Source organism: Trichosurus vulpecula, chromosome 4 (assembly GCF_011100635.1).
Source record: "Trichosurus vulpecula isolate mTriVul1 chromosome 4, mTriVul1.pri, whole genome shotgun sequence".
NCBI classification, from domain to species: domain Eukaryota; kingdom Metazoa; phylum Chordata; class Mammalia; order Diprotodontia; family Phalangeridae; genus Trichosurus; species Trichosurus vulpecula.
In genome coordinates this window covers 191,486,210-191,557,868 of record NC_050576.1, presented here as the reverse complement: position 1 = coordinate 191,557,868, position 71,659 = coordinate 191,486,210, and the positions used below count along the sequence as shown (strand labels likewise).

The window sequence follows — 71,659 nt, the reverse complement described above, 5'->3', positions numbered from 1 at the left end:
TGTCTTTGAAGAGTTGTATGGCTAAGCACACTTAGGAGTGATAAGATACTGCAACTGTGTTTCCAGGGTCACTGAGCTGTGACGAAACATTCACAACCCGATTCAGAAAAGAGCTGTCTATCCCAAATGACAGTAGGAAGCACTGAACAACAACGAAGCCCACCACCCTCTTCCTAAGCAGAACTCCCCCCACCCCTATGGCTGTATAAACACACAAGGGCAAGTTCCCATTCTCAGTCTCTTCAAAATTTCTTACGGCATCTCTTGGCTTTGGCCCAAGCTTCTGGCTGCCTTTAGGATCAGCTGGAGAGGTCATTTCCATTCTCCTTTTCCTGAGGCTCGTGAAGCCCTCCTGGCCCAATGAACTCTTCTCTGCTTTGGGTTCCCTGCGACTGGTTACGATGTAGCCCACTTCCTTGCTTAGAAAGCTCTCAATCACCTGAAAAACAAAAGGGTGGAAGGGGGGTGGAGTGAAAGAAGGGAGAGAAGGTAGTTAAAAAAAAGGTTGCAATTGCAGAATAGAAGCATTAATACCAAGATCTGGGAAGGCAATTCTACCTCTCCTCAAGCCAGAAGTGAAGAAATGTCAGTGCTCTGAAATAGCCTCAGGACAGCTCTGTAGAAAATATCAACCCAAACTATAAGCAAACAAAACCAAACCCAGTCAATTGTACAGAGATAATGCTTCTGACCACATAGTAGTAGGCCACGGATAATGAGCTGTTCTTTTGGTAGTAAACATGAGTCTACACTGGCTCATCTATAGCTCTTCTCCTTTATCCTCAGACTTACAAATTATCTGTGAGAGCTGGCTTTAACACTGCTTAGCACAGTGCCTGGCACATGGAAGATGCTTAATAAATGTTTAGTGATTTTTTTGAAAATTGGAACAGTTGTTTTTTTTCAATGTGAAGTGACCCATATGAGAACTGAATCTCTAATTTTGGCAAGACTGTTCTTAAAAAGGAGCTTAAGAAAAACAAGAGAAGAAAAGGATGTTTGCCAATTTGTGATTTCCAATGAAAGAACCTCCAGTTCCTTTTCAGGTGGTGTTGGAAGAAGGAAACAGAGTCCTTTCAAATGGCATATTGAGACACTTGGCATTTTTATTCAGAAAACAGACCAAGGAAAAGTTCTGGCTGTTACTAACATAGATAACTGCACTGAATGTGCACAAGAATGAATGCTGAAATAGGGCCGATAATAACACCTCCCTCCCAGAGCCGTTGGGAGGATCAAATGAAAAGCGCTTTGCAAACCTTAAAGTGCTACGTACATGTTAGGTATTATTATAACGCCAGAAGTTAGGTCACTGTGATGAATGGAGAGGACAAAATTAATCAGATTAATTCTGATGGGCAGCTCTTCATTCCAACCCCCACACCAAGGTTTCTTTGCTTATATTTTCATTCCTACCAGTCCGAGGGCAAGGAACACTTGTACTCTGACCCCATTTGGACAAAGCTTAAAGCTTCCGTGTTTACTTGCTGCTGAGCCAAGCACCAGTAGCAGCTCACTATGCTATCTCCAAAGACAAGTACCACACAGAGCCTCGTGGGAACTCTGCCCTCAGCATCTATGCATGTGATTTCTTTAAACTCTGCTTAATATCTTTTCTCCAATTCAACAATTTGCTAAATTCAAAGTATCCAACTAACCCAGTTAGTCCCAGTCTTTTTGCAGTTTTGACAATTTACTCTTTGCATGATTTCACAATGCATCCACCATCCCTAAACCCCACACCTGCTCCTATCCTCCCCAGAAGACATCATGTGGCATACTTACACACTATTTAATTAGCTTACAATCTAATGTTTTTGACAATCTAATGTTGACTCTTTGAGAAAGATATTTATTAGAGATACCTATGGGTGCTACAAATGTGAATTACTAATCTAATCCCTCTCCAATTCTTAGTCCCAACAGGCACAAGACCACCCCCTTCCCCACACCCACCCCCCAAAAAAAGACAAATCTGTCACTCACTCCACCCAGCTGCTGGATAGCCCTCATGAGAAACTGGAAATTCTTGCCAGCTGGCAGATCCAAGTAGAAAGACTTTCCAGAAAGCGGCTGTTTCATTTCACCAGAAGGTTCTTTATGTTTTTTTCCTAACCAACTGACCACTTGAGCCCCTAGAAAAAAAGATAGTAAAAAGGAACACTAAGCAAAGTGTTTATGGATCCTAGAGGGTCCTCGATGACAAGACACTTGGCTTGTGCCTCCTTCTGCTAGTTTTCTCCTTGACGAAATGCTTGATGGTCACATTTGCATTCTATTTATGAGTTTCTTGGATGTCTGAAAAGTTTAAAGTTACAATTCTACTTGCCTATGTCATTGACTTTTCACAATCCCTCCCCCTACTCTATAAATGCTGGCAGCTCCTATTTACCTCTGGCATCAAATATAAATTCTTGTTTGGTATTTAAAGCCCTTTACCACATGGCCCCAAGCAACTTTTCTGGCCTTATTACACATTACTCTCTGTTCACACGCAGTGACTATCTTCTTCTTCATCCACAGCACTCCATTTCCCATCTCCAGGCCTTTGCGCTGACTGTTCCCCATGCCTGAAGTGCACTCCTGCCTCTCCTGTGCCTCTGAGAATCTCCAATTTTCTTCAAGGTTCAGCACAAGCACCTTCTTATGTTTTCTCATTCTCCTCCCCCACTCCATCTCATATCTTTTTGTATCTATATTTTATACATATGCCATTCTCCCCACCCCACCCTCACCCCCACTGCAAGTTCCTCAAGGGCAGGGCCCATTTCACTTTTGTCTTTGTATCTAATGTGCCTAGCATACAGCAAGTGCTTAATAAATAATCACAGGCTGGTAAAGCAGGAACCAAAGCTAAAGTTAAGGTTAGCTTTTGTTTCTGAACATATCCCTCTGTCCTCATTTCTTACTATCCTCATCTTCACCATCTGCCTCAGACAAAAAGCAACAGTCTTTTGTTGTCAAGAAACTTACCACTAAAGGTAACAGGATACATACAACAGATAAGGAAATACAAAGTAGCCTGAGAGAACTGGAAGGAAGGGACCCTCAAGAGCATCTAATTTAAATCTCTCATTTTACAGAAGAAGCAACTAAGCCCCAGGGAGGGGAAGTGACTTCCCTAAGATTGGGGTGGTTAGTGGCACATTGATGACCAGCCCAAGTCTCCCAACTTCAAGCCTAGAGCTTTCTACTTCCCTACAGTACAACCCCAGGGAGGTAAACATAAATCCTCCCCTGAGGTGGTGCAGTGAATAGAGCCCTCGGCCTAGAGTCTGGTTAAGATCTGAGTTCGAATGCAGCCTCAGACGCTTACTAGCTGTGTGACCCTGAGCAAATCATTTAACCCTGTTTGCCTCAGTTTCCTCATCTGTAAAATGAGCAGGAGAAGAAAATGGTAAATCACTCCAGTATGTTTGCCAAGAAAACTCCAAATGGGGTCAGGAAGAGTTGAACACCACGGAAGCGACTAAAAAAAAGTCCATGATGAGAAGTCCAGGCTTGAACACCTACCTGGATGAGGAGGCAGGGGCTGGAGCCTCGACTCAGACATCGGCTTCCCAGGCTGGAGGACCCTGACGACACACCTGGGAAAGAAGAAGAGAACAGCCCCTGAGCATCCACCAGCTCCAGGCTCTGCCCCTCAGCTTTCCTGAGCCTGGATCGCCCTATGTGCAGCCCAGCTCACAGACATCAGAGACTGCCCCCTGCCAGTGATCCTTCATGCCCTCCTGACCTTCCTCCAGCTCCCTCCATGTCCCCGTCCTCTTCAACCTGTGCTCCCCATCCCCCTCCATAGCCCAGCCCCCTCCCCAACCTGTACTCCCCATGCCCCTCCATTCTCCTTAATCTGGGCTCCCCAGTCCCCTCTGTCCTCACTCTCTTTAATCTGTGATCCCAGCCCCCTCCCCAATCTGTGCTCCCCATCCCCCTCCATAGCCCAGCCCCCTCCCCACCTTGTACTCCCCATGCCCCTCCATTCTCCTTAATCTGGGCTCCCCAGTCCCCTCGGTCCTCACTCTCTTTAATCTGTGATTCCAGCCCCCTCCTCAATTTATGCTCCTCATTCTCCTTCTTGCCCTGTGCTCTCCCACCCCTCTTCATCAGCCTGTGGTCTCCATCCCCCTCCATGGACCCAATGTAATTCATGGTTCGTGCTCCCCAAGGCCCCCTCCAGCTCTCCCTCCTTCCTGCTTCCCGTCCCCGTCTCGACTTCGAGGTCCCCGTTTCACCTTCGGCTCCTTTCTTTCGCCTCCTACCTCCTCCCCCTCTCCGGTCTGGGCCGTCGACCAGTCCCCCGCGCCCTCAGCCGCGGCTCTAAGTTTAAATTTCCCGTCCGCTCCGCCCCTAGGAATAACCCAACCACCGCGTGAAGAGGCAAGACGGCGGCCGCAGCGGGACAAAAAGCTTGGTAGACGACGCGCGTCCTCCGCTTCAACCCCCTCCCTGCCTTGACCCCGCCCCTCCCGACTTCCCATTGGCTAAGATTTCTGCTTTGCTCGCCCCGCCTCTTGTTCAAGCTGCAGGCGGGGCTTTAAAGTTTAAAGGGGGCGGAGCGAGCGGGGAGAGGGCGGGGTTCGTGGTTGGGTTTCGAGCCCGTTACCTTGTTACCCTCCCCGGCCCCGGATGATGGGGAGGGCGGCGCCTCTTGGTTATTATCTATGAGACCCAGGCGGGTGGTGGATGGAGAATTGTGTGGGGGCGGGGGACTTTCAGCTGTTCTTACCTATTTCCTTTTGCTCGAGCTGAGTCCCACTCATTCAGATACCTTGGGCCTTCCTGAAGACCCTCTTCAACTCCCACCTCCAAGAATTTTCCCTGAAGGCTTCCAGCCCACCGTGATCTCTGCCTTCCCCTGCACTGTTATCTTTGCCGTATTATTAGTGTTAGGGGCTGTTGATCAGATGAAACAATATTTGTAAAGCGCTTAGCGCAGTGCCTGGGATCGTTACCTATGTCCCATCCCTGAAGTCCTTCTCCGTTCATGCTTTTATTCTTAAAAAAAAAAAAAAGTTTATGCCTCTTTCATTGAGCAAATTTGTTAAAAAGTCAACAAGCGTTTTTTAATCGTCTACTATGTGCCAGGCACTGTGCTATTCGCTGAAGATTTGGAAAAAAAAAAAGGCAAATGATGATGCCTCCCCTCAAAGAGACAATGTGCAATCTAGGTATAAATACGCTATAAACAGGATAAATTGGAGATAAGAAAACCCTCGTCACAAACATTCGAGGTGCAGCAAAATAAAATTCCCACATTGACAAGGTCTGAAAAATCAATATCTTTCTCTGCATCTTTGGCTGAACATCATCAGTTTATAAGTCGAAAACTTTGCCAACAGAACACAGGCTCTAGCAGATTCTGCTAAAGTGGAAAGTCTTTTGAGTATGGGGCTGGACAACAGCGTATACCCATCTAAGATCAGACTAAGACTGGCAAGGCTCAAAGCTGGTTTAATGGTGAATTTTGCCACCAGGGCAAATCTCAAGGACTAGTTTACTAACTCATAGAGGAGTTTGGATATCTTAGAGGGAGTATCCACAAAAGTCAAATCATTCAGATAATTTGTTCATGTATGCACACCTCCCTGAATGTTGTAGGTTTCTTAAGGGCAGAGACCACATCTCACTTTTCTTTGAATCCCCCATAATGCCTAGCACAGCATTAGCATAATAGACTATTAGAGCTGGAGGAGACTAAATGTACAAGGAAGGGGAAGGGACAAGCATTTATTGAGCACCTACTGAGTGCCAGGCACTGTGCTAAGTGCTTTTTGAATATCTCAATTAATCCTCACAACAACCCTGGAAGGTAAGTGCTATTACTTATCCCCATTTTAGAACTAAGGAAACTGAGGCAAATAGGTTAAGAGACTTGCCCAGGGTAACCAAAGCTAGTAAGTATCTGAGGCAGAGCTTCCTGACGTCAGTCCCAGTGTTCTATTCATAGTACTCTTAGCTAAGCAGATTATAGGGGTAGTTAGGTGGCACAGGTGAGAGAGTGCCAGGCCTGGAGTCAGGAAGACTCATATTTGGGAGTTCAAATCTGGCCTCAGATGCTTCCTAGCTGAGTGACCCTGGGCAAGTCACTTAATCTTGTTTGCCTCAGTTTCCTCATCTGTAAAATGAGCTGGAGAAGGAAATGGCAAATCATCCCGGGATCTCTGCCAAGGAAACCCTATGTGGGGTCACGAAGGGTCAAACACAACTGAAGCGTCTCAACGACGAGAAGAAGATTATAGATGATAGATTTAGAGCTGCTGTAGAGGCCAGTCCAACGCCCTCATTTGACAGGTGAGGAAACAGGTGAGAAGTTACATGATTTGTCCAAGGTCACACAGGTTCTAAATGACAGAGGCAGGATTTGAAGCCAGGTTCTCTGACTCCAAATCCAAGGTTATAGAAAGAGTCTTGGACTTGGAGTCAGAAGAAGGGGTTTCAGATCCCATTGTGAAACATGGGTAAGTTTGTCTTCTGTTGGCTTCAGTTTCTTCAGCAGTAAAATAACAGGATTAGTCTAGATTAAAGGTTCTTAATCTTTTTGTGTCATGGACCCCTTTGGAAGTCGGGTGAGGCCTAGGGAGCCCTTCTCAGAATAAAGGTTTTAAATCCATAAAATAAAATATACAGAACTGTAAAAACATAGCTATATATATATATATACATATATACATATGTGTGTGTGTGTATATATATATATATATGTATATATATATATACACATATATACAGTTATCAAAATGTATGTCTACATATGGGTTGAGGTTAAAGTCCATGAACCTCAGGTTAACTGGAAAGCCCTGGAGGAGACAATCTATGTCCTTGATGCATCCTTGGAATAAATTCAGAGAGCTATCACCTACCTGTTTGTCAGTCTTTTACTGGAAACTGGTAAATTCAGCCATCACTAGGTATTGACTCCTTACAAACTCCTCCCTCCAAAAACAATTTAAAAAAAACCCCAACCCTTCTCTACTGGCCTGTCCCAGTGTCTCCAATATATTAGGATAGCTTTCTTTAAGATTCCATTGTTTGACACCTCTGAGAGCTGAAATGTTAAACTTAGTAAGTCATTAACACTTGGTGCAAAGTGGCTTTTATCAGATATTTTCCAAAGCTAACTGCGAGCAAGGGGAAAGGGTGGAGTGAGGGTGGGGAGTTTGGGATTGGAATGAAAAAGAGAGAGAGGAAAGAAACGGCATCTGAGAGAATCTGTGGTAGACATCAGAGCTGGAAGTTTAGTGACCGCTTAGGCCAAACACCTCATTTTGCAGAAGAAGAAACTGAGAGGCTGAAGATCAGCAAGCGAGGATGAAGCCGGGAGGAACAAAGCCTCCAGATTGCCAAAGCCAGGGTCCCTTTCAGTACAGGTCACTCACTGCTGTAGAAGGATGTGGCTTGCTGGGAATCATTGCAGGGAATGTTTTGAAAAGGAAAGAAATGAAGAGAGGTGGAAGGAGAACCAGATTCTGGAGTGGGATAGTCAGCCTAACCTAGGTTAAATTATGATGTCAGTATTTTATCTTCAAGGCTCCTTCATTTTTCTTTCTTGTCCCTCCACCCCTACCCTATCCCATTCATTTTGACGGTGCTCCTTTCCAAAGCACTCACTGTGTTCAAGATGCCCTGAGACACTCAGGAGAAGCAGCCCTTCCCCATGGGCCTTTTCTTATTAGCTCTGCCCCTCCCTTTGTGGGACTGCACCTTTTCTGAGCACAAAACTCCTTTTTCTATTATTCTATTATATAAATGTATATATAAATATAAATTTGTATTTATATTTATATAATATATTAAATATATATTTATATTTAGAAATTATTCTATTAACAAACATATTTTTCTAATATATTTCTATTTTCTATGATTGTGATAATACTGTGATAAGCAATAATATGGGCCAATAACTTGGTATAGGGAAAAGAGCCCTGCACTGAGAGTTGGAGACCCTTGGGCTTCTATATAGGGTAGCTAGATGATGAAGTATAGAGAGATGGCCCTATAGTCAGGAAGACCTAAGTTCAAATCTAGCCTCAGACACTTATTAGTTGTATGTCCCTGGGCAAGTCACTTTAGCTGTTTGCCTCAGTTTCCTCAACTGTAAAATAGGGATCATAATACCACCTATTTCCCAGGGTTGCTATGAGGAGCAAGTGAGATAATAGTTGTAAACTGCTTAGCACATAGTAGGTGCTATATAAAAGCTAGCTGTTATTGGAGAACCACTGCACTATATCATGCTGTCTCTCATTAATAGAATTGCTGACTCTTAATGAGGGGGGAAAGGAGAGAGGAAGAGAATTTGAAATTCAAACATTTAAAAAAAGAAAACATGAAAAAACTATTTTACATGTAATTGGGGGAAATAAGATATTAAATTTAAAATAATAATAAAAATAGCTGACATTTAGATGGCATTTTGTGGATCTTATCTCACATATTACCTTCACAGCCCTGTGAGGTATTGTTGGGAAGAGAGCCACTTTGTGGCTGGTGGGGACATAAGACACTGGTCCTCACCCTGGCTAAACTTGACTTTGACTTGTGACCCTCTTCCATGTGTTCCCTGGCCAAGTGTACTCCCCATATGTGTTCCCTTTCTCAGAGTGTATGCTTTTTATTGATTTTGTTAGACTGTCAAATTAAATTTCTTTTGCTTTGCATTAGCAGTTCTCCAGCTGGTCTGATAAAAGAAATGTCAGTGGAGGCTCATATGCTGAGTTCTTTGTATGCCTTTATCCTGGTAGATTCCAGGAGTCTATGTATGGTAGGGACCTTGGGATATAGTATTATTTTCCAGTTTACAGATGAGGGAAATGAGCATAAGGATGGAGTAGAAACCAACCCATTTGTCATTGGTGGCTTGACTAGGGAAAAATCTTTTGTGATTGAATCAGCCGATCAGAACTGAGTGACAGGGTCTGGGCACCTACCTCCTTACTGTGTTAGGATTGGGTCAAAGCCTAAGCCATTTGCATAAAAGAAAGAAGCTATCTCAAAATAGGGAAAGAGAGATTCTGAGCTCTATTATTCTGATGTTTGAAAGTGAGCATGGAGCTAAGGGAAGGCAGCAGTGGCAGAAAAGAAATACAAAAGGAGAATCATTCATCCTATTGACCTGTCAGAGAGGACCAAGGCTGAGGGAAGTCCCAAGAAAAGGCTGACTCTTCTCCAATTTTTTATCTATAAACACTATAATATAATCTCCTGTTTTGTTACCCACACGTTTCCAATAAACTGAATTTTGCCTCAGCCACAAAGAGGCTAACCAGAGATAGCTATAAATGTGAAGTCACGCAGAAAGACCAATTTCTGCCTAGATGTTAGGAATTTTTCCCAACAGGGGCTCAGAGTGATTGTGAGTGAACTCAGAACTTTTCATCTACCATAAACTCCCTGAAGCCAAAGAGAAGGGAACCAAATGGGCCTCAGAGGCCATTATATTACTCCTTAGGTTTAGAGGGGTGGAGAACCTTCGAGGCCACATATGTGGAGTCTTCTGACTGAGTCTAAGTTTTGAAGTTTCAGTCAAAGTGCCTTACTTAAGGACCTAGAGGGCCACACGTGGCCTTGAGGCTGCCGGTTCCCCACCCCCAGTTTAAAACAGGGCTCAGAAAAAGAAAAAACTACTCAAAGTGATTAGCTCTTGTTTACATGCCTAATAAATACCAGAGGCAGGATTTTGACTGACCTATCTCCTAACTCAACTCCTAGTATCTTGTCCATTAACTGATAACATCAAAATAACTCATACCTTAATAACAGCTAACATTTATATTTGTGTGTGTATGTGTATATGTGTATATATGTATATATATATATATATATATATATATATACATACACATACACACACATACACACACACACACACACACGTAAGCTTCCTGTTAGGACCCTTGCTCTAGAGCAGGGCTTCTTAAACTTTTTCCCCTCTAGACTCCTTCCTTTATTTTGGCTGCTTAGTTGGCGTTGCAGGGCCCTAGGGCACGCACAGTGCAAAGTGCGCATGCTATGTGTTCACAGCCAAGGTTACAGTGAGGTTGCACACCAGGCAAACACTGCCAGAAACACCTCAGATTTATTATGTGTTTGATGTTGAATTAATTTTTGATCGTTGCGTGTTCAGAAACCATTCACTGTTGCCAAATTTTTGGGTCCAAACCCACAGTTTAAGAAGCGCTGAGGAAGGGGCCTGAGAAGTCAGCTAATTCAAGTCCAGTGTTTTTGTTTGCTCATGTTTGTCAAGCTCATAATAGCAGAAATAATTTTTTAAAAAGACTATATATCTGGTTACATCAAAGTGAATTGGAATTGTTCCAAAGAAGGCTGTTGATGTCAACAGCAAGCTAGGCCACAAGACTCTGGTATGTCCAAACCTACCAACTACCACTGAAGAGTTAGTACTGATTGGAACCAATTCCATACTATTCAGATTATTAGCAGGATACTCCAAACAACGATCTGGGACCCAGTCTCCGAATACTTTGATCCTCCATACAGAGGTTTATGGGAGAACAGAAGCAAATGGTGGCCATAAACATCATGAGAGCATTGGCCTTTCAAACGCCACAGACGATCCCAAGAAGTTTTTCTTTGGTGCTCTCTATGACCAGAAGAATGGAAAGATCTGCATCTGCAGGGTATGTTCTCAGTGAATAAATGGCATAAGGGACGTGCCTTGAGGAGCAAGCAGCAGAATGTAACTTACTGATCTCCAACCATTTTGGGAACACTCTAGGAAGACTTCTTGATCTGGGAAGAAATCATTGCTGGTCAATGGTATCATTACAGAGTCTAGCAGCCCATATGAATAACCAATAGTGGAGGTATGAAAAAACAATGGGAATACATAAATATTTAAAGATATCGGGAATAAAAGAACTAATTTGGATGAGTACTTTACGCCATAGGTTGAGGATGGCTTGGCCCGTCTGCTCCGCTGCCAGTGGTTTTCAATCTTTGACCTCACAGGATCATTATAAGGCTCAAATGAAGTGATATTTGTAAAGTGCTAACACAGTGTCTGGAACATAGTAGGAGCTATATAAATTTATTGTTAATAATAATTTATTATTAAATATATCAATTACATGCTATTGTTTATTGAGATATTTTAATTATTAATTTATTATTATTGTAATTATGCTTACTGCTGAGGAAGACAAAGACTACTTTCATCTTTCCAGGTATCTGGATCTCATAAATGTGAGTCTTTCCCAGGAGTCACCTTAGGGACGCTGGCCCCCTTCCAATGGCTAATGGAGAAAATAGATATATGAATTATCTATAAGTGTTGTTATACCTTGATGACTTCATTGTCTTTGGAAAGGCATTGGAAGCACATGAAGAAAGACTAATGAAAGTGTCATACCAACAAAACAAAGTTGATATGAATGAACAAAAAAGCATTTAAGTGCTTACTGCATGCCAAGCACTGGGGATAAAAATACAAAAGCAAAGCTTATATAGTAAGGGGGAAAACATATAAGGGAGAGGTCGGGTGGGAGGAGAGGTGCTTTGGTAAAAAAGTTACAGGGATGGTAATGGAGACATGGAAGAGTAGATTGACATGCTCCATCCACATCTGCAATGACAGAGTTGATTCAATTATAGTTCATGTTTCCAGAGCTGTTGGAGAGGTGAGCGAGGAAGGAGATGATATAGACTTGGTGGGTATAACAGTTATCAAGAAGGCTTTGGAAGAGGTGGTGCGAGTACAGGGGGAAGCATGGCCAAGGTTTTCCTGAAATAATGTTCTGAGAGGTCATCACAGATCTAGAGAGTGGGGGCCCCAGGGCAGAAGTTCCTTTAAGACAATGGTGTCAAACTCAGAGAGAAATGGGACTGGCTAATCAAAAAGTACGTCAGGATTCTTGCAGGCTACATAGCAACTTATTTTTAAAATGTAATGTTGTTTATATTTTATTGTATTTTTATTTATTGCAATTAAATATCTACCAATTACATTTTAATCCGGTCCAGGCCACATTCAGGACAACTTGTTCTAAGGCATGGTCTCTGGTATAGGTAGTGTGTTTGACCTGAACTTGTTAATTGACAAATGCCAATTTTATAGAGACTCTGTTAAGTATGTGGGTTATATGGTATATCAACAAGGCACGATCACTGATGCAGAAATGGTAGTTCTCCTACATTGGCCACATCCACAAAATCTTTGAGATGTAAGGACTTTCCTAGGCAGTTTTTATTTATTATTTCTTAAGAATTATGCTTCTATTGAGGAACCACTGAATGAAATGAAACCTGAAACACTGAATGAAATGAGTAAATGACTTTACTCATGCATACATGACAGAAGAGACCCAGTGGCAGAAGGTCAAGAAATGACATATTGCTCTGAAACTTACAAAGTCATTTGGAGATCAATGGACAGGAAAACATGGACAAGTATCCAGAAACTTGGTCAACACACACACACACACACACACACACACACACACACACACACACACGTGTTAGCCTATGTGCATCTAAGGAAACCTTTTGTCCTGCACACAAGATGCCAAAGTTGTGGTCCAGTGGGAAAGCACTGGATTTGGGGTCAAAGGATCAAAATTCTGCTGGACCATGTTCAGAGCCTTAGTTGCCTCATTTGTAAAATAGGCATAAATAATATCAATGATGGGCAGCTAGGTGGCACAGTGGATAGAGTTTTACTCATCTTCCTGAGTTCAAATCCAGGCTCAAACACTAGTTGTGCAACCCTGGGCAAGTCACTTCACCTTGTTTGCCTCAGTTTCCTCATCTGTAAAATGAGCTGGAGAAGGAAATGGCAAACTGCTCCAGTATGTCTGCCAAGAAAACCCCAATGGGATTACAAAGTCAGACAAGGCTGAAATGACTGAACAACACCAATGATACCTATTAGGACTGTTGTGAAGACCGACAGTGATAAAGTATGTGAAGGGCTTTGCAAAACTTAAATTATGGGTCGAGGGTTACTGGCGCTATTCTCATACATCTGCCCCTTTTCCACGGGTGCTGTATGCTCATCAATGCCCAAATTCCTCCCAGAAGTGTGGCCTAATCTAGGCCATAGGGGGTGGAGACCAGTGATGGGATTCAAATAAATTAACAACCGGTTCTCCACTGCTGATGTGGGGGGCGCAGGCCCTGCCCCAGCTAACAACCAGCTCGCTGAACTCAATCTAAAATTAAGTACTGGGTTTATCGAACCGGTGTGAATTGGCTGAATCCCACCACCGGTTGAGACCCACGGTTTAAGTGCTAAAGAGGTCGAGGGTGGAAAAAGTTTAAGAAGCCCTGGCCTTAGAGCAATCAACATAGCCACTAGGTGACACTCTGAGCTCAGCCTATGTCTCAGGTCCACAGGCCAGCATTGGAGTTGCGATTTGAGGCTGGATTGTTTTTGCTTATATAAAGGCTTTATTTCTAACCATACCTTGATCAGCAAAGCCTTGCTTTTCAAGTGTTCTTGAAGCCTTAAGAGGACTCCTTGGCCAGGGTGGATGTGTCTGAACCTGTGGACAGTCTTTTCTAGGTGCTAATTAGCTAGCACACACAGGCTTGAACTTGTGGACAGTTTGTTCCACACTCATGATTGGTCTTGGAGGCAACTTGGCCTTGGCACATATTCAAGACCCTTAATGGCCTCAGATGTACTCATGTGTTGTCTGAAGGGAAACCTGTAATGGGCTGGTTCTCATAAGTATCCTAAAGTGATATAGCCGATGGAATTGGAAGGTGGTGGTTATTTCAAGAGAGATAGTTTGGGAAAGACTCATGTGACCTGATGCTGAGTAAGGAGAGGAGAACCAGGAGAACATTATATATGATTACAGACACACAGTATCTGTGATGACTAACCTTGATAGATCTGGCTCTTCTCAGCAATACAAGGTTCTAAGATGGCTCTGAAAGACTCATGATGGAAAAAGCTATCTACATCCAGAGAAAGAATTATGGCATCTGAATGCAGATTGAGGCAAACTATTTGCTTTCTCTTTTTTTCCTCTCTTTTTTTGGTTTTGTTTCTTCTTTCTCATGGTTCATTCCATTGGCTGTAATTCTTCTTTACAATCTAACTATTGTGAAAATAAGTTTAATGTGAAGGTATATGTAGAACCTATATCAGATTACATGCTGTTTTGGGGTGGGGAGGGGGAGAAAATTTGAAACTCAAAAACCTGTGGAACTGAGTGTTGTAAGCTAAAAATAAAAAATAAGTTAAAAAAAGACAGATGGTTTGCTCAGCTTGGTTACTAATAACTATCTTACAGGCACACAGTGGATAGAGCACTGGACCTGGTGTCAGGAAGACTGGAATTCGAATCCAGCCTCAGACACTAGTTGTGTGACCCTGGACAAGTCACTTAACCTCTGTCTGTCTCAGTTTTCTCAACTCTAAAGCGGGGATAATAATAGCACCTATGTCCCAGGGTTATTATGAAGGTCAAGCTGTTTGTAAAGCACTTTGCAAAGCCTTGAAGCACTACATAAATGTGAGCTGTTATTAACACTGTTCTGAGAATGACCTTGACAGAAGTTACCATTACATGACAAACCATGACAGGGGTTTCCAAACCCTTTTTGGAGAAGTTACTAAAAGAAGTTACTAAAAAGTTACTTAAAAAAAAAAGGAACAAAGAAAAACCAAACCTGTTGAACTTCATGCTTCAAAGAATACTATTCATTCTTAATATGAAAGCAAAAAGTTAAAATAAACCATACATAATCCAAATGTTTCTTCTACTTAGAAAAGCAGTCTCCCAAAGTGGTATTTCTGCTTACATTTCCAGTATGTGATCATGAAAACGACAATATAACCCCCTTCAAAATTCAACAATTCAGCCATTTGGTGGGGTGGAGGCAGAAGAAAGGGGCCAGCAGAGAAGGTAGTGGAATTTGTGGAGTTACTGTAAAAGTGGCTGTGAAAGCAGGAACCCCAAAATGCTGGAGGATCGCCCTCTCCTGAGTTCAAACCTGGCCCCAGATATTTACTAGCTGTATGACCCTGGGCAAGTCGCTTAACTTCTGCCTGTCTATTAAAAAAAGGGGTGGGGGAATAATAGTGCCTACCTCTCTCAGTGTTGTTGTGAGGATCTGGTGAGATATTAGCACAGTGCCAGGTACATAGTAGGCACTTAATTAATGCTTGTTTCCTTCCTTCCATGACAAAATTGGAAACAAATCCTGTGAGTTACATACAAGGGCTTCATGATGCATTTTGTTATTGGTAACTTCAGCTCCAAACCACATAATGACATACTGTTGACCGCTGCAGGGCAATTATAAAAGCTAAACTTTATCCCTAAATCTAGACAAAAAGAGATATTAAGTTTTTGAGCTTTAAACCTGAAGAGTGAAAAGCTGATTTCATGGAAAATCTTCACTTAATGCAAATTACAGACATTATACCTAATAACGAAATGGATGATAAATATAATACCTATCTTTCAAACTATTTTGAAATGGGGAGGAGCTTATTTAGAATGGAATTTCAAAAAGACCTTTTCGAATTTGATAGCATGACTCCCCAACCAGAACACCAATTATATCATAACAGACTGATTTTTTTAAAGATGAAAAATGCTATAATCACCATGAATAAACACATTCTTCCACAAAAATATCTGAAGACTTGTACAAAGGCTCCCATATGAGCATGGCCAATCACTGTCTTTACTCACGGTGCCCACTTCTGTTCTTTTTTTTAATTTTTTTTTTTGGAGGGGGGAAGGCAGGGCAATTGGGGTTAAGTGACTTGCCCAAGGTCACACAGCTAGTGTGTCAAGTGTCTGAGGCTGGATTTGAACTTAGGTCCTTCTGACTCCAGGTCCTGTGGTCTACTCACTGAGTCACCTAGCTGCCCCCACTCACTTCTATTCTAATAAGGCAGGGCTGGGATCTGGCTTTGGGTTTCTGATTGCTGGAGCTCAGCTGGCTTGTGATTCCCTCCTCCATCTCCCTCTTTTTTTGAGCATGGGCTAATTTCAGGTCTATTTGTATGTATGAGTTTTATTGCACAGCTCCTACTCTCCAATCTTCTGGCTCCTCCCCTTCCTCTTCTTCTTCCATTTTCATCAGCTTTTCCTTTCCCCTTTATTCGAGCATTGGGCTTCTTCCCACTCCCGCCTTCCATCTTTTTGTGCCATTTTGGACTGGATGGAGAAACCTAATTGTTTCTTTGTCATTAATCTTTCTGGAGCCCTGTCCAGAGAGCCGGGCTTCTCATGTCTTTCATATTGCCATCTGAATCAGCAGCTTTCAAAACATAAAGACCTAGCAGAAGAAATAAAAATCATTCAGGTACATGACTTCAGTAATCAGACCATCCCCATAGTTCAATTTGCTACTAGAATTGAACTAAGAATATGACGGTATCCTTTCAGAGCAGCAGAAGATGAACTTACATCCCAATACTTTTGTTCATCTACAGAAAGCAATTATTTTATTCAGACCCATCCAGTACCTTTCTCAGCATGCTTTCCTTTTGCCTTTCCCCTAAACATCCTGGGGACTGCTCTGACCCTATAGGATGGCCCAGACCTTATGGGATAGCAGGGCAGGAAAGATGGAAGGATGAGTCATATGGCATTTCATACCACTTGGATAAGTTGGCAGTCACCAACTACGAGACTTCCAATGCGATGGAAGACCACTAAATCTTACCTTTTGCCCTGAACCTGCCTCTGAAAGACCTCTAAGACCTTACCATCTGCCCTGTGGCCATGACCCCCCAGAAATCTAGGCATTGTCATCTGACCCACTGATGTGCCTTAAGGACACTGGGGCCTTGCAATCAGACCCATCTAGCCACCCTTAAGACCTCCAGATCCTTCCATTCCCTACAGCTGAATTCTTTTATGTGTGTTGTCTCCCCTAATTGAAGTGTGAGCTCCTGGGGGGTACAGATCATCTCATTTTTTTTCATTTGTGTCCTGGGGAAACAGACAAAGCTGCCTTCACCCCTCATATTCTAGTTTAAAGTCTAACATGCTAGGAAAGTATGTAGAGAAGAAAACTAAGGTCCCTGAGACAGGACTGGCTACCAGACTTGTGTTAACTAGGCTTTGAACAGGAAAACCTAATGAGGTTAGGATTGTTAGGTTAGCTAATTAAGGTTAGGATTGCCTTTTTCCAAACCCTGAAGTGATACATAAAGATCTTTGCCCATTCCTTAGAGCAATGGAGGTAATGAAAAGGAAAACAATTCTTAGATTACTTCAGTTAATGGAATTTAAGCTGTTTCTGGTTGTTGGTGGTCCATCATTCTTGAAGAGGACCAATGACATCAGAAAGGTGATGTCTTGGCTTGCAAGTGAATTGGATTTAAGTGAGGCAGGATTTACAAAGTCATCAGCCTCACTCTCTCCTCCAGAGTCATCAGAGACCAGTGGCAAGACATAGGTTAGGAAGATGACTGATGGCAGCTAGAAGGGAGAAAACCTTGAATGCTCTATGTGAGGAACTGAATGGTTTTAAGAAAATGATTCTCTGAGGCTGTGTGCCTAGAAGTAAGTGATTCTTCTTCTGTTTGATAAAGCAAACTATTACCTGAACTGTTTCCTAAACTCTTTGTGGACTCTGCCTCAATTTTGCCTTTCTTTGTGTCCAAAGGGCTTAACCTAGTGCCTGGCACATAGTAGGAACTTATTAAATGCTAGTTGACTGACTGTATGTACCAGTCCTTCTGGCCCCTTCCTTCTAGTTTAGGAAAAGAAGAAGCCAAAAAAAGTTTAGGATTATAGGGTGGAAGTTTCCCCTACAGTGGGAGTTTTAAGGATCTCTTAAAAAGTAAGAGAGAATACTCAGAGAAGAGGAAGGTGATGAGTCTTCCCGCCATGCAGAGTACCAGTCCTGGTGACATCATCCTCCTCTCCTCCCAAGAGACTAAAACAGCAAGGTATACGACTGTGTTTTTGTTTTTAATCTCCAGGGCTGCTCCAGGAACTCTAAGGGGGAAGCTCTCTCTCTCTCTCTCTCTCTCTCTCTCTCTCTCTCTCTCTCTCTCTCTCACACACACACACACACACACACACACACACACACACAAAAGAAGGAACTTGTGGGACTGGCAACTCTATCTAAGTGTGGTCTTTGATTCTATTAAACACTGCATCAGACTGATTTAATCTTATTTCTCATAAATGTTTATACCATGTGAGTATGTGTGTGAAGGCTCTGGGAGCCACAGAAGAGAGAATGACCTTTCCTAATGCAGTTCTGGAATCCCAGCTTCCAGGTTACTTGTTAGAGATTTCGCTCTGTAACTAGAAACAAGGACAGAATTACTAAGAACCTAGGCCCTTTTAGATCTGCCTTTTGAGACTACAAGCCTAACACAGCCTTAGGGTTACATGTGAAATATATGGGGACTTCACAGTGACTTGTGAGTTAAGGAGCTGTCCAAAGGCATGAGGGGACTGTCAATTTGGTCATTTCTCTCTGCTAGGCATAAAAATGGTAAGATACAGAATAACCTCAAATTAGTAAAAATTATTTCTGACAGATTTGTGCCCATGATATAGAGACATAGAGTACGGCATTTGTTTCTTCAACGACTCCTAAAATTTGGCGCAATACTTGGCTGTAAGCAGTTAAAAATGCTTTTGCTTTCATTCATTCACCTGTTCGGTGACCTATAAAACTTTAAATATTAAAGAATAATAGTATAATAGTAATTTAACTCTCTGGAATAAGATAAGGGCATGATAATAGAGGGAGTCCAAACAAAAATCCGAACATTGTTAACAAAACACAGTGCTCATCATCAGCCCAATAAAAAGTTGAATTCTTCCTCCTCAAAAAGGAAGAAATGCATTAAGAGATCTTCTCAGAGCACACTATGAACAAGCAGAGATAGTTTTAGAAAAAAGAGCTCACTTCACAAAGCAATAGTAAAGGCTGAGAACAGGTACATTAAAGTGGATTTGTCCAATGTAAATAGGAGACTATATAATGTCACGAAATCAAAAGGCCCACCATGGGCAAACACTCACATGAACCCCATCAATAATATATTGACAAAGTATGAAACAAATAAGTGAGTCATGAGGATTTGTTTACAGAAATGGAAGGGCATTTTTTTTAGGATTAGGTAACTGACACTATAAATTATAGAAAGATTATCCTTAAGGACCTGAGGCTCAATGATTGATGGAAATCATGCAATAAAATGGTGGAAATTGCAGGTTGCAGAATTTACCATCATCCCCATCATCTGGTAAGTGCCTAGAATTGTCCTAAAAATGTCTGCAGAAGATGAGAGCCCACCCTACCACTTGAATTCAGTTACAAAAAGCAGTAAAAGATGAGAAGAATGAGATAATTAATAATAATTATTATAATTACTTACAGAAGTACCTTTTGAACAAACAGAAATCACTTTACAGAGCAACAGTAGAGGATGACAACAGGTATGTCCCACTGGACTTGTGAAATGCAACCCATGCCACACCAGCCAAGTGTTCATCCAGACTCTGATTGATGGGGGAACCTCACACCTCTCAAGCCAGCCCATTTCATGGAATGCTCTAATTGTTATAAAGTTTTTCCTGATCCACACATCTTTGACATGACAGCCCTTCTAATCCTGGAAGCCAGCTACCTTGTCCCTCCCCAAGTCTTTTCTCCTCCAGGTTAAATATCCCCATTTCCTTTAACACTAGTTACATGTTATGGATATATGACATGGATTCTAGGCCCATCATTATCCTGGTTTCTTCCCCCTGGATGCTCTCTAGAGAATCTCTGTTCTTCTGAACGATCCCAAAACTGAATAAAGCCCTTCAGATGTGCTCTTTGGCAAGCAGGACACAGGGTACATTGGAGCTACCATTTCCTCCTACGTGGAAGTTATGACTCTCTTAATGTAGCTTAGTTTCATATTAGGTTTTTTTTTGTTTGTTTCTGTCTGCCTCTTCAAACTGAGAACTCAAGTCTAAAAATCCTCAGATCTTTTTCAGACAAATTCTATTCTAATCATGCTCCCCAATCCTGTATTTGTGAAACTGATTTTTTTTAAGCCAATCATACTCTTGCCTAAAAGACTATCTTATGGAGAACTCACACAAGGCAAATGCTTACATGGTAGTAAGAAGAAGTGATACAAAGACACTCTCAAGGTCTTTGGCATTGATTGTGCAACTTGGGAGACAGTGGTACAGGACCACCCAGCATGGCATGCCCACATCAAAGAAGGTGCTGTGCTCTATGAGCAAAACAGAATTGAAGTAGCTCAAAGGAAACAGGAGATGCGCAGATTTAGAGAATCCACCCCAAACGTTCATGTGGACTATCTGTGCCTAACCTGTGTTTAGAGCATTCCAAGCTCATAGTAATCTGATGAGCTGCAGTCAGACACATTGTAACTTGACTCTAACATGGTGATGTCATTTTGGTCCTCTTTGAAAATGAAGGACAACAATCAATCCCTATCCCTAATGAATTATTTTATTCGATTTAGACCAACGCTAGATAGTCAAGATCTCTTTGGATTCTGACTCTGTCATCCAATAGGTAAACTATCACTCTCACTTTTTGTCATTATTGATTTAAATAAGCACACTGTTTGTGCCTTTATCTAAGTCACTGGTAAAAATAAATGACCTAATGTTTTCCTTTACAAAACACTGTTAACTTTCATTTTGCCATCATACACATCCCACCAATCTCATAAAGCATACTCCCTATAAGAATCAGGCTCTTTAGTTATTTTTTTTTTAGTATATCCTATGCTCCAGTAGCCTACATGGGTAGGATTCAATCCAGGCGAAGCCCTCCCTGTTACTCTACTTTCACACATATTACCTCTACTTCCCTGAGAGTAAAGAAATTAATGTGAAACTGAGCTACATTAAGAGAGTCATAACTTCCATGTAGGAGGAAATGGTGGTTCCAATATACCCTGTGTCCTGCCTGGCAAAGACCTCTGGAAAATTTCTGAATAGAGCTCATATCTAGGTCTCCACCAATCCACCAATGTGTGTAAAAGGGTTCTATATAAACCCTAAGAATAATAATAAATTTAAATCTATAAATATAAAAAATAGATCAGATACAGGGCAACTTTTATTTCATCCAACAGAAAATTAAAAAAAAAAAAAGACTCCTAAGAACTCATAAATATTGAAGAAAACAAAAGTCCCAGAATATCTAAAAACAATCCATCCAATTCTCCTCCTTGTCAGGCTAGCTGTGCCCCTTTCCCAGAGCCCTAAACCACCACTCCAGACTTACCTTGTTACCTTCAGAAGGAAAATGAATTTAGAGTTCTGAGAGGGGCAACTCCCTGATATTTTGGCAAGTTCCACTTTCCTGAGGGTTTTAACTTTTCCTGGAAGGGAAACAAAACACACATAAGGTTAAGAGTGGTAACACCTTTCCCACTATACCTGCATTATCTGAATACCTCATAATACCAGTGGAAGGAAAAGTCCAGGCTCCCCGATTTCTTGTATCTTAGCTTAGCCTCCCAGCCATTCCTCTAGCTTTGGGGCCACAACAGTTCAGTTGTTTCAGCCAACCATTTCTAGTCAACCAATTCATCCCTAATTTAGTGACTTTGAGTGAATAATGAGCCAAATGGGCATGTCCTCATCTTCTGAGGCTGAGGCAAAGTCCCCAATAAAGGCTTTTTCCCCTCTATAAATTTATCAAGTTGATTAGGGAACTCCTTTGAATAAGATCCTATGTTACACAACACTCTTTATACTGACAGAAAGGTGAGGTGTGTCCTTTAATTTTGACAATATGGTATTAACCTCTCAGAGTAGATACTCATAACCAGGAAGTAAGAAACACAAAAGAAGCAGGCTAAAACAAGGTTTATGCTTGCTGGTTTAGGACACGTGCTTTAGATACCATGTGCTCACAGCTGTATGGAGGCTGAGGCGCTGGTCAGGTCAAGCTGTCCCTCCCCCAACCCATTTCTGGAGAAATAGCTCAAACAGTCCTGACATGACTTGCAGTTAGAAATGAAGAAAGTGGTGAAAGGCTGCCTCTGCTCCTTTATACATCTGCTGAGTCATCAGCCCTTAGGGCTCTGTAGCCAACAAGGGACCTCTGCTTCTTCTCAATATGAAAGCCCATTAACCTCAAGTGACACATGGCTAGAAGCAGGCCCCAAAGCTCCCCACATAGCAAACATGTTGATTGACTGAACCATCCATACTCTCTCATACCTGTGGACTAACAACATACACTTGAAAGATGGTAAGTGGTGATAATGATGTAAAAAGGCCTAACTGAATGGAGCTGGAAGCTTTACCTTGAGAAAGAAGAACATGGCCTCAGGAACCCAAAATATTACTTTTGACAACTGGACTGGAACCGGCCTCTAACTTGTGAGTGGCTGGAGCCGAACAAAGCAGGCTAGAGACAGGAGAGTCAGGAATCAAACAGAAGTTTAATTTCAGAGTGAGGAAAACAGGTTTGCAAACCAAAGTCCCCTTGAGCAGGGGGGCTTGAGGCAAAGGTAAGGTTTTTATACATGAAAAACCACAAAAAGGCAGGACCCAGCGCAGTCATTCTTAGGTCTTGAGTAAACAGTTCTCATGGCAGACCCATGAGTGTACCATTTTGGGCACAATATAGACATTCTTGGGTCCTGTGGGAACAGTCCCTAAGTTATTAGAATAGCCTTGTGATCATTCAGTGGGGAATAAAACCAGAGTTAGCATGACAGGAATAGGAGTGCAGCCCCTGGTTCAGTTCACTTAGCAGTTTACAAGCACAGGAATTATTCAGTGTCGGCAGAGGTAATTGATTGCTTTCTCCTTTGGCTTATTGGCTATAGCTCTAGCCCTCAGGCCAGAATCTCTTGGGAAATAGGGGAGCTCCAACAAATCTAAATAGTTACTGATTAATATGAAAATCATAAAAATCCCTCAGAGAACACCTGTTGCTTGTCAAAGCAATACATTTTGCCAGAGGGTGAGATCATCCGCAGGGTGAGTGCAAAGGATTGTTGTCATGCTAAACTTGGAGCACAGCCTGCTTGCTGGTCCTTAGCTCTGGAAAACGGGATGTCTCCTAATACCTTGACACTTTAAACTCAAGAGGTTCTTTGTTGCAACTAAGAAACTTCTGTTTGATTTCTGACTCTCCTGTTTCTAGACTGTTTTGTTTGGTTCCAGTCACCCACAGTCTAGGAGCCAGTTCCTGTCTGGTTGTCATTTAAATTGATGTCAGAAATGGGATTGGATGGAACAGGGCCAAGTGGACTTTGTGGTACCAAGTGGTACTTTCTGGAGTGGACTATGCCACCGGAGATTTCTCCAGAGTCTGACACCCCACCCACCCAGCCCCTCGTCTGGTGAGTATGCTGCCCTTTTCCGGCTTCAATTCTGGGCTCATGATTTTGGTTGAGCTCAGCATTCTTTGTGAGGAAAACTCCAAGGACCCTCCTGTGACCCAGTTCATCTTGGGTCTCTCTGGTAAGGATATCCTTTCTTAACTGCACACCTCTGTCAATTGGCCAGAAGCGTGCAGAACACTTCTTTAAAATTGGTGCCTCTCTGTACACCTCTGTAAAATTGCACCTGTGTGTCTAACTGCACACCTCAGTAACTTGTGTGCCTCCAACAAACTGGTTCTGTCTGGTTGCTGTCTTGTTTTGTCCATGTCTTTGTAAAATGTAAAATGTCTATGTCATGTTTGTATGGTGAACTAGATTCTGTTACCCTGAAAAGATTTAAAATTCAGCCAGCCAGAAAAACGTCTAAAGGCTGTAGCCAGAGAGTTTAGAACACTGGAAAAGATTACCGAACTTTCATAGTTGAAGCAATTGTCCCAGTAAGTAGGACTAACCCCCAACTTCAAGCTTTCCTTGGGAGATTAGGTTATAAGAAAAGAGGGAACAAAAACCTGTAAGATACTTTTCCCCTATCATTGCAGCTTTGGCTATGTTGGAATTATAGAAATAAAGTCAGACAGTCAAAGTCTGTGGAACTGCTAAAAACATCTTAGCAGATTTTGGAGGTTCGAAGATTATTTTAAGATTGCAGGAGAGAATTCCTGAGACTTTGGGGTAATTCCAGGAACTCATTCCTTTCTGAAATATCTTGGCAAGTTTTGGGGTACCACTCTGTAGAATTTGTTTTAAGGAAAAATAGTGGTTAAATTTTATAAAGATTGTTCTAGGGCAGGGGTGGGGAACCTGCAGCCTCTAGGCCAGGTGTGACTGTCTAGGTCCTCAAGTGCCACTCTTTAACTGAATCTAAACATCACAGAACAAACCCCTTAATAATAGGATTTGTTCCGTAAAACTGTAAAACAGTTAAAAGGCCACACCCAAGGACCTAGAAGGCCACAGGTGGCCTTGAGTTCGAAGGTTCCCACCCCTATTCTCTAGCTGTGAGGGAAGGTAGCTAGTTTGAAAGTAATCCCAGAGTAAAGAAAGAAAAAAAAATAGGTAAACAGTTTGCACTTTATAGTAATCTCTTGTTAACCGTTTCTTGACATTCCTGACCATGGAAAGAGAAATGACTTTTTAAACCAAATTGATTCCTGTGACTCCTGTAACAGTAAGCACCCTGGCACACCCAAGATGGCCTGCTAGCACAGGTGCTTTGATCTGCTTTTTCTAAAGGAAAGCAACTTTAAAGGGGTCAACAATCTTACTTTAATTATATTTACAAGTTCAGGGGAAAGGTCAGCATCCTGAACGTGGAAAAAATACAAGCAGAGAAATTAGCACAAAGATCAACAGACAGGGCTCCAACTGTCTGAACAAGTAATACAACCACCTACATACACCACTAGATGGGGGGCAGGGCACAGAATCATCTGAGTAGTTGGGGGGGGCCTCTGAACAAATAGCTACTCAGTCTTGTCCAAGGAATCAAGAGGTCCTTCTCATAAGTGAACCTCCAAAGCAAAATATCAACCTCAGAATATATATACACTTCTCAGAGCCAGAAGGCATTACAACCCTCCTGATCAGTGCCTAATTAGCTTAGTACCAAAAGGTGTGAAAGCCTTCCTGCAAGTAAGCTTCCCCTAAGTAAGCTTTCCCTTTAGGCAAGTTCCTCCCTCAATGGGCTTTATGTGACTCACAGCTGTGATTGAGCACGTGTGGTCACACAGGCCTATTAATGGACACGGAAGATCTTCCTAGTCCATTAACATTACATTCCCCCAGGCCAAAAGACCCTCTCACCGTTAACCTTTCTCATCCCAGATCACATTCCCAAATATAGGTGTTAAAAAAAATGCTGGAAAAATGTAAGGAAACATGAATTACGTTCTGCCCCTTTAGCTGTGCAGTTCAAAGCTTCAGAGCCCACCTTGTGGAGGGGGTGGTCAGCAGCTGCAGGCAGGACCCCCCCACCAGCAGCGACCCCAATGGCCCTGTGCCCCTGGGCATCCTGAAACCAGCTCTTCTAGGCAAGCCTGGGGGCATCACCCAGGTGTACATCTTGCCCATCCTGCCCCAGTAGCTTCAAGTGGTCCCAGCCCCATCAATGCCTGGCCACAAAGCTTCAGCTGTTGGGGGCAGAGGAGGGTCAGGCCCCATGGCCAGTATTCACTTTGTCCTGCTACCAGGAACTACCACCAATCAGAAGGTCCTGGCACCAGCAGCCACCCCAGTTCTAGGAAGTAAAGACAGCTGCACCTTCTTTGATGTTTCTTTCCTTAAAGGTGCCCTATTACTCCTCTCTGCATTCCTCAACTGTAAACTGTTCTAAAGTAACAACACTTTCACATGTGTGTGGAAATAAAAAAATCTCCGTAGAAAAAATTTTTTTTACATTTTTTTCTTTTAAAAAAATTTTTAGAACATTTTTATTTAAAATTTTGTGTTCCAAATTCTATCCCTCCCCTCCCTTCTCCCTGAGTCGGTAAACAATCTGATAGAGGTTATACGTGTTTTGTTCAAAACACTCGAATAAAAGAAAAAAAGGAAGAAAGGAAGTGAGAAATAGCATGCCTCAGTCTGTGTTCAATCAATACCAGTTCTTTCTCTTGAGGTGTATAGTATGCTTCATCATTAGTCCTTTGGGATTGTGTTAGATCATTGTATTGCTGAGAATAGCTCAGTCATTCACAATTCTTCAGCAAACAATTTTGCTGTTACTGTGCATAATCTTCCCCTGGTTCTGTTCACCTCACTTTTCATCAGTTCATATATGTCTTTCCAGGTTTTTCTGAAATCATCCTATTTGTCATTTCTTACAGCACAATAATATTCCATTATAATTGTGAAAGGAACTATGATTTTTATAATAATCAATATGATATGTGTAATGAATACACTAATAGATTAGACTTTTCAGAATTGTCTCTTTTGTGGGTCAAACTTAAACCTTTGACAACGCTCACAATCACTGCCTGTATACCTTAAGTGAAGCGAATCAGAGACTGCAGAACCTGTTCCCATCATAGAACTCTGATTACATAACCCCCAAGGGCTTGAGCAATGCTGCTCCCATAGAACTCCAGAATTGTTCTACTGTTTTCCATTTGTGGGTTGGTCCTGGGAAACCACTCTAGCCCTAGGGAACAATTGTTTGTAATCCACCTTACACACACACACACACACACACACACACACACACACACACACACACGTGATTTATGAACATAATCTCCGTCTTCACTTCAGCAGGCTGGAATTATGATCAAGAGAACTCCTGATTTGCAAATCTATTCCTTATAATGAAACTAATTAATTAAACGGCTACCTGATTACTGACTTTGTCTCTGGCCAGCTGTTTCATCATTCTCAGGGTAGAGACTGGCTCAGTAAAAAATCCTGTTAACAAAGGAAAAGGAAAAGGGGACAGGCAGAAGATGGGATAGATAAGACAGTGTCATGGAAACTCAGACTTCAAGAGATAGTGGAGGACAGAAGGACCTGGCGTGCGTCCATGGGGTCATGGAGATTCAGACACAACAGCAGCAACAACCTGGTCCCTTCCTATCTCCCTAGTCTTCTACATATTTTACACATTTTATGATACAAGTAGGTACGAGGGACCTACTTACTGCCCCTCACACTGGTCAGATCACCTCCACAGACCTCCATGCCTTTGCCCCGGCTCTGCCTCCTCACCTCTGCCTTCTGGCTTCCCCGGATTCCTTCAAGACCCAGCTCAAAGCCCACCTCCCGTGGGAAGCCTTTTCTCATCCTCGACCTATCCTCCCCCACTGCTAAGGCAGTGATTGCCTTCAGAGTTAGTGGTCTGGCATTACTTTCCACCCACTCTGTATACGGGTTGTGTATGCATAACTATTAACATGTTATCTCCCTTTAGAATGTAAGATCCTGGAGGCCAGGGACCACGTTTCAGCACTTTGATTAATAAATGCTTGTTGACTTGATGTTGTAGCCTGGAACATAATAAGCGCTTAATCAGTTAATCAATAAACATTTATTAAGTGCCTACTATGTGCCAGACACTTCAATAAACACTAGAGATACAAAAAGAGGCAAAAGGCAGTCCCTGCCCTCAAGGACCTCACAATCCAATCAGGAAGACAACATGCAGACAAATATATACAAAACAAGCTATATACTGGATAAATAAGAGATAATTAACAGAGGGAAGGCAATGGAATGGGGGGGGGGGCGGGGAAGTCTTCTTGTAGATGGTGAAATTTTAGTTGGGGCTTGCAGGCAGAGTATTCCAGGAGACTCTAGCCAGGCTGACCCGCCCCACCCTCCCCCTTCCAAGCTACTGCAATTACTGCGGGGATGAGGTGATTAATGCTGGCTGACCTGACTTTGCATTCCCAGCGCTAAGCACCGTGCATATTTAACAAATGAATGCTGGAGTCAGGCGAACTTGAATTCACATTCGACCTCAATCACTTTTTGTCTATGTGACTTAAGCGCCCTCTCTTAGTTTCCTCATCTGTAAAACTGGGATTTTAACAGCATTTTAACGTGTGTGTGTGTGTGCACGAGCCCTTTGCAAACCTTAAAGCATTATGTAAATGATAGTTATCATTAATGTTGTTATTAATAATCAATACACTGATTGACTGAGGTGAGAGCAACGGACTGGGATCCAAGTGACTCTGGGACTATTAAGAAGGGACACGCCGGGACATGCCGCGTGTCTATGCATGGCTGAAACACAGTTGTACAGGGCCGGTCTAAAGAGGGCGGGCCCACTACCTGCCAGATACCGGACGACCAATCACCTCCCCTTCCCTCCCGAGGGGCGGTCTCTTTAACCTTTGGCTCCGCCTTCTGCTCCTTTCCACGCTCGCTCCGGATCTGTCCGGCGCCCTATGGGAGCATGCGCACTGCGTCCGGCGGGCCGTCCCCATCAGGCAATGCAGGAGGCGGCCCGGCGGCGGGGAGGACCCCGGCCCTAAGATGGCGGCGCCCAGCGGAGCCACGGCCTCGGGTGAAGGCGACGGCGGCTTCGGGCCGTGGCTGGACGGACGGCTGGAGGCGCTCGGGGTGGACTGGGCCGTGTATGGCGCCTACATCCGGGGCGTCCTGCAGGAGGACGACGAGGAGGAGAGGCTGGACGCGCTACAGGGCATCCTGGCCGCCTTCTTGGTGAGGAGCCTGGGCATCCGCCCCGCCCTGCCCTGCCCCGGCTCCGGCGCCCCCGCGTGGAGCCGCCGAGGCCCGCCCCCGGAGGAGGTCGGGGTTGGGGGGCGGAGGGGGAGGAGCCTGCGGCCGGCCAGGGGTGGGGAAGGAGGGCCCGGAGGGAGCGCCGTAGAACCGCCCAGGCCGGAGGCGGGAGGTCGCCGCTGAAGGGTTCTTCCTCCCAGACGCCCCCAGGGGGTGGGGGCCCCGGTGGCGGAGTGCAGCTAGCCCTGGATGGGAGGCCCATTACTCCTGCTGGTCCTGATCCTTGTTAGGCGGAGGCTCTCTCTGTAAAATGAGGGCATTCTCATCACAAGGCTTCTTGCCTCCTGAGTATGTTTCGGGGAAATCCCTTCTTGGGGGTAAACCTTGGGAAAGGCTATGTCTCCTCTCTCCTTCCCCTCCCCCCGACATTCACCCAGATCCCTTTGCTTTGCGCTTTCCGGTAGGGGAAAAACACGAAGCACCTACTGGGTGTGAATCATGAGGTCAGCCCTTTTTAGCTGAGAGCCAGTACAGCCTAGTGTTGGATGTTGGACTCAGGTTCAGACCTCATCTCTGTTATTTATTTAGATGTGTGACCCAATCATAAGTCACCCAACCTTTCTGAGCCTCTGTTTTCTCATTCATAAAATGAGTCAGTCAGTAAATATTTATTAAGTGCCTACTATGTGCCAGGCGCTGTGCTTAATTAGTTGTGCCCCTGGGCAAGTCACTTAATTTTTCTGAGCCTTAGTTTCCTCATTTGAAAAAATGAGGCAGTACACATTTATTAAGCGCCCACTATGTGCTAGACACGGTGCCAAAGAAAGGTAAAAGACAGTCTTTGACCTCAAGGAGCTCTTAGTCTAATGGGGTGAGGGGGAACCACGGACAAACAAGCCACAAACCTCACAGGGTTTTTATAGGGCTCCGATAACACCTTGTACAGAAATAGTCCTGCAAACCTTTGCAAACACTTGTGACATCTTGCACTTTGCTCTGAGCCTCCAGTAGCGGGGTGGCACTAACAAATGAGTGTTGGAGTCAGGCAGACCTGAATGCAAATGCGACTTCAGAGACTTCCTAGTCGTGTGACTTTGGACAAGTCTCTTAACTGCCTCCTCTGTAAAAGGGGGATCACAATAATGCCTACCCCCCAGGGTCCTGTGCCAGTGTCTCCCGTGTCACACAATCAGTTCAGAGTTCTTGAGAGAGACTTTGAGAGTGTCCTTGCATCGCTTCTTTTGACCACTGTATGAATGCTTGCCTTGTGTGAGTTCTCCATAAAAGTCTTTTTCTTGGCAAGTGTACATTTTCCATTTTAACAGCTCAGCCAGCCCATCGGAGTTGCGCTCTCTGAAGCAGAGTTTGAATGCTGGGCAGTCTAGTTCGAGTAAGGACCTCAGTGTCTGGTACCTTACCCTGCCAGGTGATCTTTAGAATCTTCCTAAGACAATTCAAAAGGAAGTGACTCAGTTTCCTGGCATGGCAGTGGTAGACTGTCCAGATTTCCCAGGCATACAACAATGAGGTCAGCACCACGGCTCTGTAGACCTTCAGTTTGGTAGTCAGTCTAACAGCTCTTCTCTCCCACACTTTCCTTCGGAGCCTCCCAAACACTGAGCTAGCTCTGGCATGTGTCCGTCAACCTCATTATCAATGTGTACATCCCTGGAGCATACACTAGCAAGGTAAGTGAACTCATCCACAGCATTCAGAACTTCTCCATTTGCTGCAACCAGTGGTTCCATGTGTGGATGGTGTGGTGGTGGCTGATGGAGCACCTGTGTTTTCTTGGTGTTAGTTGTTAGGGCAGTGTTAGCACAAGCAGTAGAGAAATTGGTCTATACTTCATTGCCTCTCAGCTTCAGAGGCTGCATTGAGTGCACAGTCATCTGCAAACAGGAAATCATGCACCAACACTCCCTCCACTTTTCGATACAAGGACACTCTCAAGGTCTCTCTCAAGAACTTTGGAATTGATTGTGTGACATGGGAGACGCTGGCACAGGACCGCTCAGCATGGTGTGCCCACATCAGAGAAGGTGCTGTGCTCTATGAGCAAAGCAGAATTGAGACAGTTCAAAGGAAACGCAGGATGCGCAAGTTAGGAGTATCCACTCCACATGTTCACACGGACTATATGCCCGACCTGTGGGAAAGCATTCCGAGCTCGTATTGGCCTGATTGGCCACAGTTGGACACATTGAATCTTGGCTCTAGCATAGTCATGTCGTTTTGGGTCCTCTTTGGGAATGAAGATCAACAACCAGCCAACCTCCCAGTGTTGTCGTGAGGACCAAATTAAATATTTGTAAAGTGGTTTGTATTTCTTTCCTGGTCCCCTTTATCATATACTCCAGTTAGAGAATCTGACTAGGTTAGCTATATCCCCTATGGCAATTAAATTTTTACATTTGAAAGACTGACTCCTAAAGTCAGTGTGTCAATAACAGAAAATGTTGAAGAGGCCAATGTTAGATCGGTCTCGAAGGGGATGCAGGAGACCAAAGTGTGTAGCTGTGATAGCTCTCCATGGCAGGCCTTTTCCTCTGAAATCATCTGAAACAAACAAATCCAGAAAATTGGTAGGGCATGTTCTTTAGCATTTGATGTGTAGAGCAAGGGCTGATAAAGTGATCATTAAACTACTAAAACCCCTTGTGGAACGTATGTGGGAGGTAGTGTGTGAAGTTCAAGAGGTCTTTGCTGTTGGAGCGTTGTGTTAACACATATGTTAATACATGTAGTCCCTCTCTGTGTGCCCCATGAGAGAGGGAAAATTTGCTGGGACTACCTAGATGAGGCTAGGGCAGAGCATAACCCGACATTGTTAGGTGTGCGCTCTGTGGCAACAGAACAGCTTCCTATATTCCGTGTCTCTTCATCAGAGCTCTCTGTAGCTTTTAGTACTCTTCAGTAATGAATGGCACACTTTATTAATTAATGAGAGTCTGACTCTTTTTCATAACCCTGCCAGTGAATGAGTTGGGAAAATTGGAAGCTGGAAAGGGCTGACGCCAGCAGGAGTCAGTGACCTGAAGTGGAGAGGTCAGGAGACACCACTCTGGCTGCAGTAAAGGGATGAACTGTAAGGGAATGGATGCCCAGGGTCCCAGTGAGGTAATTTCGAATGACCATGAGGATATCAGGCCAGACCAAGTGAACAAGACTTGGAGATGCTGTTGTATAACCAGGAAAATTGAGAGTTGCCCAGTTGGTCACTGGACAGATAGTGTACAGTATTGGATATCTTGTACCCTTTGAATCATCTGAATTTACTGTTCCCTTGTAATTCTGTATTCTTTATACTTCAGAGAGAAGCAGCAGCTGGGGAAGATGGATGGGTGCTGATGGTAGGAGCCTTTGAAAGATGGCAGCAGCTTGTGAGTCTAGCAAACTGGAGACTGAGGTGCAGCGGGATATTGAGCTAAGCACAGTTCAAAACATTTGTTGCTGCCTGTAAGGCAGTCATAAGAGTTGCTCACATCTATGGTGGTTTAAGATTTATAAGGTGCTTTTAGCCTGACACTGTGCCATTAAGTCAGTGCCAAAGCAGAGTCTCAGATCAAGTGACTCGCTCGGGTCAGTGAACTAGCCAGCATCAGAGTTGAGGAGAGGTTTAGCCAGACCTGGTATTGGGATCTGGGAAGCCCTGGCTTGCTAATTATGGTGTGGGAAATAACTGTATTAGGGAGTACTTAGGGCCCATCCAGGATCATGGCCTTTTGGAGAGTAGAGAGTCATGTTTTTCAAATACAGAAGAGCCCCTTAATCTTTCCTTCCTCCACACCAATCACATTTTTCCTTTGGGAGGCCTGGGCAAGCCAACTGAAGAACAGTTCATCAGCTGGGGAGATGCCACAGTAACTTGACACAGGGGCAGCTGTTTAGATGTCTCACAGCCAGGCCTGTTGTCATTACGACGGACTCAGCTGGTGATGCAGTAAAGCTGAGCAAAAGACGTAGGTTTCATGCGGTTCTCCTACAGTCCTTAGTTGAGGCTCCAGGAATTATAGTGTGGATTAACCCGGTCTGGGAGGTCATGATGGAGGTGATTTTCTTGCTGCTACCAGGAATTCTGGGTAGGTGGGAGTGGGAAACTGATTAAGATTCTTTTTATCCCATCTAGAAAATCTCTAAAGACTCTCTAAGTAGGGGGTAGAAGTGACTTAGATGGAAGCTACGAATAGTGCCCCCTGCCATGACCACCTGTTTATAGGTTGTCCTTATTTGGAGCCATTCATCTGCTGACAAAACCAGATCCAAGGTGTTCCAAAAGTCTTAGTGCCGTTTAAAGCTCTGTACCTTAACTCTGCATCAAGACTTTTGTGACTCCCTGCATGAACTCACCCAGCTTTCTTCTCTTTTCCTAGTAGAAAAGAAAAGATCAGTTTTTCAGGAATCGGTCTAGTGCTTTAAGTCCCCACCACCTACAGAAAACTTCATTTGTTTTCAGGGTGGTTTTTTTTTTGGTCCATTATATTTCATTTCCTCCTAATTTCCCCTACCACATATAAACTTTGAGGAAATTGGATATACCAGTGTGACATCAACATTGACTGAGCAGTGCTGGTCTGCGGGGCAGTTTGTAATGAGGAGGAATCTTGGAGAAGTAGAAAACGATGTTCTTGCCCTTGGAAACTTTCCAGTCTAACTGGGGAAAGGAGATCCATCTATTTAATATCTCCATGTCTCTGTCACATTAAGCCTGTAAGGTAGGTAGTGCAAGCACTATTACCCCAGACACGTAGATGGGAAAGAGAGAGGAAATGATTTTTCCCCAGTGGCAAAGTGGCAAAGCTGGGTCTCTCAGACCCAGGACTCAACTCCCAGTCCAATGTTGATTGGCTCTGAGAAAAGCACACTTATGGAGGGGGTTTCCAAAGCATGTGTACAGTACATTCTAAGTACCTAATTCAGAAGGGGGCACCTTGTTGACACTCCACCGCTCTCCATCATGGCTTTCCCCATCCATGGCTTTCTTTCCCATACAGCTGATTCTGGGGTACAATTTTTCAAAGACTCCTTTGACGAATTGTCAGATCCCCTTCCAGGAAAACCAAAATGCCTAATGAGATCAGTTCCCAGATCAGGCCTGGGTCCAATAACCAGAAGCCATACCATATTTTTAGCCAAATTTGGAGGCAGGGTTCAGTGACCAAGGACTCTCCAGGCCCTTCCCCTTCTTGTCTGTTGCCCTGGCCAATCAATCACCTGATCTTGGGGCATGAGTCAGGCAGGAGACCAAAAGCTGTTCTAGGGGGACCAAGGCAGTAACTTAAAGGGATGAATCTGGGTCAAAGACCCGTGTTCTCTTCTCTCCTCCTCCTCCATAGTATCCTTTTATCTGCCCCCCAGTGCCCTCTATTTCCTCCATCTTCCTTTTCTTTGGCCCTTGTCCATGCCTTAGGCCTTCCAGTGGTCCCTATTAACCGCTAACATTCAAAGTTTGAAAAGGTGATAGCCTCTTGTAGCCCTGCTGAGTACAGTATCATGCCCCCATTTTGATGCACTGTAAGCATTCTTGGCATATTTCAGCGATCTGTTTTCTTTCTCCTTTGCTAGTTTTTGGCAGGAAGGGATGAAGACATAGTAATCATGTTGAAAAAATGATAGCTGGTATGTGTGCACGCATGTACAGAATAGAGATATAGTTGGATAGATGGCCTGATGGGACACATCTGTCTCCCCTGTCTACACTTCCTTGGTGTAGTGGCCACAGTTTAAGAAGTGCTTGAAGGGGTCTTGAGTAGAAAAAGTTTAAGAAGCCCTGGTGTAGCCCAGCGAGTTTAGAAGTCCAGCCTTGATTCAAAAGCTGACAAACCCAAGGAGAAGCATGTTCAGAGTTTGGTGAGATCAGTAAGGTCCTCCAGGAGGTGAGCTCTTAAAGTAAATTCTTTAAAAATTCGTATTGAAGGTTTTTACATCACCTTCATTTCCCAATGTAATACTCCCCTCTCTCTGACAAGAGATCCATCCTTTGCAACAGAATAAAAAAGAAAGAAAAGGTGGATAAGGGAGTTCAGCAAAACTAAACAACATATCCACCAAGTATAACAGGATCCGCAGTGTTCCATACCCATAGCATAGTCCCTGATGGGAGATGTGCCTGCCTGGAAGCGCAAGGTTTGTCTTTAAGGGAGCAGATAGGCAAATTCTGTTGACAAGGAGACTCCTTTCCTCTTGAGTTTGGCTCATCTGGCAGAATAATGTAGGTGGGATTGACCTAGTATGAATTCTAGGGATGACGCTGATGAGAATTTGGGTTACTGCTTGGATCCTGGGTCCTTTTCTGTTTTGGAGTGTTTAGAAGTCCTAGAAGGGAAACAAGTTCTGCACGTTTTGTCTTCCAAAATATGTGGGTCCCTTTCAGCTTTGGCTGGAATCAGTCATGTCTTGTGGGTTGGGCCTGCCTCTCCCCGGATTCCTTGATTCAGGTCACCTGAAGATTTTTTGGCATTCTTGGAATTACCTAGCCTACTTCTCTGACTAGGAAGAAGACTCACTCCTTGATGTCTGCAGGGAGATTGTCAAGCGGTGGTCGGAAACCCAGAATGTTGTCACCAAAGAGAAAAAAGAAGGTAACGTGAGTTGGCACTGCTCCCTGGAAGCTTCTCCAGTAGCTCTGTACAGCTTTTAGGAAAAAGCATTTTTAGTTCTCCACTTTGGTTGCTTGTCCTGAATAGCATACAAATTCACAGCAGTTTTAGATCTCTCTTAGCCACCATTGCTTTCCTTTTCCCATTTTGCCTCAATGATAGCACATTGGTCCTGTCTTCCCTCTCTCTCCCCCCAAGTCATAGTTTTTGGCTCTCCTTATGGATTTGCAAAGGGGCTGATATCCCTTCCTCCAGTGCTGCCTCTTTTCTTATAGTTAACTGTGTATGATGCTATGGATTATCTGAAACTTCAGGCTCTTTCCCTCCAGAGAAAGCCTTTATTTCACCTTCTTCTAGCATGTTTTGGAAAACAAATTAATTAATTTGGCATAAGACAAATTAATTGGCCTGAGACATTCATTAGTTAATTTGAGAGCTAGGGGAAAAACCCCCTCAACTTATAGCACATTTTAACATTAAATTGAAATGATTTCAAACTACCTTCATCACTTTTTTCTATTGGTGTTCATAGTTGAAAATGGCTTGTATTTTAAACTAGCTTAATTATCCAAGAATAGCCACCCCATTCAACATCACTAAAAGCATGAAGGGGTCCAAGGTAAGTTGGCCCTTTTCTTACCCCTCTTCTTGGGAAGGAGGTTGGAATAAGCAAGTCTTGAGACTGAACCTCTCTGGTTTAAGAAAACTCAAAATTTGAACCCCAGCTGCTCCAGAGCCGGGGTGACTTCACTGGTCTTGTTGGGACTATTGGCTTATCTGGTCTGATCCCTTGTTGTCACTACTTCTCTTTGTCCCACCCCATACTAGATGAGGTGCAAGCCATCGCCACCCTTATCGAGAAGCAGGCGCAGATTGTGGTGAAGCCCAAAATGGTGTCGGAGGAAGAGAAGCAACGGAAAGCTGCCCTGTTGGCCCAGTATGCCAATGTGACAGATGAGGAAGAATATCCTTTCTGGAGCTCTGGTGGTTGTCTATCACTAAGGCTCTCAAGGTCTAGCCTGAAAATGTCCCCATGGTTATTTCCAATCTCATTTCTGCTGGCCCACACTAATTTTGGAAGGCCTTCAAATACTCTATGCCTCAGTTTCACTTCCTAAAATGGGAGTAACTTTATTGAAGAGGGCAGGGCACAGAACTAATGTAAATCCTGAATTAATGTATCTAGAGCTCTTGAATTCAGATTTATCAAATGCTTTACTGTTAATGCAGGTGTGTTTTATTCCCATTTTACAAATGAGGAAGCTGGGGCTGAAAGGTTATGATCTTTCATGATCACATAGCTAGTAAGGATTAGAACCCAGACCTAGGTCTCCCAATTCCCAGACTGCTATTCTTTCCACTACCAGGTAGCCCTTGAGTATCATTATTATTATAAGGTATGCCTCACTTCTCACACATAAAGTGAATAAATGTAGCAGGGAAGCAACCTGCAGCCTGGGGAACATTTTGTTCAGCAGGTTTTCTGCCCCCAAAGCCTATCTTTCCAACTGTAAGAATTATTCTCCCCATACTTTAAAGTAGGAAAACTGAAGCCCCAATAGGTGAAGTGACTTCCTGTTCTCTCCAAGTCATATTTTTTGACAGAGGGGCCAATCTCCTTCACCCCAGTGCTGTCCTTTCCTAGTCCTCTAGATGTATTTAGTGGCAGAGCTGGTCTTTTGTAATGAATTACAGTAAACCCAGAATGGCATTGTTTGGATTGTGTTTAAGTGTCTGTTGTTGCAGTGGATAGAATGAGACAACACTGGACTCTTGGGTTTGACTCAGGGGAGTGTGCAGAGGGTTACGTACACTGGCAGGGCAGAGTGAGTCCCTCAGTAAGGATTTACTAAGCACCTGCTATATGCAGGCACTCTGTTAAGCACTGGAGATGAAATAGAGGCAAAAGATAATCTAAGCCAGGGCTGTCCTTATTGAAACAATAGACAGTATATTTTGATTTTTGCCATTTTAGTGAGAGCTCTGTGGTAGCTCGGCTTCATTTACTAAAGCATTTATATAAATTTCTATGCTTGTAGGCAGGCTGCATAAGTGGAACTGTGTGGCACACACATGTGCCCTCTGGCTACATTTTGGACAATCCTGATCTAAGCCCTCAAGGAGCTCACAGTCTAATGAAGGAGACCACGTGCAAACAACTATGTGCAAACAAGTTATAGACAAGCTAAATAGGAAATAACTGAGAGAAGGCACTAGAATTAAAAGGGATTGGGAAAGACTTCTTGTATATATAATCAGTCAACTGACTAGAAGAGGGTTAGGCTCTGCTTTTTTTCCTTCATTTTTAGTTTACTTGCAACTTAAAACACTTATCCCTAGTTTGTCTGGTGAATATTTGAAATTAATATTGTACACCAAAAAAAATCAGATAGCTGGCTGCTAGGCTCTAAACTTAGGGAGAAATTGGTTTTTTTCAGGTCAATTCCTTTTGTCCCCAAGACTCCTTCTGAGGAGCAGAATAATAGTTCTGATAAAAACTTCTATTCCTTGTATTGGAAAGAAACCTTCAGAGGTCATGCCTATGGCATGGTATCTTGCGCTTAATGTTTGTTTAAAGTGAATGTCATTCATCTCTTCAATAAGAGGGTGGTCAATCCAGACCGTATGAGGTTAGTAGGGAATGCCTTTTCCTAAGATTTCATAGTACAGCAACAAGATTGAAGCAGATAACTTACAGTTCCTTAAGTTACCATCCAAAATGAGCCTGGTCCTTCTCCCTACTTAGTAGTTAATTTCCTTAAGCAGATAATTCTGTGGAATACTTTGATATTCGACCCATTTCCTGTTCATTCCTTAACTCCTTTTACTGAAGCAGATGAGAAGGATGGTTCAGTTGCTACGACAATGAATATTGGGTCTGAAAAATGTATCCTTCTCTGGTGTCTCTCCCCCAAATGCTTCTTCAGTCTTTCCCAAGAATAATGACTTCCATGCTACTTTGTGTTATTGGGGAGTAGCAGGGAGAGAATTTCAAGGGGATTCCAAAAGCCCTGTTTATTGAATATTGTGCCTGGTGCTATGGGAGCAATACAAAAGAAACTGAAGAAATGTCTCATGTCTAGGGACCTTCTACATTAGCTGGTAAGGCAGCATACGCTCATCGAACAACAAAGAATGCTTCTATAGATTAACAAGTAAAAAAGGATATATTTAAAATTAAATATGTTTAGGGGAAGGCATTGAGAAATCAGATGAAATCTGGTTATGGAAGAATTCCTGGAGGAGGTAGATTTGGAAGTGTTTGAAGGAAGAAGGGAATAGATTAGGAGGCAGGAAGAGGGATAGGGAATGGCAAATAGAAAGATACCTAGTTAGAAACAATTAAATTGTGTTTAAGAGGCAAAGAATACTTGCCTAGTACAGAGAGCCTAAGTTTGTGATTAGGTCCTCAAATTTTGAAGCAGCTTACCTAGGTATGTTTTTTTAACTGCAATAAAACATTCCAGTCCTACTGAAGTTCAGATTCTGTGATAATTGGGACCAGGGCTAGGCTGACTTTTATCTTGGTACTATCTGAAAAAAGCATATTATTAAATTAAGCAAATTATTGAGGATATAAACATGTTAAGATTTAAGAAAATATTTAATCAAGAAAACATTTCAAATACTTGAGCAGCACCTACCTTGAATGCAATATCCTAATTACTTAGGACTTACGTTAAAATATTTATCCACAACTATTTTTTACACACATGTGCATATATGTACCTATGTTTATGCAAAAATACTTTAACTTCAGTGGGCTTATGCTCTCCCTGATGTGGACACTCCCTCTACTAGGGCAGATCACAACTTCTTCACCTTATCTAATGTGTCATTTTCTTCCCATAAATCCTCCATTGGGGTGCCTGCTTTGTGTTGTGGGTCTCCTCTAGGTCTGTTTAAAGTCACTTTTTCACTAGATTGGTTGTCCACCAGTTATCCTTTACTTTCACTTTGTAAGTTGCCTAAACTCCTTTTCTAGACATAGTTTCGATAGCATCTGTCATTGTTGGCAATCTGCTGCAGTTTATCCCCATTTTATGTCTCTTTACTATGCTTTTCATGTTCATAAGTAAATATATTAGCTAACTATTATTAGCTGAAAGGGCATTCAGATTTGGCAGTCTAGTGGAGCCTTTGAATCCCTTCTCAGAATTAATATTCTTAAATGAAAATAAAATAATAGCTAGCAACCAATATTGATATAGTTATCAATTTTTTTTTTAAATTTCAGAAATCCCAGCTTAAGGACGACTGATTTAGTCTAACCCCTTCATTGTACGGACAAGGAAATAGGCTCAGAGGGGTTAAGTGCCTTGCCTAAGCTCACACAGATGATAAACAGCAGATGTAGTAAACTAAGGATTTCTTCAATCCAAAATCAGTGATTTAAAAAAAAACAACTGCATTACATCGCAGATACTTCTTTAACATTTAGTTGGTGCAACTTTGGCTTGGTGGATAGAAAGCTTGCACTGTGTCAGGAAAGCCTGGGTTCAGGTTCTGTCTCTAACACCTGCTGGCTTTGTGAACCAGGGCAAGTCTTTAATCCTCTTTACATGTCCCCAGGCATTTAAGACTATAAACCGATGAGTAGCTGTTCATCTGCATTGGCAGAGGGACTTTTCCTCAAGGGGAACACCTAATGAAAGTGCAAGTCTAGACCACAAAAACCCAACTGTGTATACAGAAATAAAATTCTTCTTCTGTATATAATGTTCTTTAATTCAGACCTTTCACCAGTTCAGATTCTACTTTGCATTCTGTCCATGCCAGGCACCTAAATTAAGATTGAATGGTTGAATGATCCGTACCCTCCAGGAGGCTATGGGTAGAAACTCAAGATGTTTTGGAGACAGATAAAACATAGTCAGTACTCATTAAGGAGGGAGAAGGTAAACAAAAATTTGAGGAACAAGGTAATGCTAGTGGATGTGCTTGTGCCACTAACCCTTAACTCAACAGCAGCTCTTTTCCGAAACACCAATGTGGAAGATGTCCTGAATGCTCGAAAATTGGAGCGAGATTCACTGCGGGATGAGTCTCAGAGGAAGAAAGAACAGGACAAACTACAAAGGGAAAAAGACAAGCTGGCCAAGCAGGAGCGAAAGGAGAAGGAAAAGAAAAGGACACAGAAAGGAGAGCGCAAACGGTAACGTCTGGATCCTCTTTTCCTCCCCAAGGACTTGAGCAAAGGAAGAACTTGGTCTTGCATATGGTGTGTATTTTGGAGAAATAAGAGAAGTCCTGGTGATTTTACTAATGCATTTCCTCCCTTGTTTACACAGCCAAAAGAAAAATCACAAATGTTTAATTACAATATGTGCCATGTGATTTGTGGTGTGGGTAATGTTGGATTGATGTAGCCAATGTCTGTACCAAAGATCTGAGAAGGTGTGACTTATTTTCAGCGAATCAATTCCTGTGATCCTTTTATTAACCACTTAAAAATTTTGGTCTTCCTTTTCTTGGCCAGAAAACTAGCTTTGCAACTTTTGAACCTAGAGTATGTAGGATTGGAATGGATACTACTCTCCCTGATAGAATGTAGAGTGGAAGTTTGATTTGAGACAGCAGTTAGTTCTAAAATGTGTTCTTTATTTCTATCAGATAAGATAGAACTAAATCCAGATTTTATTTTTTTAATAATATATAGGAGCAGAAGCCTAAGCCTAGGGAAGTGGAGGTAGTTATGGATGTTTTAAAAAAAAAAAACCAGTATAACTATGTCAGTGAAAGGCTATTTAAATATGTAGCCTTGAATTAATAGCTGTAACCATGACTTTTTTCCCCAATGTGACAGTAGAAAGTTTAGTACCATTCCTATCTTAAGACTCATCTAAATATAAGTAAAAACTTCTAGTGGTTCCTAGTTTAAGGAATTAGGGTAGAGTGGAATGGATAGAGAGGTCATCTCCCTAAAGAAAATGGCAACACTAGGAATCTCTAGTAGCACTGGGTATCCAACAACGAGGTCAGCCTCTCATGCTCCACCTTCTCATTCTTCAAGTAACTCTGGGGGGAAAGAAGCCATTGGCTACTCATCCAAATTTGTGTTCTGGGAAGGTATGGATGCCTGCATTATTGTTAAGTCCAGATGCCAGCAGGAGTTCTCTAAATCTGCTTTCTTCACTGGTTAAATTTAGTTGCAAGTAACTTCTCTTTTATTGTAAACAACTACTGACCATAAAATAATCCAGAGAAGGCACTTTCACTGAATAACAGACCGAAGGTAGATCAGTTTCATATGACTAATTACATGGGAGTAACAGACCTTTTTACTTGTGTGCAGATGATTAAAATGATGCTTGGCTAAGGAAAGGTTTTTCTCCTTTCTCCTTCACACACTCCTGAGCCATAGCATTTCAGAAATGTAAATGTTCACATTTTCCACATTTTTTTCAAATAAACTTCTGATATTTAAATCATCATTTTCTGATTTCTTCTGATTTTCTCTTCAACAACCTTTAACCATGGGAAAAAGAAGTTCTGAGTGTGATACAGCAGGAAAGATCGCAGGTTCTGGAGTTGAGTAGACTTTGGTTTAAATCTCGTCTTTGTTACTTTTTGTTAAAATTACTACCAGCGTGACTTTGAGCAAGTCATTTAACCTCTCTGGCCTCAGTTTCTTCCTCTGCAAAATTAGAGATTTGGACTAGATGACCTCTAAGATCCCATCTTCCTCTAAATATATAAAACTTTTCACTTAGAAGTGTAATGGATTTTGATTTAATGCTGTTTGCTTTGCTAGAGTTCTAATATGCTAGCTAAATCTTTTAGGAGAACTAGAGTCTTCTAATACCCTATAGCATTTTAACATGGTCATTTCTTGGACCAGAAAGATTACACAGAATAATTCAAGTGCAGAAGAACCCATATGTGCTTCTAACTTCTCTACGAAAGCTACTGTCTTTATAACTTTCATGTTCAAAAGTCCTCAATTATTCGTAACACATAGTCATCTTTGGATTTCAGATATCTTAGCTCTCACATTGGAGAAGATGTTATAGATGTCCTTTTTTGTTGCTAAATTAATTATACAGTTTAAGTTATGACTTTTTAAAAGTTGAAAGGAATCAGTCTTTATTATTAAATTAACAAATTACATCTGAATGACTTGCTTTTCAACCTAACACTTTAATCATTAATTATGTGATCTTGAGACCATGTATGTTACAACTAAAGTCCAAACTGACAAAATATTCAGCAGTCTTTTAGAGAGAAGGGAATATGTTTGTTTGCTAACTGGACTTTTAAGTAGGTCATGCAGACACCTGAAGTCCTCAATGAATATTGGTCTTCAATGATGTCATTTTGGGGGTGATGTTTAAAATCCCTCCTTTTCATATCTCCTCAGTTAATACTGACTAGCCAAAGTTTTGGGTTTTGCTGTAACATTCTAGAGCATCTCAAGCAGGACAAGCTTTGGAAGCACTGAGTCCCTAGGCCCTTTGAGGATGACTGGGAAAGACAACAACATCACTCAAGGTAGCTTTTCAACTACTTTTGGTAAAGAGTTTAATTTTCTTAGGTTTGGCCAGATTTTTTAAAGCTAAAAAAATGGTAGAAACACTACATATTCACTGATGAATTTGTTGGCTATTTCGAAGTAGCTTAAGTTTTTAAAATTATATAGGGAACAAATTGAAATATATAGAAAATATTTTTTAAAAAATTATATGCCATAGGAAGACAATGTATAGTGATTAAAATCACCTAGGGGTGTAAATAACATGTTTTACTTAAAGATAACCAGGTCAGGACTGGTTAACTGGAAATGGGAATATTATTTAGGAGAGAATTTCTAACATAGTATTTTTAGTGTATATTTATTCTTAACATACAATCTGTACCTAACTTATTTTGACTATATGCTATAAAGACTTCTACAGATTTTCTATCCTGAAGTTCTTGGACCAGCACAAGGAGCAAAGCTTCCGTTTTAGGTACTAGCATTTTAGCAACTAGTATATTCAGCTTGTAACCCAAATACAACATAGATATTCGTTCAAAATTACTTACAGCAATATTCACCAATTTTATGTAAATTTAGTTACATGGTTTCCTAATGAGCACAGTGACTGAACCAACTCTTAAGTTAGCTAGCTGTATCAGGGATGTAAATGTTGAATAATGATATCAGACATTTTCAACCAATGCTAATTTATTTCTTACCTGACAGTCTAAATTCAGTACAATATTTGTTTTTCATAACATCCAACATGTCTTATATCAAACTTAACCAGTTTCTGTGCAGTGACTGTGGTGGGGTGATCTATTTTATTTGGCTACCCTCAATGTAATTCATTTGGGCAGTTCTCTAAAGGCATATCAATGATCAAAATGGTTTCACTACAGTTTCTCCTGCATTCTCAATCAGTTTCTTCCGCACATCATCTAAAGAAAATTTATGTGGTGTGATTACACTCCTTTTTTTGCATACCAGGATTTCTAAAACTAGGAAGAACACTGACATTTAAAACATCAGTGTTCCTAGCCAAGGGTAGTTCAATTAAATTTCATCAATACATTATATTATAGTTTAACTCATGCTAGAATTGTTAAAACCCAAGGTCTTCTGAGCCACATAATACCAACATTTCATATTAATGAATAAATTATTCACGTTCAATACAAAGATATTAAATGATGAGAAACAGAAAAAGCCAAGCTTTCAAGAGCTCTCAAAAAAAAAAATACAGAAGCAAACTAATGAACACAACTACACAAAATATACACTAACCAATTGTAAACCAAACTAGCTAAAGAGTAACTTTAAAAAAATACATTTTAAACCTCGTGATACCCTCTTAAAAGCAGCAAAACCAAGGGTATTAGAACTATAGTCATTATTTCAGTTGCTGTGCAGCAAGTCTTTCTAAAAGATCCAGATAATGGAAATGTTATGTTTTGATTCAATTTAAATACTTTAAAATTGGCAACATTTAATAATTGATATTATAATTAAATTTTAAAGAATATACACAAATGATTTGAACAGGTTTTATATTCAGTAACTTGCATGGTTTTTACACTGGCACTTTTATCACTAATTTAGGAGAATCAGATGCAATTCCCTCCATAAATTTAGGCACTAAGATTTCAAATTTATAAATATGGTAGTATTTTAATATTAAATTTTTACATGAATATTGGGTATAGCCTTGTTTTCCTTTGGTTCCCAGTTATTATCCAGTTTTGCAAGGAAAACGCTTTTATATCACAATCAAAACTTGTCTTGGTTACAAGACTGTAGTCCTAGTTGGGTTACAGTCACTTAGATTCATTATTTGGAATTATTACTTACTAAGGCAAACCTAAATGAAACTTATCACCTAGAAGAATTTCACATTTGCGTTTACCTGCACTGCAGAATAAGTTTAAGTAATACTTTAGTTGTTAGGAAATATTCATTTTACTTAAACTAACCTGTTATCTTTGACTAGCTAGAACTCCTAGAGTAGTCAACTTTACCTTTGAGAGTTCACTTTTAACTATATCCGATCCATTAGAAATAGTATTCTAGATTTTTTTAAAAATTAGAAGTTGAACTTCATTAAGGTATTAACTTTAAATCTGGAAGAAAATTAATGTACTGAAATTCTCGAGCTTGAAAAGTTCATTAAAATTACTTTAGAATGTCTTGATACATTTACTTAACAGCTTTTATTCTTCACGTTCTGCTGGCATTTCCTTAATGCTTGCTTGTTTCACCTCTCTGGTTCATAGGATTGCTGCTATTTATACTTTCATGGACTTTATCTTCACAATTTACTACATCCTGTAAAGCCTTCTCCACGTCTGCTTGGCCAGCAGTACTGGCTGTTTTGGGCAAGGTCATCTGCAGTGCACACCATAGGGTAGTGCGTGCTTTCCGAGTAGCCACACACATCTCTTTAATTGCTGAGGCAAGGGCAAACACATCTAAAAAAAAGTTATATACATTTTAAATATAGTCCACGTTAGATACCATCTAAGAAATTCCTTAAATCTAAAAAACAAAAACAAACAAACAAAAAAACCTAACTGAACAAAAAAACACCTGACATTATAACCAAAGTAAAGTTGATCATAATATCACTCTATTCGAGAAGGACGAATATTTCCTGAGTTAAAGACATTCTGTTGCTAAGTATGGGTGTGTTTTTTCTGTTGTTGTTTCTTTGTGATTACTAGGAAAAATGTGATGTGCTTTATCTGGGGCACAGATTTTTACTTCAGTTGCACAAACAAATCAAAAGGCTTCCAAAGAAAAGCTAAAAAGGAACACTTTTTAATTTTGAAGGACTTAAGTTATCAGAATTGTGTTTCTTCTGAGTTTTTAAAATCTTAGTTAAGTTTGTCTAATTACTCTAAGTTCTACTACTAGCTAGAAGTTTTAGAAATGTTCCTTGATCAAACATAAAATTAATGTAGTACTCTGTTCTCTTATAGTAACACTCTAGATTTAGCATCACCTTACCAAAGAAGGAATATTGATTGGTACCTCTGTCATCTTGGCATCTAGGAACTCCTTGCCTTTGCCGATTTGAAGCATTTACAATTTCATCCTTTCTACGTGACTGTACAATGTGAATAGACTCCAAGTGTCTATCAAGAGCAGTAGAAATATTGGCATGAAGGGGAGAGCTGCGAAGACGTTCCATTTTGCCAAGTAAAGTCACAACCTGTAGGAATTATTTTAAAGTTAGGTAAGGCATATAACCACACTGCCTTGCCTCAAACTTGAGCAAAAATAAATTTGTATTTGAAGAACATTAAAATCACGTATCTTATATTAAAAGCTCATTTCAAAAGTTTTAGTGTCTGACTTCAAGAACTTAGCAACATTGAAAAGGTTAAATATATTAGTAGGTGTTAATAATAAAACAAGGTGTGCTAATATTTTTTAGCATTTGGGGGAACATCTTGAAGTAGGTTTAATATATAAAAAGCATTAAATTTCAAAGGAAGGACCCCTATGTTGATTAACTTTGAACTTGTTAAGTCATATTAATCTGTTTCCCCACCTGTAAAAAATGGAAATAAAGCCTGTCTTCTCCCTACTTAGAGATATGAAGACAGAATGAGATAGTTATTCTGCCCTCAAAAAGAGGGATGACAACACATTCTTTTTTTTCTGCTGTTTGGTTTCCATGTAGTCCACTCAACTTTTAACTGCCCTCTCAACAATAATCTAACTGCTTTCAGTGGTAACCTCAATTAAATCTACTCGGATAACTTTAAAGGAGAGTGTGCAGATAGAGATTAATAGGGAGCAGAGAACTGTGTTCTAAAGGAAACCACTATTGCTTGGTTTAAAGAATCCAGAATAGCTGTAAACATTGCCCAAAGAAATTTTGGGGAAAAAGAAATTTATTCCTATTGGTTACTATGCTTAAAAATCAGTTTCTATAGCGTCACTTTCATTTTCAGTGGGCATAGACTCTTTTGGAATATTAGGGGGTGCAAGCCACATAGTTGTGGAGTGTCCTATGGTTTGCTTCAAGTTCTGAAAACAGTGAGTAGTTTTCTCTAACAATTAGGATTTCACAGAGCAAATCAACTGTCAAATAACTGTCTCCAGAAGCTGATTCTAACCATATACCGTAGAGCAGTTGTGCTCAGAAACCATTAATTGAGGAGCTGAAATCATTCAATCTCTGCTTCCTTGACCTATTAAAATCATTTGTCTTTCTGGATTGAGCATATGCCAAATCAGACCCATAGATTCTCTCAAGAAAACAGGTTTATAGGAGAAAGGAAAATATATTGTTCCATCTTAGACCCCGAGGAAACAAAAACTTCACCAAAACCACAAGCCAATAACTTATTATTATTTAAGAAAAGCAAAGAGCTACTTAAAGAATAAGAAAAAGAAAATGCAATGAAATTTTATGTGGTTTTTAGTGGACTTAAATTTTTTTATAGGTTTCTGAAAAATCCCACAAAATAAAAACACTATGGAAAAAACTACAAAAGTCAATACAACCAAAAACAGTTTCAATCTTTGAATATTTCTGAATAATACTGCTCTTTGTAATAAAATTATTATTATAAATTATGTACCCAAAGCCTCTAAGTTAGTGTATTACTAGAAGGAACAAGCTAGCTAGTTTTTAGGATCCTCTCTTCTTGTGACTCTTTTATTAAAAGGAGCTTACCATAAGCTAAATGGATTTTAACCAGAAATAATTTTTATAAAAATAAACTAGTTTTAAAATTATAAATTAACATGATGATATTTAAATGCAATCCATGACACTTCTAGTTTATTTTAAATTGCTAGACATTTTTCTCAGCATAAATATTTCCCTTGGATTAAAAAGACAAATTTTTAACTGATTGGATATAAACAGATTTAGTAGTCTATAAGAATTGAAAAAAACAAGCCTGCTTCAAGGGAAGGAGACTAATAGTTTGTTTATATTAACAGCTTAAGGACAAAGGATATAATTAGGAAATAAATAAGTCGATTATACTTATTACTTCTTGATTCATGAAGCTTCTGTTAAGTCACAGAGATAACCTTATTTTTTGAGTGCTTAATTTTATAATTTTAAAGACATTTTTAAAAGTTCTACTTGGAAAGTGTTTTAACTTTAAAATAAGATTTTAGAGAATAAAGCAAGTATTTACAAAACGCTACCCCCAAAATCCAAATACAAAGCAGATTTTTTTGGGGGGGGGGTGATTATTCCCAGTAACAAAGGATTCATCTCTAGATTCCAGCAAAGTTCCGTACTGTTTTAAAAATCTGATATGATTACACAACTTTCTAAGAACATAATAACTACAGTATTATATAAAGTTAGGCATAGAAGTTGCATAAAGAATGAACTGAATGAAGGATGCATAGCTGAGAAAATTAAGAATTATAGCCTTATGTTTTACATTGTGCACACTACTCAAGCTATCTTCGTAGGAAATTTGGGGAAAGTTTTTGGTGTCGATATTTAGGAAGGAGTTCTTCCTAAATATTTAAAAATTTTTCTGTCCACTAAAACTTAGTTAATTACATATTTTGTTTGACAGTGGACTCTTTTAAGCTGTTGGTAAAGGAATTTTTGCTTTATATAGGTCCTATTTTCAAAACAGCTTTTAAATAAATGGCGTTTCTTCTTTCTAAATATGTATTTTTATACTAAGACCAAACATGGAAAATCATAATGCAAATGAGATTTTAAAAATCCTTGAAAACCTTAGATATTAAAAATACATGAACCAATTTAAATATAGAGTGTTTTCCTTAAAAAAAAACAAAAACAAAAACAAAAAAACAGCTTACTCTGGCTTGTTCTCGTAGTTCATCCACAATCAGGCGATCAACTCGTGATGGGTTAGAGGTCAGCCTTGGAATTGGAGTGTTATTAGTACTGGAAACTTTTTTCCCTGGATAGTTCTTGGCAAGAGCCAATTCAGTCTGAGAAAAATTGCAAAAGTTTAGACATCTAATTTTTTCAAAATCTTATCAATGAATAATAGTTTTCATATGCACATACATGTATATATCCCATATAAGCCTAGTCTTTACCATTCTATGGCTTAATTCAGTGCATGTAAACTTGCCCAAACATTCAAGTCAAGTACCAAGGAAGCTTCAATCCGCTGAGGTAGGCAAGGATTTAAAAATTCTATTTAATGCTTAATATTAACTTCTATATATGAAGATTTCATTTCCTTTAAAATTAGTAAATAATAACTGCTTAATTAAGGAAGATAACTTGGGACTTGTGATCTCTAAGTCATGGTTATACTAAAAATTTTCTCTTCTAGCTATTTTATATAGCAATCTATACTTACTTTGCTAAACAAAGCATTTGTTAAACATACTAGTACTTTTCTCTCAAAATTATTTGTAATGATTGTTTTTTCAACATCGATGAGATTGACACATAAATTCAATTCTGATGTTAAAAGATTTTTATCCTTTTATTTCTGGGATAATGTTTCTGATTATCTAGTCTCTATGCATATATAAACACCCTGCAGTTTTTAACACTACAGAATAAAGAGTTTAGCTTCATCAGCAAGATAGGCTACTCTTGAACTAACATGGTGATAATACTGAAAACTGGCAGAGCTGGCATCATACTATAATTAATTTACTCCTATATAGATAACTGTTTTTGTGTTACCTTTTTTCTCTCCTTTTCTAATGCTCTCCACTGTTCATAGCATTCTTCTAGACGAATATGAAGTTCACTAGCTGGTCCACTTCGGGTTTTAATTGGTCTTTGAAATCCAAAGGTTGGCACAAAACCAGAAAAGGAATTATCACCATACATCATATCATTGAAATAAGGATATAAGTGACTTAAATCGTCATAAGAAAACAAATCGTAGGAATCCAGTAGTGGAACAACAGAATGGCCAAATGGATGGGTAGATCGCAAGGGAAATCCATTTGAACCAAGTTGCTGAAAACTCTGATTATGCCTTAAGTCTCCCATCATGTAATTATTAGAAAAGCATGAGGCTTGCGTACGATTCACGCGGTTATTAACAATATTGTTGTCTCCACTTCCCTGTCTGTGGCTATTATAGTGACCTTGTGACTCCAGCAGGTCTTGATATGTATTTTGAGATAAACCATCTAAATGCTTCTGTCCTTCCTCAGGATCATAATGTCCACTTTGGGGCTTAGCTTGAAAATTATGTTTATTCACATTTTCAATGATCCCATACTGCTGAGCTGAATAGTTATCACAAAATCCATTTGGCTGCTTTATTTTTTTATCTGTAACTGATTCAAAGAGACTTTCTTCCCCAGTCTTGGTCAGTCCTTCCATATGATTGACAGACTGAATTCTTTCAGTACCATTGTAACTGAAATCAAAACCAGAAAATGCTGAAGGATTTTCTTGGCAATATTTCTGAAATAAATTACTATTTTGGGTTAAATTTGTAGATGATAGTTGGGGAAAATCTGAAGAATGGTTACCACCTTTTGAAGCTGCATTTAAATGGCTATTCAACTTCATCAAGTTACCTTGATTTCGATATGGCACAGGAGTGCTGTTTTTTGTTTGAACATTCATCCAGGTTGGCCTACTTATGTTGATGCCTCCTGAAGATGTTGCTGAGTTCGATAATAAATTCACTGATTTAAAATATTCAGAATTCTGGGGCTCAGGTTTAGAAAACTGCACTTTTTCTGAGACGCTGGCAAAATCATTATTACCTGGGCAAGCTGTGTGAGATTTCAGTCCATATTCTGACTTTAACCCAAAATCAGCAGTGAATGCTGCTTCCTTTGCAAACTGCTTTTCTGTTAAATGTGGTGTAGTCTTTGAAAATGTGAAATTCTGTTGGTCTTGTATAGTCTCTTCCATTTTTTTCTGATTTGTTGGTTTAACTTGAAATAACTTAGTGTATGTGTCTGTTTCTACAGCTGGTGTCTCAGGTGTTCCATTGGCTAATTTTTTGTTATCTTGAACACTAAAATTTGAACATTTATTTAACTTAGCTTTATTGGGATGAGAATATTCTGGATATCTACAATAATCTGCATTTTCATTGTATCTATTGAATTGTGAAAGAAACATCTCTGCCCGTTTTTGCTGTAATGGTGCCTCAAGCCCTTTGGCACACATTTTCTCTCTTCCATAAGGGTAATTATCAACCCCTGATTCTTTCATGTCAGATAGGCCAGCTTGTGGTGTAAAACAGTTTTTGATAAATGGATATTCTTGGAATGTTGTCTTAGCCGTATCATTTGTCTGAATATTATAACAGTTGGAGTGATCACTTCGTGAAGGGTACATCCATTGCTCTTCAAGGTCTAAGCTAGTAAATCCATGATAAAGTTCATCTATTTTCTGTTGTGGTGTGAGGTTACTACTGTGCAGGTACTGCTTTTCCACTGCTGAGACAGATTCGCCACTATAAAAAGCTTGTTGAGAGATGGCTGTATCTACTGGCCTTTTAGTTTCTGACAAGAGGTCATGGTGATCTGCAAATCTGCTTGTATTCACAGGCCAAACTGACTTTAAGTTGGAGGAGCAGGTCCTAGAACAAGTAAATATGTTTAATTACAACTTGGACTTTAAAGACTTTTCCCCAGTGGAGAATATGAGAAAGGAGTTGAAATACCCCAATCTTGTCCCACTAAGCTCTTCTCCAATTATCCATAGCACATTATCAACCTTTTACTTATATCACAGAAATTTTTAGGGGATAATGGTAGCTATTTCCTGCCGGAAATACATATATGAAATACCTTCTTAACTTCACTCTCTCTTCATTGTACTTTTTCCCTGTGGGCAACTCAAGCCAATGAATAAAATCCCACTATAGCTTCTCATTAACTTATTTTTACTGATAAAAGACAAAATTTATTTAAAGAAAAAATAAAGTTCTGGAGAGTCTGCATTTTTTCATAATAAAAAGGGATGTGTTCTGCTGAAGCTGTATTTGAAATCAGAATATTTTAATTGGCTACATATGTACTGCACTGTTCCCATTTAGGAAATGTTCAAAATCCATAGCTTCTGGGTAGGATTTTTCCACGCCCAAATAAAACAATTAAGGTGTCTTTTTTAACAATTAATTTTACTTTGTAAATAAAATCCATATGTCTTTCTGGATAGAAATCACGAAGCTTTTTCTTTGGAATCAATGTATAAAATGCCTGGAGTTTATACACTCCTAATGCCAAGCTTTAGCCCATGTGACAAAATGTTCTGAATATGGTAAGAACAATTTCCTAATAAAAGATGTTAACAGTAATGAAAAAACTAAAACACAGAATGAGATTTTGAGTATAACAGGGCCATATTGAATAATGTGTCAATAAACCTAAAAGTGAATATGACTTAAGTCTCTGACTGCCAAATGATCCTCTATTCACTAAAAGAAGGTTAAGGATGAGGTTCAGACAGTATATGCAAGCTTAAAAGTTTCTTAAATGGTCATATATAATATACTAACCCCTCAGCAAAATATGGCTGTGACTTATCTTGTTCTTCCAAAATGTTAGACACAAGTCCATATAAGTCTGTTTCACTGCCATAGTCATTTCTTTCAGTTTGAATCCTAAAAACAAATCACGGTGAAAACTAAATACCGCTTGTAAATTACTTTATCCTATAATACAGTACAATATTAATAACTAACAGTTATATAGCACTTACTATGTGCCAGGCACTGTGCTAAGTGCTTTACAATTTATTATCTCATTTGATCCTCACAAATGTCTTTTTCTAGTCTTAAGGCCATTATCTTAATATTTAACCCTTGAACTGAATTAATACTTGCATTTCAAACAGTGGTAGAAACTAAAAGCATAATATTTTTCACTTTGGCATGAGGTCTACTTGAAAGGTAGTTCTGTTTCCATTTCATTTCAAACCATAAAGCCAATTTATAATATATAACTACTTCCTAGCCATTTCTCTATACCACAATACTGTACGCTTTAGACTAAAGGAGATATAATTTTCTGTTTTGTGATGTCCTATCACCCATATACTTCAGTTATTGCTGAAAGCACTTTCCTATCCTATCACCCATTATTCCATCAACACCTACTTAGTTGCTTCATAAAATATTTGAAACTGATGCTTTATTCAGTATTTCCCCCTAAATTTTGTGTATGAAAATGAAGTATATCCAGAGTAATACTGAAATCTTCCTTCAAATAGCTCAAGACTTTAAACCGTTGTAGGTAGAATATTAGTCAAGGGACCTAGGTTTCTAGACCCAATTTTGCTATTAATAACTAAATGTGTAAACTTAGGCCAAAAATTAACTTCTTTAGGTTTCAGTTATTTGTAGAATAAAGAGCTAGCCTAGTTCAGGGGTTCTTAACTTGTTGTATCAGGGACCCCTATAGCAATATGGTAAGCATATAGATATCTCTCAAAATATTTTTTTAAATGCATAAGACACAGGATTAGAAAGGAAACTAATCATATGGCAATACAGTTATCAAAATAGTTTTAAACAAGTTCATGGACCTCAGGTTAAGAACCACTGACAGTAGAAAGAGTAGAAAATATGGAATCAGAGGATCACTGATTTAGAGCTAGAAGAGACCTTACAGATCATCAAATGCAGCCTTTCATTTTATAGAAAGGGACACAGACTTGCCTTAAGTGGCAGAAATGAGATTTGAACCAAGTTCCTCTGACTCAAAATCCAGTGCTCTTTCCATTGCACTCAAAATTCCATCTTCATTTTTTTATTTTCAGTGTCAAAGTTTGCTCTGTCACTTACCCGTGTGATCCTGGGTAAATCATGTAACTCCTCTGGGGTTTTTTCATTTGTAAAATGATAGGAGTGGACACTAAGGCTTAAAATTGTATGGGCATACTCAGAGAAGAAATGTCTAGGGTAATGGAAGCTATCATTTCAAATTAGTGAAGTGGTGTCTTACCCAGTGAATTGGTATAATCTAAATATGTATAGTGACAAAAACTATGAGGGACACCATTTTTATCCTCTCCAGGGTCTAGATAAAGTTCTTAACCTGGAGTCCATTAACCTTTAAAAAGTCCAGTGATAGATTTCAGGAAGTCTGTTGCGAATTGGAAAAATTTGCATCTTTATTTTTACTGGCCTCTACATGAACATTTCCTTCCATTATTGATTTAGACTTTACCAGACAAAGGGGTCCATGACATTAAAAAATGACAAAAACCCCTGGCCTAGGCAGTTCTACCTATTGTTTCCTTGAGAGCAGGGGATGTTTCTTTTTTTTGTCTCTATGCCCAAATGGGTAGCACAGTTGCCTACAATATAAATGGTTAATAAGTGCTTATTGATTATGTTTTAAACTATAATTTGTTTCTCCTATAAAAGTTCCTCGTCACTGATTTTACCCTTCTTTTCCTTACAATTTTTTAGAGTTATGACATTTTTAGATACAGTATCTATTTGTATAGCTCTATAGTTTTGAAAATGGTTTCACATAAATCTCATTTGATCCCTACAACAGAGCTTTTGAGTTAAGTAGCAAAGGTATTACTTTCATTTTATATACTTTAAAATTGTGGAATGTTCAAATTGGGTTGGAGTACATCACTGGATCATGGATTGAGAGCCACAAAGTACCTAAGAGGATAGACATTTAGTCTAATCTTATTTCAAAAACAAAAAATTAGGCCTAGGGAGGTTAAGGGACTTGCTTAAGGTCAAACTTACAAGTAGGAGATTTGAACCCAGGTCCTCTAAGTCAATGATCTTTTCCTTGTACCACACTACTGAAAATGAGGATCAGTTAAGTAAGGTTATGCTAACCAAAAAAAACCAAATTACTTACACTGGTTTTTTTAGTGATTCCTCACTACATCATTTTCCTAAGCAATCACTGTAAATGTGTTAAATATAGTCCCTCAGTTTTCTGAAATGTAGAACTTTCCCAATAAACCTGGGGTGAGGGAGAAGCTAATCATCAGAACTCCTGGGCTAGATAAATTATGGCTGTTGTCCTTCCTGAGAGCAAGGACTGTTTCATTTTTTGGTCTTTGTATCCACAAATGATTAGCATAGTGCCTAGCACACAGGAGTTTGATAGAAGCTAATTATGTTCTAAATGATAATTTTTTTCCCCGCTAAAGAGTCCCTTCCTCACTATAAAAAAAAATTCTCCTTTTCCCTAAAATTTTTAATGTTAAGATATTTTAGATATAGTATCTATTATTTGTATATCTCTACACATTTGAAAATTATTTCATGTAAATTATCTTATTTGAGATAATTTCCAATAGGACTAGCATCTTAGTTGTTTTACCTTGAGTTAATTTTTTTTTAAGTTCCAGTATTTTTCAGTTAATAAGAACCAAAGCTAAAAAGAACTATATAACACTGCCTCTAGTTAATTAAGGGTCAAAGTCAAGTAAAAGTGTGTTTTTTTCTGCTATCATCCTTTTGATAAATCTGTGAATGGACTAACTACCAAAAACATATAATAAAGGAAAACCTAGTGAGATTGAAAGATAAGGAGACCAATACTTTTTAACCTAATAAAAAGAATAACTTTGTAAATGGGACCTCCTAAATTAGATTTTATTAAATGATTTTACTAAAAGGAAAAAATGAAGATACCAAATAGCTATTAAATTAATGATTTTATCTAAGGTAGCCTCTTCAAGTTATTTTAAAAACTTGATGAATAAATAAAACTAATGCCAACCAATCAAAATACTTGTATAGAGTAACAAGGCTGATATCAAAGTTTAAGGATTTCTGTATTATAGGAAAAAAAAGGTAGAGTATGTATCTCTATGTACTCAGTATATATGATCCATTGTATAACCAAATCAGTGTTATATGAAGCCTCTCTATACAAAGATTTCATTTTTATGCAATTTTATGCTAAGTTAATATGCCTCCAAAACTAGATGGTTTCTGATAATATTGTGGTTCATTTTGAAAAGTAACATAAAATGGGCCTGTGTACTTACATGCCACATATAGTTAAATTAAGCTGGTCAACATCGTAATTGGATTTTTTTTTCATCTTAAACTTTCCCTCCTTGTAATTTGCAAATGGCTTTATTCGACTTAAAACCTAATTTAAACTCATATGTCGTATTCATTAACTTACCTGTTCTTTACATTGATTTGAGAATTAGTAGGTTGCTTGATATCATCTCCATATGTTGACCATGGTGCATAGAAAAGGGAAGAATCAACAGAACTTGAATATTCTGTGGATGAAGAAAGTGGAGTATATGTCTGCCGTAAATCTACATTGTCTTCACTCTGAAATTTAGAAGAAAGATTTTAATAATATTTGTAAATATTTCATTTATTTTCTTTTATTCTGCTATTGACAAAATATTAGTTTAGGTGATGAAAAATACAAGTGGAAAAAACACGAACAGAATTTGAGAATCATAATCTTAAATCAGAACTTAAGGGCCTCTGGCTGTCATGCTATATAGCAGAGTACGTACAATGATCAAATTTTTCATTTTTTATCTAGACATCTCGTAGACTTAGGCAGTGTGACTTTGCACAAATTACATAACTGAAGTGCTCTACCTCATCTTAAAAAGTAGATAAAAATAACTCTTTACATTTGTGTATTGTCATTTACAAAAAGCATTTTCACCTATCTCATCTGATTTTCAAAACAACTATCAGAGACAGGTAGGGCCAGTGTTATCCCTAATTTTAGTAATAATGAAAGAGTCTTTTGGAGACTTGCCCGATGTATTAGGTTGCTGAGTAGCAGAACCAAGACTAGAACCTACGTTTTCAGATTCAGCCCAGTGCTGGCCAACAGTAGAATCTTAAAGCTGTTTCCACTTCCTGTAATATCCTTTCTCTACACTCTTCCTCCCTCTTTACACTTGTTGAATTCCTGTTCCTGCCCATCTTTTATAGTCTAACTGAAATGCCAACTTTTCCATGGAGTCTTCCCTGATTCCTCCCCAGAAACAACATCCTTCTCAGACCCCAGAGCACTATGTTTTGTACCTTTCTAATACAATGGTCATAAAATACTGTGTATTACAGCACTCTACTAGACTGAAGGTCTCTTGAGGACAGGGACAATGTCTTGTCTAAACTTTGTATCTCTGCCAGCACATAAGTGTGATTCACACAGTGTGCACTTATGTTTATTATTGTTGTTTCTGCTATACAACACTACCTCTCACACTCTACGCTTTTACTGCCTCTCTTAGGGAGACTATAAGAAAGAAATAATGTATATCAAGTATTTTTTAAAAATTTAGTAACTGGTTTTCACTATTTGAAAGACTCCAGCTCAGGTTTTTGTGAAGAAAATTGTAACAAGTTACCAATAAACATCAAAATTCCTAGGCTGATAAGAAATACTTCATAACAATGTTTGAAATGTAATAAAGGTAATTTTTAAGTTGCTAATACTAGAAAGTGCTTTTATGAGTCAACTCTGAAACTAGAGATTCACTCTTTTCAGTCCTACCAAGAAAAAATGATAAAGCTAGAGGTGACCTTTAACCCTAAGTAACATGTAGAGTTTATTTAATTTTTAAGTATAACAAAGGGATCTGAAACTGGATAAAAATACTTTTAAACTACACTATTCTTTGGATAATTTTTTTTCCTTGATTCAAATTAAATGTATATTAAAAACACTTTGTACAATTTTGATTTTTAAATTTTTTCTAACTTAAATTTTATTGTAACTATGACTATCTTAATCAGTGCCACTGAAGCAATAATTCAAAGCACAGGCTAATGTTGACTATAATGTTAGTAATACAGTCAACACTTAAATGTTTAAAAAGAGCTCTTTTTAAAATCATCTTCAGAAGCTCAAATTGTTTAGTAGCATTTACTGTTTTATTTTGACAATGATTTATTATTTAAAACCTACCCCTCAGAACTTTTTTGAGTAAACTGAGGTGCAGAACAACTACTTTACTGAAAATGAAAGTTCCACCAAAATTTTTACCTTTCCAGAATTCCAATGGTATTAAAGTTATAGAAGCTTTTTAATTTTATGCTTAGATAATTAGTATTGATTAGTCTACTCATTTTCAGTTTTAACTTATTCAGACTGGCTATTTTTAGTCTATTTTTTAGTCCAACTGCTCATTTTTACTAAATTCTTTAGCGAAATACTTAGCCAATCAATCACTTTCATTTTATGTCTACAATGGTGAAGCCCTGGTATCTGGACCTAAATACGTTCTGAGGACGTTCTTTATTTCAACTGTATTTTGCATTTTAAATCAGTTTTCATCCAGACTTGGGAAAAAATCCAACTTTTTTTAAAGGTCAATTTTTAGCTTAGTCTGCCAGGAAGTACTTTAATACCGAATCAGTGTGGTAGAGCTCCATATATAAATATGTGAAACATCTGGATCCTTTCCTAGCTAAAATATGTATACAAATGTAATATACAGATGTCCAGTGTGGGCAAAACCAAATAGTCCTGGATAGCTACTAGCCTCTAAATGTGAGTTATTATTATTACTAGATATAGCACTTTAAAGTTTACAAAGCACTTTTCTTACAAACACCCTATGAGGAAGGCAAGTATTATCCTCATTTAAAATATTGATGGTACAGATTTTTTTTGGTACAAACTCACTGACTTTTAAACTAAGGGCATTTTTGTAATGATATTTCCACACATTCAGACAACTCGACCAAATGAAAATTTCAAATGACAGCAATTTTAATTACACTAATAGGTTAACTTTGAAAACAAGTTTTTGAGAGAGAAAAGTAGATAGTAGCACACAATCCAAGGTATCAAAAAAGAGCAAGAAGCTAATAAAAACTTTTACCCTTAAATTACCTGATGTTTAGATTCAGTAAATAGTTTTTAAATTTGCTTAAAAGAAAGTGTTCAAAGGTAAGAAATTATTTAATTAAGGAGTTTGCTTAACATTTCTGTGGTCACATTGAGGACAGGATGAAAACATTTAATGAAAAATGTTAAGTATTCGATAGAACAATTTTTCAAAGGTTTCAAAATCTTGCCAATTCTCAGCTCTTTCCTCTTCTAACCAGAGATTCATCAACACTATGAATTGGATAGCTTGTGGAGAAGAATTTAATTGTAATAATTTGGTCTACTTGACAATCCTTAATCTTTTAACATGGAATTAAAGTTTATCAATGAACCTGTGATTTGTAGCAATCATAGAAGGAAGTGGAGCCAGTCAACATCACACTGTTGAATACATCAGTTAATCGGCTGCTGGTATCTGCATTAATGTTCCAGCAGCGATTCGCACCTCCACGGAAAGCGACTTTAGGCTACAGACGACAGGAATCGAAAAGAAGAGAAGCATGAATAACAAAGAGAAATGCACAGGAAGAACTACGTCCCAAAGACCAATTTACCAATTTTCCTGTAAAATAGGATTTCTACTCCTTAACGAGCGATTGATTTGGGACCCTTAACCGCTCGCTCTCCTTAATCCCACTTCTCCAACCCCAATTTGCTTCTTCCTCCTCATCCACTTTCTAAACTTTTCTTAAGACAGACAAGTTTACAGACGCCAATGTATCCATTCAATGGGCCGGGGGGGTGGGGGGGGGGGTGGAGAGCAAAGGATCTTTCCTAACCTTCCCAAGGCCGGCTCTTGGCTCTTCTGGAAACTCAACTCCCTATCTGCAACTGGGGATTGCTCCTCCCCAATAATAAGGAGGTCCCAGAATCCATGTAAAGAGATCCTATTGACTTCCCAGTAGGGATGGGGAGGGAGAGGTACCGGACTAAACAGCTAACTTCTCCACATCCACCCGTAAACACAGCCAAACTTCTTTTGGAATCTTCCTCCGAGGTCAACTCGCTCTAGTCCCTCCCAAATCCTTTTCTTCGCTCCCTCTTCCCAGCCCCACCCCCCATCTTGACTTGGAACCTGTCAGCTCCAACCTTCCACGTCCCCTCAGGGGCCCCACATCGTGTCACCTTTGGACCCCAGTCCCTCAACAAGCCATTTTCTTCAAAACACCCATATGAATTTCCATTATTTATTAAGCGCCTACGACTCGGAACAGGGTGCGGCGCTGAGTTAGGCGCTGTCACCTCCGTCCATCTTTCTTTCTCTCTCGCCTTTCATTATAGGCAACCCAGAGTCGGAGTTCAGGACCGGTACACCAGGTTCCTCCAATCCCCCTTCCTCACCCGGGGGCCTGACCCTGACTTCCAGTCCTTCTCAGTGCCCTCTCCCGAAGGGTTCCACACCTTATCGCCTCCAAATTCCCTTCCCTCGAGAGACCCGTATCTAGTCACCTGGGTCCTCCAGCCGCCCCCTCCCCCAATCCTCCGTGAGGAAAGCCTCACAGAGACCCCACAGCTCGTCACCACCTCTTTCCTCACTAGGGCTCCACATCCTGTCGTCTCTGACTCCCTCACTGGGGTCCCACACAACGTCGTCACCTCCTCAGCCCTCCCCTCCCGGGGCCTCACAATCCGCCGTCGTCACCTCCTTGGTCCTCCTCAGCCCTTCCCTCACCAGAGCTCCACAGCCCGTCAGCCACCTCAGCGCTTCCCTCACAAAGGCCCCCACGGTCACCTCTCCCTCAAGTCCCTCAGTCCTTCCCTCACACAGGCCCCACGGCGCGTCACCTCCTCAGGGTTTCCCTCACCCTCTATAACCTCCTCGGCCTTTCCCTCACACGGGCCCCCACCTCCCGTCACCTCCTCAGAGCCTCCCTCACCCTCCATCACCTCCTCAGTCCTTCCCTCATACGGGCTCCACCTCCCGTCACCTCCTCAGAAGTTCCTTCATACTCCATCAATTCCTCCGTCCTTCCCTCACGGGGCCCCCACCTCCCGTCACCGGCTCAGCCCTTCCCTCACACCCCGCCACCTCCGCGGTCCCTAGGCCCTCCGCTCACGAGCGCCCCACACCCCGCTCACCACCTCCGTCTCCCTCAGGGACTCCCTTCCCTGCCCTTGTGTGCCCGGTCCTGTCAGCTCCGTCGTGGGGCGCCTTTCCCTTGCCCTTTCCCTCACCCCGGGCCTCGGCCCTCGAGAGCTCCGTCTTTCTCCGAAGGTCCCTGCGGCCGCGCTCGCAGCCCCGCAGCCCCACAGCCGCACAGCCCCGCAGCCCTCCCAAGAGCCGCGGCTCCAGTCCCAGTTGTCTGACGCGACGGCGGGGCAGGCTGCTCCCGTCGGGCCTGGTCTGGGCCGGAGACATCGGTCCTCCCTTCCCTCCTCCCGATCCTCCGCGGAGCCTCGCCCGCGCCCGTGCCCAGCCGCTCTGGGATCCCCCGACCCCCATTACCTCCACACCCCGCCATCCCCCTGTCCTGGCCCCCTCGGGTTCGAGGGGGCTGGCGTGCGTGGGGCAGGGGCCGGACGGGCCGCCTCCGCCTCTCACCTCCATCGGGCGCCCCCCCAACCCCTCCTCGGTTAGGCTCGGCACCCGGGGTCGGGGGTGAGGGGGGGGCGTCGGGCCGCTGCTCCCCTCAGCCCGCACCCCGCCGCTCCCGCCGTCGCCTCCGTCCCCGGCGCAGCCTGAGGCCCGTCTGTGGGGAAGAGGGGAGGCCAGAGGGGGAGGGAGGGGCCGGGGGGGAGAGGCCGTTACATTTCATACCCTACGGCTCGCGACCCCGCACGCGACCTGGCACTGGCCTGTCCCCGCCCCATACAGTCTGCCCCCTCCCCCCCGCCCCCGCCACCCTCCCAGGTCCACTTTCCTCTCCCCAACATCTGATTGGTCCCTCCGGGAGCCAATGGGCATCTCCTGCCAAGACCCTGTTCCCCCAGCTACAGGGCAAAGAAGGGGCCTTTAGCGTGCTCTTGCCTCTCTCTGGGCTTCGGCTTTTCCCGCTCAAAATATGAAGACTTGGGATTGGCTGAGGCGGGGCAGGGGCGGTGTGATCATTGGCTAGAGCAGGTTGCTATGCTGGGGAGAGAAGGAGGAGGGGCCGGGGAAGGGAGCCGCTAGTGCCTGGCACCCAGGGTCATCTCCTTTAGCAGCAATTGAAGGAATGTGGAGTATGGGTGGGGCCGAGGCCCTCGGTTGCTTGGGTCGTGAGGCCGGTAAGCCCGCCACACCAACCTCCCTATAATACCCGACGTACTCCCCTTGGTAGGCACTCGGAAAGTTCCCAGAATCCTTAGCAGTGGAACCAGAGAATTCTGGGTAGCCAGCACACAGCCAGGTTCGCTCCAGCCCCGGGACTTGGGGATGGTTAGTCCGGGCTGGGGTTACAGCCTTGGCCAACCTCGAGACCTAGACTTCGAGGAGGCAGATAGTGGCCAGATTCGGAGGTTCATGTGGCCTCTGGGGGCATTTCCTCGGTCCACAAGGTTCCACACCTGTTAGCCTCAGTGATGCACAAACTGCCCGTGGCACACACGAAACCAGCCATTGTAGACTGGCGAGGAGCTGAGGGGGAGGGGCGGGGGGGGCGGATTTTCTCAGTGAGAGTCCAAGGGCAAAGTTTGTACGCCCGCCCACCCCCACCCTCCCCATGATGAGGGCACATTGTTCGCTTCAGACCGTACAGGGTCCCGTGCCTGGAATCAGGAAGCCCTACGTTCAGCTTTGACCCCAGGTGCGGGACCCTGGACGCGTGACCCAACTGTCGCCTGCCTCAGTTTCCTCATCTGTAAAACAGGGATAAATAAATAGCACCTGCCTCTCACGAGCAGTCTGTGACCACAAAAGGAGATCATGTTTGTGAAGAGTTTTGCAAACCTTAGAGCCCTATGTAAACATTCAGTTCCACTCGGCCCTGGCTTTAGAAAGGCACCCAAAGAGATCCAACTTGAGCTGGCACTGCTTTACCTTTGCACGCTGTAGGCCTCCTCCCTTAGCTGGGGCTAATAAAATAATGGCTGGTTTGTTTGTGGATAGGCCGGGAGCTGGAATGGAAGAAACACGTTTGCTCATTAAAGTGTAGGGCGGGAAAAAGGAACATCTTATTCTAAAATAAATTCCAGGATTTGTGGTTTCGTTTCTGTACGCCATGCCATCCGCACACTGAAACGAACTGCAGCAACCCCTCTGCGGCGCCTTACTTAACGTAGTAAACTGGTTTCCTGAGTTGATCTGGCAGAAAAATTTATCAGCTGGCCTGAAGTCAGGTGACGAACCTAAGATGAGAGACAAATCATCCATTTTTTTTCCCCACAGCTCCAAGCCATTCCTGTGCTCGTTCTCCTTGGCATGGCCTCAAGCGACCCAGGCTACAAATGAATTAAAGTGAATAAACAAACTCGTGGTGAGAAAGTCTGGTTACAAAACGGGACTGTGATCCACATGGGGTAGTTCCAGCCGATTCATTGATAATGAGGTGGTTCCAGGCTTATCCCTGGACAGCTAGGTGGCCCAGTGGATAGGATGTTGGGCCTGAAGTCAGAAAGGCTCATCTTCCTCCTGAATTCAAATTTTTCCTAATATGCTTCCTAGCTGTGTGACCCTGGGAAAATGGCTTTTGACCTTGTTTGCCTCAGTTTCCTCATCTGTAAAATGAGCTGGAGAAGGAAATAGCAAACCGCTCCAGTATCTTTGCCAAGAAAACCCCAAATGGGGTCAGGAAGAATTGCACACAGGCTAAATGCTTATTCTCAGGAGGCAACAGAGAGAGAGCATTGTAAATACTTGAAGAATTATTCGGCTTTCCTGAGTGTAATTCCTTCTTAAAACAGATTTTTCTTGATTTTCTTGATTTGTTTTACATCCCCTAGACTTTCCCTTGCACCCCTCCCCCTACCTCTAAGAGAGTCATCCTTGTAACAAGTAATTTTAATAATAATGATGATAATATTCATATAGCACCTACCATGTGCTAGATATTATTCTAGATGCTTTAAGAAAATTAGAAGAGAAAAACAATATATTTCTTAATATGAATTTTGGGATTGAAGGAGGTAGCCACCCTCACTCTATGAATACTAAAGATGGTCCAACATATGCCCAACACAGGAAAAAATCCTGTAAATTAATCAGATTAATTGATTTTTACTAAGGTGATTAATCATCTTGACAATGATGACCACAGGGGCAGATGGAGTTGTTTTACATTAGATGGGATGTATGTTAATAAATCTGAGTTTCTCGAAAACAAATACCTAAAGTACCTACAAAGTAGGAAACCAAGAATCATTTGTTCACACCTCTAGGGATGTTATTCAGTTTATAACTGAAGAACTTCATATACTCCATCCTAGAAATCAAGTAGAGAATACAGAATTCCTTTCCCTAAATATACTACAAAATCAACTCTTTTATGAAACTCTAGATGACATTGAATAATACAGTGGCCTCCAGATCTCTTAATAAGACTCATTTTATATGTTTGCAAATGTCCAAAATAAATAGTTTCTTCTGAAGCAAATATAAATGATTGTCCCATTTATAAAATATTTCTTAGTTTGGCCAATGAAAATGCTTTGAACAGAGAAAATGTGTGTAGGATGTTAAAATCCTCCCAAGTAAAACTTTTTGAGGTCAAATAAAACAATTTGGAAATTCGTGTGTGTTTGTGGGCATAATCTAAATGTCACCTCATTTATGAAAGATTGGGAATGAACTTCTAAAAAGCATTTAAACGAATCCTCTCTGGAAATCAATCAAGTCAGTCCAAGGCACCATGTAATTAAATCTCTGCAAAATGGTTTTTTTGGGAACATGACTGCATAAAGTTAATTGTTTTTCCAGTTTGCTAATGGGCTTGTGATCCATTTAAATAGCCTGGAAACAGTCTTCAGCCCAAATCATACATTCTTCACGTACTTCTCCAACTTCGAAGAAATAAGTTTGTTTAATTGTAAACTGAAATTAACTGGGATGCTGGTAAAAGTCCCAAATTCTAAGAGTCTGTTGGAAGTCTTACAGAATGAATGTTCCTTATTAATGCCATTGGCAAACTCCATCTCTCTTTTTGGATCTCCAAATTAGTGTTTCCTTGGCTGTCTAGAATCTTTTTTTTTTTTTAATGTGCTCCAAGGAATTTTTGAAATGCGCTTTAGCACTGAATAAAGTCCTTCAGGATTTGTGCTTTGACACTTGCTGAGTGATCTATTTCCATCTGGAAAAAAGATCTTATTGTTTTGGTTAGCTTTTTTCAAAGATAGTTTTAATAGCATCTCCTCCAGGGGAATGCCACAATATTTTATTACTTTACAACATGTCTCCCCTAATCCAGACCCCTGAAAAGAAAACCAGGCAAATCAATTTTCATTTTTTAAGTTCTATTTTTTTTTCTAGAGATCTTGCTTATTTCCTGGGTGGAGATGATAACAGAGGAAGTCAATGTGCTGTTTAAAGTGATCCTGACATGCAAGTCAATTTATCTGCTCCTTCCATGGTAAAATTGAAAATTTCTTTATGCCTTAGCCCTCCAAAGTTGGATTTCTGTTTCCTACATATTCAAAGTAGCCAGAGAATCCAGAAGAGCACCATTTGAAAATAGGCACCTAACAAAATCTTGTTGATTGATATTTAGTATTCCTTCTTTACCAAATGTTTTCTAAGTGATTGTATTGAATAGATATTCATATAAGTACTTCCCAAGTTCTCTCAAGTAGCTATACATCTCTCCGCAACCCACTCACAAGAAATTGCAATTCCCTTGAAGTAAAGGAGGTTGGAATGAACCTATTCAAAGTTTTCCTTAGATATCTAGATTTTAAGGTTATTTCACTGTATTTGGATAATGAATGCAGAGTGCTTTGTAAACCTTAAAAGTTCTATATAAATGAAAGCTCTTCTTCTTCTTCTTCTTCACCACAATCGTCATCATAATGAGAGGTGACATGGCCTAGTAGATAGAGAGCTAATCCTGGAGTCAGGAAGATCTGGGTTCAAGTATTGCATCTGATTTATTGACAATGTGACTCTGGGAAAGTCAATTAACCTCTCAGTGCCTCAGGCAATTCTCTAAGAGTATAAATCGCAAAACAGGTGCTGACCTATGTTTGACAGAAGCACTTTTCTCATCAAGTGGTCTCTGTACCAATGAAATCACTGGTCTGGCCTAAAATAATACTAATAAAATGTATACTTAGGATGGAGGATGGATGGGAGTTGGTTGAATTCTATTGCAAGATGTGGAATTGTCTGAACAAAATACACCAACCTCAAACTCTTACTGCTATTGACTTGTTTCTTCATTAAGTCTTTCTCCAGGTTCACAAGCAATCTGGGATACGGCTACTGCAGAACTTACAAATGTTATAGATATTTTTTCTCTAATCAGCTTGATCCCCCAGTCTCCATGGCAACATCTCTAAGTATAAGAGCTAGACTATTTAGATTACATTGACATCAATGGCTGCCATTTACATTATTAATCATGTAACAAGGAAATGGCTGTTCTCTCTCTCTCTCTCTCTCTTTATATATATATATGTGTATATATATATGTATATATATATACACATAAAGTATATGTATGTATTTGTCACTTTCCACTTACTCTCTTTTAAATTTTTTAAATCTTAATTTTCAGTTCTGAATTCTCTTCCTCCCTCCTGCACCAACCCCCAGAAGTTAAGCAGTACGATATCCATTGCACATATGAAGTCATACAAAACATATTTCTACATTAGCCATGTTGCAAAAGAAAAAAAAACAAGAAAAATAAAGTGAAAGAAAATATGCTTCAAGTTAATCAGTTCATCATGTCTCTCTGGAGGAAGATAGCATTTTTCATTATGAGTCCTTTGGAATTGTCATGGATCATTTGTATTGATCAGAGTAGCTAAGTCTTTCATAGTTGTTACAATATTGCTGTTAATGTGTGCGATGTTCTCTTCGCTCTGCTCATTTCACTTTGCATCAGCTCATATAAGTTTTCCTAGGTTTTTCTGAAACCATCCACTTTATCATTCCTTACAACACAATAGTATTCCATCACAATCATATACCACAACTTGTTCAGCCATTCCCCAACTGATCAGCATCCTCTCGTTTTCCAATTCTTTGCTATTACAAAAAGAGCAGCTATAAATATTTTTGTACATAAGGGTCCTTTTCCTTTTTCTTTGATCTCTTTGGGGCATGGGCCTAATAGTAATATTGCTAGGTGAAAGGGGATGCACAGTTTGATAGCCTTAAGCATAGCTCCAAATTATTCTCTAGAATGGTTGGACCAGTTGATAACTCCACCAACAGTACAGTAGTGTACCTATTTTTCCACATCCCTTCCCCAAGGACTCTCTACTCCTAACTTCACTCTAAAAGAACTTTCCTTCTTATTATTTCTCCTCATACAAAGCACCACACAAATAGAAATAGAAATACAAATTTCTATCTCTTTGCCTTTTCACTTACATACCTGAAATGTAGTCACCGCTTAACTCCATCTCTTAAAATCCTTAATATGTTTCAAGGTTTGGCTCTATTATTCCTTCTACATGAAGTCTTTCCCATTTTCCCCAAATGCCAGTGCCCTTCTCCCTAAATCACTTTGCATCTGTTTTGTATATGCCTAAATGTGCATATATTGTGTCCCTCTATAGAATGTAAGCTCCTTGAAGGCAAAGACTTTTACTTTTGTCTTTATATCCCTCCCAGTGATTAGCATAATGCCTGGAACATAGTAGGCATTTAATAAATAGTTATTGATTGATTAACAAAGATATGCAGTTAAGAAAAAAAGAATCAACACATTGATCATATCTAACAATGCATGCTTTATCCCATATCTACTGTATAGGCCATGACCTCTCTGTTAGGTCAATCCTCTGAAGTTGTGATTGAAACCATTGTTTTGACCCAGTTAAAGTCTTATGGATGATCATATCCTATGTTTTAGCTTACCCCAAAGGGCTAATCTTTTGCATTAGAGTTATCTGTTTACTAGAACGGAAGCTCCGTGAGGACAGAGACTCTGTCTTATCTAAACTTTGTATCTCACACTGCTCTGCACAGAAGAATGGCTTAGAAAATGTTTCTTGAGTTAAAGAATAAATAAATTAAGGAATCTAGTTAAATATTGTTTAACTTCAAGATGGAAATAAGGCTCAGGATTCTGGGGATCTCTCTGGAAATGTTCTCTCTAAATTCTTTTTTATTATTTAATATTTTAGTTTTCAACATTGATTTCCACAAGATTTTGAGTTACAAATTTTCTCCCCATTTCTACCCTCCCCCCCCACAGCAAGATGGCTTATTTTCTGATTGCCCCTTTCCCCAGTCAGCCCTTCCTTCTGTCACCCCACTCTCCCCCCATCCCCTTTCCCCTTATTTTCTGGTAGGGCAAGATAGATTTCTATACCCCATTGCCTGTATGTCTTATTTCCCAGTTGCAGGTAGTAACAACTTTATTTTGAGCATCTGCTTTTAAAACTTTGAGGTCCAAATTCTCTCCCCTCTTCACTTCCCATCTACCCTCCCTAAGAAGACAAGCAATTCAACATAGGCCACACATGTATCATTATGTAAAACACTTCCACAATAATCATGTTGTGAAAGACTAACTCTATTTCCCTCCATCCTATCTTGTCCCCCTTTTTTTCAATTTTCTCCTTTGACCCTGTCCTTTTTCAAAAGTGTTTGCTTTTAATTACCTCCTCCCCCTATCTGCCCTCCCTTCTATCATCCCCCCTTTTTTATCCCCTTCCCCCTACTTTCCTGTGGGATAAGGTACCCAATTGAGTGTGTACATTATTCCTTCCTCAAGTCAAATCCTATGAGAGCATGATTCACTCATTCCACCTCACCTGCCCCCGCTTCCCTTTGACAGAACTGCTTTTTCTTGCCATTTTTATGTGAGATAATTTACCCCATTGTATCTCTCCCCTTCTCCCTCAATATATTTCTCTCTCACCCCTTGATTTTATTTTATTTTTTTAGATATCATCCCTTCATATTCAACTCACCCTATGCCCTTTGTCTATATATATGTATGTTCCCTTCAGCTACCCTAATACTGAGAAAGATCTCATGAATTACACACATCATCTTTCTATGTAGGAACGTGAACAAAACAGTTCCACTTTAGTAAGTCCCTTATGAATTCTCTTTCTTGTTTACCTTTTCATGCTTCTCTTGATTCTTGTATTTGGAAGTCAAATTTTCTATTCAGCTCTGGTATTTTCATTGAGAAAGCTTGAAAGTCCTCTATTTTATTGAAAATCCATATTTTGCCTTGGAGCATGATACTCAGTTTTGCTGGGTAGGTGATTCTTGGTTTTAATCCTAGTTCCATTGACCTCCAGAATATCATATTCCAAGACCTTAGATCCCTTAATGTAGAAACTGTTAGATCTTGTATTATCCTGATTGCGTTTCCACAATACTCAAATTGTTTCTTTCTGGCTGCTTGCAGTATTTTCTCCTTGATCTGGGAACTCTGGAATTTGGCTACAATATTCCCAGGAGTTTTCTTTTTGGGACCTTTTTCAAGAAGTTATCGGTGGATTCTTTCAAGTTCTATTTTGCCCTCTGGTTCTAGAATATCAGGGCAGTTTTCCTTGATAATTTCTTGAAAGATGATATCTAGGTTCTTTTTTTGATCATGGCTTTCAGGTAGTCCAATAATTTTTAAATTATCTCTCCTGGATCTATTCTCCAGGTCAGTGGTTTTTCCAATGAGATATTTCACATTGTCTTCCATTTTTTCATTCCTTTGGTTCTGTTTTACAGTATCTTGATTTCTCATAAAGTCACTAGCTTTCACTTGCTCCAATCTAATTTTTAAGGTGGGATTTTCTTCAGTGGTCTTTTGAACCTCCTTTTCCATTTGGCTAATTCTGCCTTTCAAGGCATTCTTCTCCTCATTGGCTTTTTGGAACTCTTTTGCCATTTGGGTTAGTTTATTTTTTAAGGTGTTATTTTCTTCAGTATTTTTTTGGGTCTCCTTTAGCAAGTCATTGACTTGTTTTTCATGGTTTTGTTGCGTCACTCTCATTTCTCTTCCCAATTTTTCCTCTACTTCTCTTACTTGCTTTTCCAAATCCTTTTTGAGCTCTTCCATGGTCTGAGACCAATTCGTATTTTTCTTGGAGGCTTTTGATGTAGGCTCTTTGACTTCGTTGACTTCTTCTGGCTGTATGTTTTGATCTTCTTTGTCACCAAAAAAAGATTCTAGAGTCTGAGTCTGTGTCCTTTTTCATCGCCTGTTCATGTTCCCAGCCAACTACTTGACCCTTGAGTTTTTCGTTGGGGTGTAACTGCTTGTAGAGAGTACTTTGTCCCAAGCTTTAGGGTCCGAGCACTGCTGTTTTTAGAGCTACTTCTATTCCACTGTCACCGCAAACTTTGCCACACCAGCACTCCTCCACCCCCAAGAACTGCCAACCAGGATTGTGACCCAGATTCAAACAGGGCAAAGCTGCCTCTGTGCCAGCAAAGCACTCCTTGCACTCTCGCTCTGATCCGCCACTTGATTTCTCCCACCATGTGAGCCAGGGACTCAGGAAGCAGCTGATGCTGGAGCTCTGGATGCAGCTGCAGGAGCTTCCTGCTGCTGCCACTGCCACTGCCTCGCCATCTCCGCCACCCCCAGTGCTGAAGCCAGACCACTCTCACCCCTATCCAGCAGTTTTCTCACTAACCTGCTCCATGGTCTTTGGCATTTGTGGGTTGAGAAGTTTGGTAACTGCCACAGCTCAATGATTCATGACCATTGGGCCTGCCCCTGCCAGAATCCCAGTCTGGTTGGTCCTGGTGTGGGGCCACACTCTGCTCCCAGCACCCTGGTACACACCCTTCCCAGGGACCATCCAGGCTGTCCTGAGCTGGAGACCTGCTTCCCTCTGCTATTCTGTGGGTTCTGTAGCTCTAGAATTTATTCAGAGCCATTTTTACAGGTGTTTGGAGGGATTTGTGGGAGAGCTTAAGCAAGTCCCTGCTTTCCAGCCACCTTCTTGGCTTTGCCCCACCCCCTCTAAACTCTTAACTCAGTTATTTTTAAACAGCCCAAATGTTTATAATAGGAACTACCCATTTATGTAGCACTGAAATGTTTACAAACCACTTTCCTCAAAACTACCCTGTGAGGTAGGGAGTGCAAATGGCACATCCATTTTACATTTAGGTAAAATGAAACATCAGAAAAATTAAGGAACTCGTTCAGTGTGCAGTTGTCTTCCCCATTAAAGTATAAGCTCATTGGAAATAGAAATTGTTTTATTCACTGTATTTGTATGCCCAGCACCTAGCACAGTGCCTGGAGCATAGTACACTCTATTGACTGAACTGTCAGAGGCTAGTTTTGAATCAAGATTTGATTCCAACCCCAGGGCTAGGGCTTTTTTTTTTTTTAAACTAAGCAGTTCATTGTATCTCCAGAGCATCTTTTGCCTTTTTGCTGGTACTTTCAGTGGGAGAATTTACTTCATATCAAATGTAGTAGATAATAAGGTAGCGAACTACCTAAGACTATATATTACAGACTAGTTGCTCTTCTCAGTTGCTAGGAGTTTCCTCACCAGTAGTTAATTCCTTCCATCAAGGAAATCACAGATCCAGTCTGTCCAAATCTTGAGAAATTGTCCAAGTCATTAGCTGTGTTGAAAACTCTCATGTTGAATACCTTGAATTAAGTGGGCCATTGACTGGGGCTTAAAAATCCTTGTCAGGACCTGTGAGAGCTTGAAAACGGTTGCTTCATTCACTCCCATAGCCTTTAAATTTTAAGACTTTGTCTTGCTTGATTCCTCCCACCGTGTGAGCCAGGGACTCTAATGCATTAGATGCAGAGATAGTAGGTAGATAATTGCTTATTGTTAAAAGAGGAGCAATAAAATAGGCCTTGTTTCTTAGGCAGGTTTTTCTTTTCTTCCAAGGTCCTCTTGCTCTCAGATATTGTATCTGCTATTCCCATTCTGAATATTTGTTTGCCTTTGACCCATTACTCTGTCTTGACTTTGTGTTTCCCTGTGTTCTGTGTATCCCAACTATCCCTTTGATTTGCTCCCACCCAATGTTCCCAGTCTTTGCCTTTACTTTCCAGATCAATACTTAATAATTCTAAATTTTTGCTCACCATTACCCATGATATAACATGGAGATTGGGTTGTGGTGTGAATGGCATTCTATTTTATTTTTTGTGAATGGCATTTCAAAACAAGATTTGACTATTTTATTTGAGGCTTCAGAAAGGTAGACAACATTGTCCTTCCTTTTCTAGGACTGCTTGATGAATAGTTAGCTAAAGGGGAAGGAAATAGTGAGAGAATCACAACAATTTATTT

The 71,659-nt window shown here is 40.7% G+C and overlaps 2 protein-coding genes and 1 long non-coding RNA gene across 5 annotated transcripts; 1 reads left to right on the top strand and 2 right to left on the bottom strand.

The window, feature by feature from the left end:
* Nucleotides 1-14,649: 14,649 nt before the first annotated feature.
* LOC118848998 lies at nucleotides 14,650-28,273 on the bottom strand. 2 transcript variants are annotated; one of them, XR_005010276.1, is made up of 3 exons: nucleotides 22,253-22,356; nucleotides 21,223-21,319; nucleotides 14,650-16,263 (listed from the first exon to the last, which is right to left on the bottom strand). It is a non-coding gene; the product is annotated as an uncharacterized LOC118848998 (long non-coding RNA). The 2 variants fall into 2 exon arrangements; XR_005010277.1 differs by lacking the exon at nucleotides 22,253-22,356 and adding an exon at nucleotides 28,169-28,273 and having other exon boundaries at nucleotides 15,980-16,263.
* On the top strand, nucleotides 28,251-41,552 carry CCDC43 (coiled-coil domain containing 43). Of its 2 annotated transcripts, XM_036758065.1 has the most exons (5): nucleotides 28,251-28,501; nucleotides 35,013-35,100; nucleotides 35,947-36,082; nucleotides 37,947-38,005; nucleotides 40,090-41,552. In XM_036758065.1, exons 1-5 carry the CDS (start codon nucleotides 28,313-28,315, stop codon nucleotides 40,275-40,277), a joined length of 660 nt encoding a protein of 219 aa, XP_036613960.1. In that variant the 5' UTR covers nucleotides 28,251-28,312; the 3' UTR covers nucleotides 40,278-41,552. The 2 variants fall into 2 exon arrangements, with proteins under 2 accessions (XP_036613960.1, XP_036613959.1); XM_036758064.1 differs by lacking the exon at nucleotides 37,947-38,005 and having other exon boundaries at nucleotides 28,256-28,501; nucleotides 40,090-40,247.
* A 3,263-nt stretch (nucleotides 41,553-44,815) lies between these two features.
* Nucleotides 44,816-59,067, bottom strand: MEIOC (meiosis specific with coiled-coil domain). The gene is made up of 8 exons (XM_036755632.1): nucleotides 59,050-59,067; nucleotides 58,675-58,809; nucleotides 55,652-55,809; nucleotides 52,033-52,137; nucleotides 49,239-51,111; nucleotides 48,389-48,523; nucleotides 45,608-45,788; nucleotides 44,816-45,045 (listed from the first exon to the last, which is right to left on the bottom strand). The coding sequence occupies exons 1-8, from the start codon at nucleotides 59,065-59,067 to the stop codon at nucleotides 44,816-44,818; spliced, it is 2,835 nt and encodes a 944-aa protein (XP_036611527.1).
* Between the last annotated feature and the right edge of the window lie 12,592 nt (nucleotides 59,068-71,659).

What these genes read in the sequence shown, in the direction of transcription:
- MEIOC (XM_036755632.1), bottom strand. An exon ending in CAAATCAATGTAAAGAACAG is followed by an intron (nt 52,138 to 55,651) that starts GTAAGTTAATGA and finishes ATTTGTTTTTAG; the next exon opens with GATTCAAACTGAAAGAAATG. An exon ending in AACTACGAGAACAAGCCAGA is followed by an intron (nt 45,789 to 48,388) that starts GTAAGCTGTTTT and finishes TAATTCCTACAG; the next exon opens with GTTGTGACTTTACTTGGCAA.
- CCDC43 (XM_036758065.1), top strand. Translation starts at nt 28,313, where the DNA reads ATGGCGGCGCCCAGCGGAGCCACGGCCTCGGGTGAAGGCGACGGCGGC. An exon ending in AATGTGACAGATGAGGAAGA is followed by an intron (nt 36,083 to 37,946) that starts ATATCCTTTCTG and finishes AACTCCTTTTAC; the next exon opens with TGAAGCAGATGAGAAGGATG. An exon ending in GAATATTGGGTCTGAAAAAT is followed by an intron (nt 38,006 to 40,089) that starts GTATCCTTCTCT and finishes ACTCAACAGCAG; the next exon opens with CTCTTTTCCGAAACACCAAT.